Source organism: Pezoporus occidentalis, unplaced genomic scaffold, assembly GCF_034315485.1.
Source record: "Pezoporus occidentalis ecotype Australia unplaced genomic scaffold, CSIRO_AGI_Poc_V1 ctg61, whole genome shotgun sequence".
Classification (NCBI taxonomy): Eukaryota; Metazoa; Chordata; class Aves; order Psittaciformes; family Psittacidae; genus Pezoporus; species Pezoporus occidentalis.
The window spans coordinates 1,943,514-2,015,602 of record NW_026915955.1 but is presented as its reverse complement, the minus strand read 5'-3'; the positions used below and the strand labels follow the sequence as shown (position 1 = coordinate 2,015,602).

The window sequence follows — 72,089 nt, the reverse complement described above, 5'->3', positions numbered from 1 at the left end:
ATGTAATATATGAAGCATGCAAATAAGTGGTTTATAGGATAAGGCCTAAGCCTTCTTAGGCTTTACCCTTCTTAGTACTTGTAAATAAACTCCCATCTGCACTTTAGAGTCTATACTTGTGACTGTTCGCTAGTGGTATGGTATTGATATGCTGTACTGTACTGTACAATACTATTCCATACCATACCATACTCACTATACACTAAACACACTATATACTATATTATAATCTAACTTTACTTTTGTAATCTATAGAAATCTGTCTTTACTTCTGGGAAGAGTAATACTTCATTACAGTATAATGGAAAACGGAATAGAGATCTCATACAGACTCATATATGGCTTCAGAAACATACTGTAATAAGATACCATTTTTGCTTTCCCTGGGGAAATCAACTCATTAATTAAGTTAAATGAACACACTGCTCTGAAGACAACTGTGCAGCTCATGTCTCCCCACATACAAAGTGTATGCCATACAGAGAATTTTCCTGCTGAGAACTGTGCTGTATCAATTCAGTTACATATTCTAAAAATAGCCTTTGTATGGATTTGAACAGAAGTAATAGACACCCAGCAACTGCTGTTAATGACTGACTGTGCTGAGGCACACTGAAACAGGAAATAGAGATGTGTACCTTTTCTAAAGGGACAAAATAACCCATACACTTCTTTCAGTGATGACCATACAACAAGAAATGGGACATGCTTTAGTAGTAACCAGTGGTAAAGGGGTCTCAGATATGACTTGTGTTTCCAGATTTAGGTTTGAAGTTTCCCTGCACTCCAGGATCACTCAGCTTCAGGGCTGGGATCATGTCATAGCCTGGGCTAGATGCCACCCTGAAACTCAAGAAACCGAGGTTGATGGTGTGGGTACATGCAATTCAAACCACCAGATTTGTTGCGAAGTTATAATTTACTGATGTGTTTTGAATGATGTATTTGCAGCCTTGGACTAAACCTTGTAAGAACCATTCCTGCTTAATAAGAGATTATCCAAGTACTGTATTATTCAACCCTGAATATGCAATATCATCTCACTGAGATAGGTTGAGCCACACTTCAGTTATTCAGCCCATGGCTAAGTTAATTAAATCCTATTGCTTCATCAGTATGGGTCAGACCTGAGCCAGCCAACTAGTCTCCCTTACAGTGACTTGAAAGTTTAGAGAGAAACAGGGACAGCAATTGATCTCACTTGTCTTGAGCAGAGATGGTGGGCATTCTGGAGGTGATGGTTGCTTTCCGTTGCTTATAAAGAGAGTTTTCATTGACTGGTAAATCCAGTCGGTTAAAACAGATTCACCACTACCTCCCCAACATGATCATTCAGCATGTGCATATTTTGCTCAACATCGATTTGTATTTAGCAGATCACATCGTAGGCACATGGGATTGATATCAAAAGAAGTAGAACTAACTGAAAATCATGCAGCTCACCACAGAATTGAAGTATTTTACCTTTGCAGATGCTGATAAGCCCTGCAAGCAATTAAAAACATTTAGCAAAGAAAAACTATTTGTTTAAAACATCACTGCAGGCCAGTAGAAGACTTAACAGATGTGATGATTAAAAGACTTCCAAAGCATGGAATATTTAAATTACAGTTTACAGCGGCCTAGTGATATACTGCTCCTTATTTTGTGGTCACTAAAAAGAATCATTTCAGCAACTGAGAACAAGGAGAGAAGTTCAAGCAGCTATAAAACGTGCTGAAGAGCAAGAAATGTGACAAGAGAAAAAGAAAAAGAAAAGGTTTTGTTTCATTATTTCTGAAGCACCTATCACTTTGGCTATCTGCCCCGAAATATACATGATATATTAACAATCGTTAACATAACATTGCATCTCTTGGCATGTTGCCATCATGTAAAATATTATGACAGGTAATGGCAAAGAACTGCAAATAGATAAGATCCTGGGATACTCCATTAGAAAATAATTTCCAGCAGTTCTTGTGTGAAATGGTGCCAAAATCTACAGAGAGCTATATTAAATAATGTAAACCTGCAAACCATTTTTTCATACAACATGAGAGCTTCTTAACTGTGCCATTCAGTTAGCGTGAATCAAACCAGACATTTGATGAAGGCCTGTTACCATCTGGGTAAAAAAATAATTCACCAACTGTTCATGCTAAAATACTGTGGCTAATCACTCTGAGAGAGATTATAGAGCCTTCCAACACATAATATGCACAATTTATTCACTCCAGTTCTCCCTTTGCCTTCAGTGGGACTGTTTAGATGAATAAAAGTTAATACAAGTGGGTACCTGCTCTGCCAATCCATGTACTACAGCTCTTGCTGATGCGTTCAGAGGAGCATTTTTTTCATAGAATCATAGACTGGTTTGGGTTGGAAGGGACTTTAGAGATCACCCAGTTCCAACCCCCTCCCATGGGCCAGGGACACCTTCCCTTCCACTAGACCAGGTTGCTCAAGGCCCCAACTAACCTGGCCTTGAATAACTGCCAGGGATGGGGCAGCCACAGCTTCTCTGGGCAACTCTGCCAGTGCCTCACCACTCCCACAATGAAGAAGTGATGTGATTTACTGTTTTCCTTCACTCCCATTATGCAACTTCCATTGCAACCAACAGGCCAGATACACGATGTCTGTTTGTTTCCCTGTCAACTTAGTCAGATCAACTTGGTGAGAAAGACTGGTAACCGAACTTGTGAGTTCCTGTGCCTTAAGGAGCCACTGCCCAACAGCTGAGATGCTTTTTGTCCCTGTCAGTGGCTGCAAAGTACAGCTTTTATGGCAAACTTACCTAAGACATGTTTTACTCCACAGCTGATGTGTTCTTTCACAGACCACTGAGGCAAACCAGCAGTTCATTTAACCAAAACAAGAAGACCTCAGAACTTCCCTCCTTTCTGTTCTCCCCTGGGGCTGGCACAGAATTAAGTGTCCAGCACTGAGGTGGAGGTGGGAAACCGTGAGAGGGAGCTGAACCTCACTGTTTTGACAAAAGTGAAAATTTAATTTGGCTCAGCATTGTCACATGTGTGTCAGAACCACTCATGGTGACTTAGCTGGGCTATGGAAAATCAATATCTTTGAGTCATGTGATTGCAATTGGAGGATATAAGTCCTGATTTAAGACTGCAGCTGTGTTGTTAGTGGTAGGCAACAGGATTGTTATTGATTTGTCCCTTGTATAAACCCACATATCACAGCCCATGGCTAAGAACTGCAGCAACAAGGCTCCAGCATGCACTTGCAATATTTGTGAACTGTGCAATGTTTTTAAAAGCTTCCTTTGTTTTGACTATAGGCTTCACATGAAGGATCTGAGAGAAGCAGAGTCAACTTCCAGGTAAGCATAAGCTGAACCCAGATAATCTTCTCTGAATTATGTTCATGCGTCTGGGTTTTTCTTTGTCCTATTATGTGGAAGGTCTCCAGTCACTCTGGAAATCCTGCTACAACAGGAAACAACTGGAAAGTGTCTGAATGCAGTTCATGCATTTTAACTTGATAAATTTCATAAACATAATTTGCTAAAATTAGTTTTGAAAGATAACTGAGTGTGAAGTAAATAAAAACAGTGAGCTTAATTCTCACCTCTCTTTCTGTCAGTTTGATTTAGCCACAGCAAGGTTGATTCTGCTGAAATTAGTCTGAGCTTCTGCTGTTCAATTAAAAAAAAAAAGGAGTCCCACAACTGCTTTACAATTACAAGAAGGCTTTTACAGTTAAAATAATTTTTGGCAATATATCCTTACCTTTTTTTCCTGGGGAGAATTTTATATGGCAATTCCAAATGAGCCAAGTTGCAAATATCTATGAATTGTGAGGAATTGCAAACCATTTACTTGCATCTATCCTCTGGCATTTATGGGTGCACAGGAACCAAGCAGTGGCTAGTTTTCCCACATGTAGCCAAATATGTTGTCTCTATTCAGTGCTTCCATTTAAGCTAAGCTCTTTCATCTTTTGTAGCCAATACATCTTTGTAATGTCATGTCACCCTGTAAGTCCTCTTCAAGTAAAAAAATAAAAATGCTGCTTTGGTTCCAGAATTGCCTTTTTGAGAGACCATTTTAAAAATAAAGATCAATACCTTTCCCTAGATGAGAATCAAGAACTCAATTTTCAGTGTTCTTGTACTCCTGGCATGGTGCTCATTGCTGATGGATGACACTTGGGTATACAGTTTTAGCCAAGCACATAAAGGCACATGCAAAACCCAAACCCATTACATGTCGAGATAAAATACACATTGCTTATAGTTTAAAATCCAGCAGTTGCCTATGTAACAACATATTAAAAATAGGATCTATTATACCTCTCTTTTTATCCATCTCTGAGTGTCAAATTGTAACTGCAGTTTGGTTTCATAAAGACAATGGCTGAAAACCTGTCACCCCAGTTGCCTGTGAACCCCTCTATTTATCAGCCCTTTCTCACACTCCTGTCTGTGCCCCTGTCAAATTCAGACAAGAGTATTTTCTCTGTAACCAGGAAATTTCACATCTTCTCTTTCCCCTCCATAGACAGTATCTTAACTTCCTATACAAGGCACTGAAGTCCACCTTTGACAGCTTTCTTCTTGAGCCATTTGATCCAGATTCTGCACTGATCATGGCATAGCAAGCCCCAACAGTCCGACCCAAATTTTTTAAACTGTAGACATCTCTAAGTTGTCTAGACTAAGATGTCTAAGACTAAGACTTCTTAGTCTTTACTAAGAAGTAAAGACTTGCACATCTCAGCTTTTCCTGAATCTATCATCCACTTTTTATTTCCAGGAAAGCTTTTAGCCTACCTGTTGAAGAATAATTATGTTCTGGAGGCTTTAAATCCAGACAGGAATTTATTCTCATTTGAAAGGCTGCAAACTTTGTTTCAGTCCTTTTTAAACTGGCCAGTTTTCAAAAAGTGTAACATTTAAAATAATAATTAAAGGAGTGGAGGGAATCTGCTGTTATTTATGCCAACAGAAGTTTCAGTAAGGCCAGAGAGTCATATGTGTTTTCATACATACAGCTGAAAGCATAATTTGGCCATCGTGGTTATTACTATTAAATAAGCAAGTCCTGCTAAAGAGCTAAATAACCTGACAGTAATCAGTTCCCATGATGCTAACCATTTTCCTTTTTAGATTTAAGTAGAGTGCTTTTTATTACCCTTCCTAAATTTAGACTGTCTTTACAGGTTTAGATTCTCCTCTTATGTTCACTATAAATCAGGAGTCTTTTGCAAAAGCCCTAAATAAGGTAGGGTGCAAATGTCAACTATTTGTTGGGTAAGGTCAAAAATACACTGAGTACAACATCAGGATATTCAAAGGATGTTAAGAAGCTTCTGAGTTCAGATGTGATATTTCCAGGAAGCTAAATTCTGTATAAATGTGCCATTTTTTTAAATTATTATTATTGAAATCCTCACTATGAAAAGGCAGTTGGAAACTCACCATTACTAAAATAAAGAGTCAATAGAGAAGTTAGCTGGTTACATCAAATACAAAACCTACACCCCTTCCTGCCTTTGAATATAGTTTCAGCTTACGAATATGTTACAGAGCTAGGGTTATAGATCTTTCATGCTATAAGTTCTTCATTAGAAAAGCATTTTAATTCCACTTGTTTAAAATATTCTGTACTGATTTTTACCAAAATAGGCTAATTAATGATATCTCCTTAATGACTTGAATGACAAGCGAATTTACACTCTGAATATAACAAAGGAGAATTTTCAGACACAAACTCAAACACTGATAGCAGGTGCATCTTGAAATTAGCAGAGGTATACAGTGGTATTTTCTCACTCTACACATGCTACTTCTTCTTCAGCCTTTTTACCTCTACAGCATTGAGAGCACAACAGGATAGGTTTTCTACCTTCCAGGTAAGTGATATAAGAATCTTTTCCCATTTCAATTAATCTAAAACCACATGACAAATGTACCAGTTTGCCATGCTGCCAATTTAGAAGGAGGCATAGTATTGTATCTCAGCAGTAAGAAATCCTGTTTCCTAAACTGTTGTTCCAATCTTCCCCTGGGAGGACATACGCCGTGCAACCAGAGCATGCCTGCATGACTGCATGGGCATCCTGGAACTAGATTTAAGATACCTGTTGACTGCTCTCCCAAAGGAATCAATGTGAACATCCCCAGCCCTATGTAGGTTGCTAGCAGGGAGCTTGGCTGATGAAACATGCATTGTACTTCTTAGCTGGGTTTGACAATCTGCATTTAGTTCTGCCACAGGGACATCATTAGCTTGATCGATAATTATCCTAGTTAACTCTGACAGAAGCAGCAAGCAAGTCGTGACAGCCAGGCTTCCAAGTCTAGTCTTGGCTGACCCACAGGTGACATGTGCAGCAAACTTGTGCAGCAACCACACAAATGTGATGTTCTTCATTACCACTTGTATTCAGACTCACCAGATTAAGTTTCAACTAAGTGCATTTCTCTGCCCTGTCATCACATCTCCTGGTGACAATAGACTTTCCACATTTCCTGATATGAAGAAGAGTGTCAGGTCATGCACCACAGGTCATGTCTTGATTATCAGTTCCTGCTGTGGGAGGACAACACTGGTGCTTGAATATAGCCACAGACTATCTCTTCCCTCAGATCTGTCTTCTATCTCTCTTCTTGATAACTTAGAATTATTGTATTAAGAGGATGTTGAATGATTAGTCCCTTTTCAATCACTCCATGCTACCTGTGATTTATAACATAGTGAGCTAGAGAAGAGTAAAAGTAATTATTAAAAGGGTGAGCATCTACGATTTAGTGAAAGGCCAATTTTATTCCATCTCGGAGTCTTACTCAAGCTATTCACATTGGGTTTTGACCCTCAGCATGAAAGGGCAAAAGTGACGTTGGCAAGGGCTGAGGGGAGAACTGGAGGAGCATTATGCTCTTCCTACAGACTTCATTGCAGTGATAATTTTGCTGAGAGGCACTAGCTGCCATGGATCAAAGACAACTGATGCTTGTCAAGTGCTGTGAGGAATAAAATTGTTCACATGTACAGCAGCTTAGTTGCTCCTTCCAAAATCGTGGTGTGTGTAGTAAAACACTAGTAAGAGTCTGCTTCAATTCCTTCTTTAGCTGTCCCAGATATGAGTGGCCCATAAGCAGGTGGGGTTTTTGCTGTCTCTGATACCTCTAAACCACTACTTGCTGCCAGAAACATTTGAAAGTTTTGCAGTCACCTTTTCTAGCTCTCTGCCATGCTCTCCTCACAGCTGGGCATTGCAAGGAGTGACATTTGGTGCAAACATTCAGACTGCCCAGCAGCAATATAGCTGACACATTTGGTGCCCTGTCATGAACAGCTGACTGCCTGATGCCTCACAGGCAGAAGCTGAATTGCTCCATAGCTGACAGAGGCTGAGGCAGCTCTGAGTTTATTTCTTGTCTCCTGACCTCCTTTGGTGGAGCAGGGTAATGCCCATAGAGGGAGTGAGGCTAGGAAGGTGGGTAGACCCAGAAGTGGGTAGAAAACAAGGAGATAACTGGGGAAAGGCTTTGCAAAGAGTTGGGGCCAGAGCACAGAAGAGGAAAATATCTGCAAAGGTGCATATAAACTCATTAAATGGTTTATGTAAGCCATTGGTTATGGAGCTGCACAGTGGCAGCTGCATTTGATGTTGATTCATGAACAATGCATGACTTTCTGGGAAGAGGCTCTTTCTGTTTTCCATTGCCTGAGTCCTGACCTGCTCAGTCAGCAAAGGTGAAGTTCTGAAGTTCGGGGTGGTGTGCTAGGCGGCTGTGCACCACAGCTCTAGGCTATTGTGTGCCCTTATCTCCTGGAGCAGCAGGATGTGTGATGGCCCTACTCCCCTCTGCAAAAGCACACTGAGGCCTGCAATTGCATTATTCATGGAAAAATACAACCTTCCATCGACTGAACCAGTATAACATAGCCTGTGGCTGTGCTATGCTGCCTGATCCTTTTAAAGGATGAGGTGGCAAGGCCATGTTCAGTCCCTGGGATAACAGGTTAACTAAGGCTTCAATCTGACACTTCTGCAACAGCATGGAGAGAGAGAAATACACAATGCAGCTCTGGAGGAAGAAAGTGGGTTGCAACTTTGCTGTGGGGAAACAAAAGATAAACAGAGAAACCTCAAACTGCTGCAGCACAAAGGCAATTTCGGTGCTCTCTTTGGGATACTTTGGTTGCTAGATGCATGAGAGGCATTGGGCCAGTTTAACAACTGCTGCTGCCAGCCCTGGCTCTGATTATGTATATGTTGCATAGCACATCACAACAAATGTGGTATTAGCCAGCTGTGAAACCACTCACAATCGAGGTGTGACAACCACTTGCTAAGCACAGCCTCTAAGCCACACAGAAGAGGCAGGGTAATTGAGGTCACAGCATTGCAGGAAAAGTAGTGCCTGGCTGATTCTGTGCCTAATAAGTTAATTTGTTGTTATGACCACAGACTAGATCCTCACACTGTTGAGTGAGGAGGCAGCAGAATCAGGCAAGGGTATCTGTCAGCATATTGCCAAGTGTTAAGAGCAGCCACAGGGCTGGTTACAAGTCAGGGCTAATGTATCTTGCCACAAAACATCATCTCTGGTCTTCATTTACTGAACTAGACACAGGAAAGTAGGGGCAGAAAATCTAAATTTAACTCCTGATTTTAATATGCTCTCTTATTAGTGAATATCCCACTTTTTAATAGTGGCCTGACCACTTAAAAAATAACTGCTTGATGTACTTATTTTTGTATGATGTAACTTTTTTAAGCTATCGTTTATGGTGTGAACTATGTAGTACAGAATTAAAGAGATTTTTTTTTTTTTTTCCCAGAAAAAGGATCTGCTCCCAAAACAAAAATCTGTGTGAGAAGTTTCTCCAAAGTACTCTGGTACAAACAGTTATTCCAGAATGATTGGCTGCCCAAATTAATCACAGTTAAATCCCAAGCGAACTTCTTGAACTGAAATCCTGAATTTCCTGTGGACGTCTTTGTAAAAATGTCGCGCTGGTGACCTCTAGTGGAATAAAACCGGGCATCTCAGTCTTTTAAGATGGCTCCCCGGCCCCGAAAAGACATTAAAAGCAGTGGACTTTTTTTGCCCAAACTGTATTAATCTGAACCCCATAAAACAGGAGGCTATTTTACTTGTCTATGCTCAAGAAACCCAGATCATCAATTCAATTGAGTTCATAATTCTGATGGATTTATGTAATGGCGAATATTATGACGTTATTGTTAACGTAGAGGAGGTACGTGACATCAGCGTAGTACATGGAGTCCAAGCAAAGGCGAAGAGCCCATAATGGATGATTGCCTCCATGACTCCTTGAATTCCACCCAATCCCACTCTGATTCTGCTGATGTTCTTCTCTGTCACCAGAGGGTGGAGAAAGTGAGGGCAGTTGGTCTCTCAAAGGTAAGACCCTCAACGGACACCCAGTAAGTGGCACTAGATAGTCATATGTTTCCGTGGTGCTTGTTGTTTTACTAACTTCAAAGGCTTTGATTGAATTAAAGGGGGAAAACGTAAAGAAGCTGTCCTGAGGTGAATGTCAGTAGCTGCTGCAAGCACCCATGCTGTAGCTGGCTACAGGCAGGGCTTCTGATGACTAAACACACTCCAACCTGGTTAATATACTTAACAGAACAGTTAGATGTTGCCTTTTCCCTTCCATTGTGAGTGTATGAGGTAATCTGAGTAGTCGCCCATGGCTATAAAAATGTGCTACTTGACTAGAACTGTACAACCTCACCTTGCTTTTTTGAGGTACTTCAAGTTCTGACTAATTCCTTCTGTCTTTCCTTCTAGTTGAGCATCCCATTCTGGGCTCTCTGATTGCCTGCCTAGGTCCTTTTCATGTTTCTGGACAGAATGGCAGCCTGGTACAACACCCAACTTGCCAAGTCCCTGCCCTCTCTTTGCCCTTTTAACCTCACTCCAGCCACAGCCATTGTAATCAGCAGGTCCACTGCATTTAAGATCTGATTGCAGCAAAACTCAGTGGAAACAGTATTCTTTTCAGAAACAATGCTAGGAGGAAAATGTGCTTTTGCCAGCACCCAAAAACATATTTACTTTCAAAAACATTACTGCTGTAATTACTTGCCCATTCTGCCTCTTACCAATAGCTTAAAACTTAGCAACCTTTGTGCCAGGAATGTATGCTTTCCTCTTCCTGCAGAAAAAAAAAAAACCTGCATAGGTTTTGTTAAATCAGGGGTTGGGGACATGTACAGGCATGCTAGAGCTTAAAAGCTGAAGTTTCTAAAGATACTATGTTCAGTAACATGTCCTTCCAGTTCCTGGTGCCCAAGAGGTTGCAGTTTGACCTGCTTTCTCTTTAGGAGTAGAAAGTTGCCCCCATCCAGCCACTCCAGGCAACTCTGAACTGAACAGGGGCTAAAAAGGTGCCCCATGGTGGAGGTGGATGAAAGCTGAGCTCCAAACCCAGCCTGTGGCACAGAGTTGGTACTTGATGAGGGGGAAATCATTTACACCAGACTTTCTATGGCAGTTTGTTCATTTGTAGATGACTTGTTTGGAAAATAATAACAGTAGGAACTCAACTTTTATTCATTTCAAACATTTAACAAATACTTTTCAAATTGGAAGAAAATCTGCTGTCACTTCCACACTGGTCTGTCTGTCCTGGGTGTGCTTCTCTTTCGCTCTTTCTGCTCCATCACTCGCAACATTAGCAGGTGTGTGTATTAAATTTGTGTGGGAGACCACAAACAGCACCCAGGTTGGAGGGAAGCTGCAGACACATGAGAGGACAGAAAACTGACAAGTTAGTGTAGTGAGTTGAAAAAATGTAGGAAATAATTCTGTTAGTAAGGTCACAAAGGTCTACATTTAAGTAAGAGTAATTTATTACAGATTTATGAAATGGGACCTGGTAGGCTGGCTAATAGTTCTGCAGAAAAGGAACTGTTGTTCTAGTGTACCCCAAGTTATTCATGAGCAATAACATTGATGCTGTTATGAAGAAGTGTAAGGATCACATCTGGGACATATGAACAGGAGAAGTAACACATAAAAGACCTAAGGAATTTTTTCTGCCTTACTCGGCACCTTGCAGCCTCTGCTAGTATTTCATGTGCCATTAAGGGCAGCATTCCCTGAAGAGAGGTGCACGCCAGTGAGGACTCCGGGGGCCAGTAGCCCCTGAAAGATTTTCTTATGATGTCCAACATCTTCAAAAATCTGAGGAATATGCAGTTCTTCTTGTCCCCTGTGGACAAAGCAAGGAAAGATGGACTGCTGGCTGTATAGAGGGTTTAGTCTAAACAGCAGTCTAACAACAAGCATAATTAAGAACTGGAAGAGTGCTGCCTCAGAAGACAGTGAAATCTCTGGGTTTAGGCATTTTTGCGAAGAGATCAGACAAGAGCAATTTAGCAATAGGGATACCCATGGAAGCATGAGACAGCTCACGTTTTCTTAGGGCAGGAAGATGGACTAGATGGTCTAGAGAGGATGCTGTCAGACTTATTTTTTTCTCTTTGCATGACCTGAGATCCTGAAGCTTGATTTTCAGCTGTGTTCAAGACTTGCAGGTGTGAACAAAGTCAATGGTAGCTGGTTTTATGTGTATTAAGACATCTTTAATACTAAATAATATAGGCAGATTCTAGGTTTCTCAAATTGGTCATCCAAATCTAAGGGGTGTTTTTGGACTTAAAATGGTACCTCAGTTCCTCAAGACCAAACACAGAGATAATGTTCATCTTGTTGGCTTGTTGTAAAGGTAGATTAATTCAGGCTTATGATTTTTTTATATATAACAGTACTGTCTAGGTTGAAGCCCAGCCAACAACTAAGTATCGCACAGCTGCTTGCTCACTCCCCCCAAGTGGGATGGGGAGGATAATTGAAGAAAATGAAAAAAGAAAAACATGGATTGAGATAAGAACAGTTTAATGATTGAAATAAAAGAAAAATATAATAAGAATAGAAAGAGTAATAATAATAAAAGGAGAGAGAGAGAGAAAGGAATAAACACTACCACCCTGAGATAAAAAACAAGTGATGCACAGTACACTTGTTCACTGCTCTCTGACTGTTGCTCAACCCAACCCCAAGCAGTGATGGACTCCTCTTAGGCAGCTCCTCCCCGTTTATATACTGAGCATGACATTCTATAGCATAGAATATGCCTTTGGCTAGTTCCGGTCAGCTGTTCTGGCTGTGCTCCCTCCTGGCTTCTTGTGCCCCTCCTCGCTGGCAGGTCATGGGAAACTCAAAAGTCCTTGACACTACTTAGCAACAGCTAAAACATCAGTGTGCTATCAGCATTATTCTCAGACTGAAGCCAAAACACAGCACTGTACCAGTTACTAGGAAGAAAATTAACTCTATCCCAGACAAAACCAGGAAAAGTACAGTTTAGCATTTTATTGGGAAACTGTTAACCATATGTCTGTAACAGATTATCTCCATTTCCAAGGTTAGGAGCATAGGCTGGAACAAACCAAACAAAAGCAAGACATTGAGTAGCACTTTAGGTTATAAGGGCAGCAGCACTGGCTGTGGTTTTGCAGTCTGAGCTCTGATGTAACACAGATCTCCAAATGGTTATTAAATAAACATTATCTGCACTGTGTACTGAACAAGGTGAGTGAGGGTGTACAAAAGAAACTATGCAATAAATCTGTTAAACAATGTATTGTGCATATGCATCAAAGAGCTGAGTTACAGAAGTATGAATACTCTCTGTTTCTGGGGTTTCCCAACTGTCACGTATCTGCCTTTGCAATAGTGTTTCTATGTGACCTTGTGCATGAGATAAACCTATGCAGTACTCAAACATGGAGAACACATATATGTAAAGAGCCATCGAGACAAATCTGTGTTGTCATCAGGAAACTCAGCTTGAACTGGAGAAGCTGTTTGCTTCCTTTCCATGCTCAGTTACGGGGGCTGAAGAGGGGAGGCACAACACAAGCTGTTGCTGAGAGAGTCATGAGCTGCTCCCACCTTTATCTTTCCCAAAACAGCGCAGCCCAGGCAGGAGCCACATTCTGGTCTCTGTCCCAGCAGGCTGCCCAGAGGTCTCTCCTCTGAAGTCACAGCAACCTAGAGCAATCAAACTTCAACTTGATCCACCAGGAAACAAAGCTGGAGGGACGGAATGAGACAGGAAGCATCCAAAAGCAGCCATGCCAAATCTGAGAGTAAATTGCCACTGTTCTGCTGTGACTGCAGCCTGTGCAGCTCCAGCAAGCTGCTAAGCCTTGCTCAGGGTGCAAGCTCATGCATCGCACCCAGGCAGCTGCAGTTACCATTGAAAACAATGCAATTCAGTGTAACTCCTCTACTTTTTCTCCAGGTAGCTCCCTCCAAATCCCACTTGCTCCATGGAACCCGTTATGTGGGAGGAAGCAGGATCTAACAAAGAAGAGGATGAGATTTTGATGAGGAAAGGGTCTCTGCTCTTGTCCTGAGCTCCCCGCACCTTCAGACATAGGCAGAGATCAGCACAGGGAAACGCTATTACAGCTGTGTCCCCAAGCCATCATTTCTCTACCTTGCCACTGGCATGGGTGTCACTGGGCAGGAAGGGTTTCAGGTGAATGAAGCAGTTTCAGGTTATACTCCGGCACTCTCACTGGGAAATTGCAAACCTGACTTTCAGCAGTGTGTTGCAAAGGTACGGCACATCTGAGTGTTGTCCCTGAGCTAAGTACCCATCACTGCCCCATCCATGTAAATGGTGCAGGTGCTGGACTGTTCCAAGTATCCTGCAGTCATAATCCTTACGGATTAAATCTAGTCATACAATTACTTCTCCTCCTCAATTTTAACATTGTGTATGTTCAAGCTGAAGATGAAATGTTAAACACTTCATATACCTTTCAGAAAATAAAAAAGACTGGTTTAGAAAGCATGGCTTTAAAAAATAAAAAAAAAATGCTGTTTTATTTACATTCATATTCTTATTCCTGAGTTTCTATGAATGAAGATCAACTAACTCAGCCTTTCAAGTTTTTAGAACCGAGAGGTTGATTTATGTAGACATGACTGCAGGAATTAGGTGCTCTAACATAATGCCTCTGATTTCAGTGGCATGTGTCCAAGAGTTCAAGAGCTGGCCCAAGTGTATTCACTTTCAGAATTGGCCGGGGAGCCAAACCCAACAACTTTAAATATGGATATATATGTCTAAACATGTTGTTAGTCACAAAACACTCTAAACCACAGGGAGAGCTGTTTCAAAGTCAGATTTCTTGCAGCAAACTGAGGCTTTCTGCAACAGGGAACAGAAGGACTGAGTTTCTTTCTTTGTTTTTTAACTGCTCTGCCCCCTTAGGTGGGCTGAGGGAGGGAGAAAACATGGTCAGAGAGCCAGGAGTGAGAAAGCATACATGTATATGTGAAAGCATGTTCACTGAGTACAATTGAAATTTCAGAGGTTTCCATTAGGAGAGGGCAGACAACCACTGCAAAAAGCCAGTGTGAAGGTTCAGGAGAGACACAGACAGGAAAGAAGAGACTTTTCTTTGTGTGGTGGAGTGTATATTGGTCACTACCTGGGAAAGGGTAAGATTTCGAGAAGAAGGTGGAGCGTGAAGAAATATTCAGAGTTCCCATTTGGAAGGGGAGAAGTTGAAGGCAGTGACAAAACTCACCAGCTTCCCTGAAAGTCAGTGAGATTGGTATGAACACTCTGTGGTGAGGCTGAAGAAGGAAAATGAGTCTTTCACTTTCCCAAAGAAGCCGGGAAGAGACTAGCAAATTCCCTTGTTCTCATAAAAGTCGCTGCAATGAAGCAGCCACCCTCATGCTGCTCTGGAGTTTCTGATTACTTTCTGTGGTATGAAAATAAACCTCAGCCACATCAGTAACTCCTGCCTATTGACTCCACATGTGCAAAAAACTTTCTAGTGACTATGCCCACAAAATCCTTACCAAGAGCTAAATTTCGTAACAGCTAACTACAACACTGCTTTGTCCACGCTTCTTTGACAAGACTTGCTGAAGGTAAAAGCTGTAATGGAAAGCTAGAGCACTGTGTGCTCCTGTTTGCTGTGAGCCTAATCTCAGATATCCCTTCTTTGGGGGCATTCCTTCTCAGGAGCAATGCGGTGGCTCTTCAGGGGACCATGAATCTCCTACACAGCACATGCTGTACTACTGACAGTCTTTTGGCTTTTGCCAATGACTATTTAATCAGTGTGAATTTAAACAATTAATGCTTCAGCAATTAGTCTGAAACAGAGAGGTTTAAACCAAACCAGTAGCGTGGAGTCTGAATCTGAATGAGAAGGGGGAGAGGAGGGTGTTTGCTGAATGAAGTTGCTCATAGGCTGGCAATGCACGCCATGAAGAAGCCAAATGAGTGCACCAGGACTTCTGTAATCTTCATAGGGGTCCAAGTCCTGACACTAAGGGCTCGTTTCACAGAAGTAAGTCAGCCAAGGAGGCATGCTGGGATGGCAGGGATCTTGGTGATGGGCTGCAGCTGCCTTCTCACAAGGCTGTGTCTGCCTATGCCAGTGGCGGGGAGGGAGGCGGCGCCAGCCCCCAGGCTGCAGTCCTCAGCAGCTCAGGGAAGACCTTCATAAAAACCATGCTGGCAAACTAAACAGGGAAGGGTTTGCTTCTCCCCTGGAAATCACTAAATCAGGTCTGCCAGAGGTGATAGGTACCTTGGGCAAAGTGCCTCCTTGCTTTGCGGGCTGGTGCACTGGGTAAAGGAAACCTTGCTGGCACCTCCCTATTGAAGCACTGCCACCGTAGCATTTCTCCTACGTGAATTTCAAAAGTGGGAATTTTGGTGTATGCAGAGGCAGGGAAGGATTCTGGCACAGAAACCCTCCCAGACAACCTCTCCTGTGTTGTCCTGGGTGATATCAGACCAGTGACTCAACCTCCTGAGCTTTCAGTGTCTCAGTGCTGTGAAGGGAAATGATGGTCTGAGACTGGATTTCCCCTGGACAGCTCTGAACATATACAGTGGATGGAAGACCATCTCTGATACCCTTTAACAAGCCCAGATAACAATTTTTCTGGACAACAGATAACTTGAAGTTTTCAACGTATGTCAAGACTGTACACTGCTTATTTCTTTGTGCCCACTCAGTGAACATGAAATGACCTGTGCATTACAGGCTGGTTTCATTTCCTGCTTCCGATTTGGAAACTTTGATGAAAGCTTTAGCCAGACATTTGGCATTAACAAGTACCTGTAAAACTGCTTTCAGATTGCCAGCTGTGGTCAAAAATCAGCAAGAAGTCGAAGCACAGCATTAATGACATTTAGTTGTTTATTTTTGCAATAAGATTTTCAGGAGAAAACAAAACACTTTCTCGATGGAAATAATTAAAACAATGAAAATGACTGCATTTCCTGTGTCACTGACATATTCCATGCAGGAGAAAATGTTTCCCAGCAACAATTAAAAAAAAAAAATAAATCATCAGCACACATTTTTCTTAGCAATGTATATCCCTTTCCTTAATTGGAACAGGCAAGGGACTTTCAGCTTATACATTTTCAACAATTCATCACATGGGAAACAGCAAAACCTTTTTCCACTGCGAAGTGATCCAAAGGGCTTCCATTTTTGGCACATGGTTTGGAAATTACTAAAAAGTCCCTGATTTCGGGCAGGAAGTGGCATTTATAACTGGCTGCCCCAGGACCAGCCCTTGCCCTGGGACTGCGCACTGGCAGGCACTTAACCATGTAGGTGACAACACACTTATGGTGGAAAGAAAGCAGAAAATTAGGGCCATGTGCCCACTGTTCATCCTTTTCCATCTTTCTGAGATGCTTCTTTTGACTTCATGTTTAAGCTCAGCCACTGCCAGTGAAGTAGCTGATAAAAGTGACTCTGATCACACAAAGTAGTATACTGGATACTAATAAATACATTTGAAATGTAGCTGTGATACACCTCTTACTGGTTCATACTGGATTTTCTCCACTGTTTCCAGAAAATTATGTCAAAAGCAGGTGAGAAAGAAATCATCCCATAAAAATTTCAGTTTGAGCAAAGAAACTGTTTTGCCATTTTCCACAAGGTAGTGAACTGGATAAAATTTGCACAGTGATTCGCAGAAAACTCCAGGAACAAACTCGCCAGCAGAGTTTCAAGTTGACAAGCAGGTATTCTTTATTGCAGTGCCGGGAGACACGGGGGATAGCTCCTAACGTGTGTGTCCGAATTGCTATACAGGTCATCCTTATATGGTCACTGAGCATATTACATCATTTTCCAAAAGGTTTCCGGCATGCATACAAAATGTGGTGGTCTTTAAGGGTCGTTTACTTTTCCCAACAAGCTTAATTAACATTACAGACATAGCAATCATCCTGGCCTCCTACTTATCAATTAGTTTAAATGCTCTCATCCTGGGCACCTGCTAGTCCGGGATACTCCCCACTTACACCAGTTTAATGGGTTTATTAACACCCCAAGCGTAACAATCATCCTGTCCTTTTACTTATCAGTTAGTTTATCTGTGCCCACCCTGGACATCTGCTAGTTCCAGATGCTCCCCATCCCCAGGTCCTGTCCTTCTATTCTACTTTTCTCACGCCTTTTGTACTGAGGTCCTGAAACTATGTCAGCTACCTTCAAGCGCCGCAGTTATTTTCCATTACAAAGCCATCAAACTTAACATTACTTGGAACTGATTACATTTTGTATTTTTTGCGCCTCCTTGTCTCAACAGGCATTTTACTAAAGTTTATGGCTTTCGTTTATGACTGCTTCCCCATTCTATTTCAAACGCATAACTTTCTTTCAAATGTATGGGGCTGCTGTTTCTATCATTTGTTATAAAAATGTACGTGTGAAATATCTGAAGGAAACAGTGAAGAACAGTGTATAATGGCAAACCACAGACATGTTATTCAGTACCTGTTACAAGTGGCCCTTTAGGTTGTCCAGAAGCCGGAAGACCTCTCCTTTTATTTGATGAAAAGGCTACACTGCCATGAAAGTAGAAACCTGAAGTAGAACTGAGTTTTTGTTGGTTTTTTTTCTCAGCTAAATTCTTTTTGTATTGTATTTTCCAACCCCCAGTTCTTACCTTCAGTTTGATTGTGTTTGGCAAAACGTAACTCTTAAAGTTGCCACTCTGGCAACATAATACTTTTAAAAAGAACTTTTAAAGAAGATGCTAGCAGAAGAGCAGCAAGAATAAATAGTTGTGCAGTGAGTCAGGAGGTGTTTTCCAGACCCTGGAGGGAATTGTGAAATGTAATGAGCTCTGGATTGTATCTATTATTTTTTCTATCAAAAGAGGTCAAGAACCTTTTAGAAAAAATTTCTTTAAAGATGGATAAAAATACATTGCTATAAATCAGTGCCTTTCAAACAGTAAGAACAAAACAGAAAAAAGAATGACTTAATAAGAAATCACAGAGTTCAGAAAGGAGAAACTTGTGTTCTCAGCTCTGTCATGAATTTTCTATATGTCATCAGATTGTACCATTTATTTACTTACTTAGTATTACCCATTTGTTCATTTGCAAAGTAACACAAAAGAATAGCTGAAATATTATTTTTATGAAATTCATCTTACATTTATATAAAACATCTTTGCAAAGCTGAATTCTAAATTACATTTCACTTGCTCCACAACAGTAATAACAATTATCTTCTCTATATTCACAGATCCTGAAAGGTTCACTTTCTTGACATAGCTCTCTTTTCTATCTAGTTTTCATTGTTCTGTGACTGCAATTTTGGCACATTTTCCCCCTTATGTGTGGTGTCAATGCATCAACACTAATGGCAAAGGCTACTTGTGCTTTTTCAGATTGGTACTTTTTTTCTGGAACAAGTGGTACATTTTTCTTGGGATTTTTACTCCCTTTTATTTTTTTATTTTTTTTTTCCTCTCCATATCTCTTTCCGTCTCTCATCCTGCCAGCCTCCCCTATATTGTCCCATGCTGGCTACCTTATGAACCAGTTCTGCAAATGCTGAACTATTAGTTCTCAAAGCAAAGCTCAGGGCTCACAGATGCAAGCAGCATAGCTTCAGTTGATATGGCAAGAAAATCCTCTTTGCAGTTTTGCTGAAAATCTTTATTTCCATATTTTAGAATAAATAAACTGGGAGAGTTCCACTATCTTCTTTCTGAAAGTCATAAAATGTACAGGGAAACATTTTTTCCTTTTTTACTCCAACGTTGATAATAATGAAAACTAAGAAAACTTACTCAGAAAGCCCTTCAGCTCTTAATTCATTCCTATTTGTTGGCTTAATGCCAACTTCCATGTCTCTCCACAGTTCCAAATATAAGTTATTAGATGGCTGGAAACACAAACAGATAACAATCATGACCCGAGATTTCAGAAGAAATGCCCACCTCAGCCTCACAGATTTTCCAGGCAGCTTATTCAGCGATCCAATGTGAGTATCTTATCTTCTTTTTCTAGCCTAATCATGCCTTTAAAGTGTTTGGTCCATTTTGAAAGCAAAAAACTGAGAAAATATCAGAAAAGATGATTTCTTGCCAACTGCACATTGACAAAACTAACAGAGGAATCTCATGACTGTGTTATCCTCATACTCCTGGCTTGTCTCCTGACTTTCCCCTGCTTTAGGCTTTCCACTCTTCTTTCTGCTGAATTGTGTGACCGGCTGCTCAGCCTCAGGCAACTCAGTTGTGGAGTCTGGGATCGTACTATTTGCAGTGTCATTGAGTTGTTTGCCTATGCTGGCGTTAGAAATTTCTTGCTTTCTGGAACATTTCACCCCACTCCCCATGTTCAGCCATGACTCCACTCCCAGGCAGCAGTGAGAGTGTCAGAGTGGATGTGATCCTTTCCCACCTTGCACATCCTCTGGCAGCCCCTCTGCCCCTGCTCTGACTGACACTTCTTGCTCTTGGGCGCATGGCATGAGCCAAGCGGTTGTTTTAACAGCATACACAGGCAAGGCAGTAACAGGAAAAGAACAGAGCATTCAAAAGTAGCAAAGCACACTCCATTTTCTTTTGTCATTTATCTAGTCCATGTCTGTTGTACTGCAGTTTTGCTTGTTTGCTTGCCTGTTTACTTCTGCTGGGAAACTGAGGGGGTATAGGGTTGTGGGACCATGACCCTGTGGCCACCAGCAAGGGTTTCACAGTCACTGCGTTTCATGAGATTCCTTTACGATTGCCTTGGCTGCAGAATCAGCACAGGCTGTTTGCTTTCCCTCGCTCTGTTTGCTTCCATTGGCTGTAACCAGTTTTTTTTCCAGTTCAGTTCCTTCCTTTCCTGGGATGCCAGTTAATGCCAGTTAACACCAATAACATCAGTGCCTCAGCTTTTCAGCTGAAAACAGGTTCTCACACCTGCTGAGCTTTTCACTATCAGTTGGCTACTGATAACACTGCAAAACATCCCTCATACCAATGCCATGCTAAGCAGCAGACCTCAGGATAAAATATTTCACGTTTCCACTTACTGGGAACATTTTTCCCTGAGACCTTATCACCATGATATAGTGGTTTTGGCACAGGGTGTAACTTAAGGAGCAGGTTGAAGCCCAGGGAGATCCCCAGTACCTCTGCAGCACTCACAGCTCAGTATGACAAGGGTGCATTGCCCTCTGGGCAGCCTAAACACAAATCCCCAGAGTAACAATGCCCCTTCATTTTTTTTATCTTGCCATTATGGTTTGTGCTGTGTACTGGCTGCTTTACCATCCATGAAAGCTGGTTACCTCCTGAGGTTACTAGAGGAGGCAAAGTTAAGACATTGCTGTGTTGCAGCTGGCATAGATACCATGAAATAAAGGCAGAACTAGGGAGGAAAATTAGGTTGTTTGGCCTTTATTTTCAGGAGAAGATTAGCCTGCTGGATTTCTAAGTAAGCAAGTAGGTAAACATTTAAAAATCAGTCCAGGCTCTGGCTTCTGAGGATAATGTAGGTAGCACTGAATTCCAGTTTTAAACACAGTTAAAAGAAATCTCCTTTGGTCTAAAATATCTTTTTATTTTTATTCAAAAAGAATAAAACTCATTGTTGTATTCACTTAAAATTCATCATTTCAAATCTGTTCATCAGAAGATTTGGGAACTCAATGAAAAGCAGCCTTTTTTTTATTACTTACTCCTGGAGGTAGTATGCTTCTTGTTGAGGGAAGATGCATATCCTAGTAAGCTATATCCCAAAGTATATAGGTGCCAGCAGCTATACATAATCAGTATATTTAGTTGGAAGACTACTTTTAGTTTAGGGGTTTGAACAGAAAGGCCTGCAGTTGCATTACATCTCTTACTTCCATCAAAATTAGTAATAGCTCACAGCTGAAGGACACTCTAAGTGTGATGGTAGTGGAGGTGCCTGCCCACACTGTCTTTGTAGAGATTGGCAGAATTAGTTTTGTGTAGAACAGGGGGAATGAAGGGACAAAGAAAGGGTGCAGAAGATCTTCACAAATGCTAGAAAGGCTGATGGATACTTCCAGTCTCACCAATGTACTGCAAGCTTGTCTCAATAATTTCACACAGCAGTCCCTATTTCAGCAAAGCACTCCTTTGTCAGTGGGATGGCAAAAGCTAATAGTAAAATTAAGTAGTCAATTCTTGTATATCTGATTACCTAAGGATGGGACAGATTTTCTACGTGGAACTTTCTATAACTCCACATGTGCAAACTTAACAGTTGGGAATCTGAATAACCCTAGTGCAAAGAGGGCATAGAATGGGGGAGTCTGGCATCAGTTCATGCTGTTCAGGATGCCTCACTTCCCACTGGGCTTTCCCCCTTACAAACATCCCCCCTTTTCTGCCAGACCTCACCAGGAGCCTGGAGACCCTCTCATAAATTCTCCGCAAAGCTGAACATGCTGTTGAATGGCAGACTGAGCTGAGCTCTTCTTGGCTTCTCAACAGGCAGTGGAGTCACTGACTCTGGGCCAGCCCTCCACAGGCAGGAGGAGTGAACCTCAGGGCCACACGGGCTTTTCAGTTCTCTGACTTCTTTAGGGCCATTACATAGAAAGACATTTGGGAGGCGGGAACAAGTGTGTAGCTGTGGAGTTAGCCCAGTTTCCAAACAGCAGGCGCTTGAGCAGTGCTGTGGGTTATATGAGGTGTGTGCTGTTAGAGGAGGTTGTTTACACACCACGTTATAGCAAAGGAATCTCATCATAGCCGATTTTAAACTTTGAAAAGATTTCAGCTCCTTCCCAGGAGCCGCTCTGGCCTAACAGCCTCTCTTTTTTTTTTTCAAAACATCTGAATAATGTCTTTAAAAGTTGACATTAATTTTTGCACATAGCCCATGTGCAAAAAATTGTTAACAGCCCTGATAGCATCCTGAGAGGTGGATATTTTGCATGGAAAATATGTTACACATGAGAGCAGAGCTAGGCTGACTTATTTAACTCCACACTGAAGGTACTGCCAATGCCAAACTTCCTGCTGGAACCAGTGCCCCTGTGGCATCCTTAGCTCTCCACCTTCTGAAGCCGACAGTGAGGCAGCTATCAGGGCAGTCGCAGCGTCTTTGTCAAATCTCCTTGTTAAGCAAACACTGATAAAGGGTGTATCATGCTTATTCTACTTAAGAAAAAAATGTTTAGGAATTCTCCTTCCTGGAAATTTTGCAAAAGCTACCAACATTCCACCTCTGCCTTCCCTCCAATGCTATCTGCAGGCATTAGTGTATTAAAACAAAAACAGCCAAGACAAAACAGCACTCGGTGAAAGAGAAGAAAAGCACAAACAAGGAGCCTGCAGCACTGCCAAATTATACAACAGTGATTCCCACCAGGGATAGCTGGGACAACTTTCCTCACTGAGGCCAGCAGGTCTGCTGAGAACACTTTGGGGTTCCCACACCAGGACCAGGACTAGGATGAGGCAGGCAGCCCATGTAGGCAGCTTTCCTGCATCCATGTAGCTTTCGCTGTGGTGCAGCCTCTGGCCACTGCTTCCCCCAAAGCTAGCAGAGGTGGAGTGACTCCTAGCAGCTCTCAGAATCAAGCCTTTGACTCAATATAACTGAGACAGTTTTTCCAGAAATAATTTTCATAGGAAGAGGGTGGCTTGCTCTTCATTTGCTTGTAAAACAGCATGAGCATTTACACTGTGAAAGACATCGCAGACTGCAGAGGGCTGCCATGGCTTTTTTTTCCTCTCTGCTATTTCTCACCACAACTTGCTCAGTTTACAAGAACTAAGCAATGCTGTACGTGTGCGCTCAGTGCCCTAACTTTAGCTGACACAGCAAAAACTTCAAAACCTCCCCTTAAGTGTGCCTTCTCTGTTAAAAAACCTGTGCATATGAACACCAGAGAGAGGAGGAAAAGAGAGAGAGAGAGAGACTTTAAGCTAATGGCTAAGGAATGTGCATCGAGTTGCGTGTGGATGTCTAATGTCTCCAACTATTTGTTAACAGGCAAAAGCAGTACTTCCGACAAACGGCCCTCCCCTCGCCTGCAATAGGCTCCCAAGAATAGCAACAGCCTGTGTCACTGCAAAGGGCAAAGCCTTCTGAAATAGTAACAAAGTTGTTCTCAAACCACTTTGTGGTTTGCATTTGGTTTCAGACAGCTTCAGAAACTTGTTGCCATGAGGAAAATAACCTGTGCCTTGCCCTCCGTCCAGGGAAGGACTGCCGCCCTGTGAAATGCTCCTGCTCCAAGGTGCAGAGGGGCTAGCAATGGTACCTGGGCAGAGCAAGGAGGACCTCAGCCAGCAGAGCCAGATGATGAAAGCAGGGGAGGATGAGGAGAGCAGCCGGGGCAGCCACCGCAGCAGCCGCCACCACCTCCATGAGCTCCCGGCTGCAACAGGTAAAGTGGCCGGAGCTGAACGCCAGCTGTTAGCTTGTCAGCAGAGCAGCAGCGTGCCCGTGGAGCTAATGCTTGGGGCTGTGAAAGCAGCACAGCAAAGCCAAGGGGCGTCCCAGGGCATGAGACTCTCTATGTCTAACAGTGAGAGAGGGGAAAACATGAGTAAAGAAGAGAAATGCCAGCTTGAAATTTGCATGAAGCTTTATGCTATACTTTTCCCAAAAGGCCTCGGTCCTACTCTCTGTGCATGTGTTGTTTGTTGTGTAGAGGCCTTCCCTTTACATAGATCAGTCACCTGAAAAATTGGAAAACCCTCTGGTGCCCAAGATAGCAGCTGTGCTCTGGCTCTTTCATGCTCGGAAGCAATCCAGCCCTTTTCACGGAAGTGGAGGGAAGCCAGTCAAGCACTGCACCTGCTCACATAGAGGGAAAGTGCAGGGTGGGGACATGGGGACTCCCTCCTCTTTTCTCCCCTAGCGTTTCAGGAAGAAATAGGGTTTCTGTGCTGACACCCTGAAAAATCAACTGCAGAATTTCTTCTTTTGAGTACTGAAGCTGAATTTCGTAGCTCTTCACCTTTGCTGTCCTGCCCAGACAGTTTGTCTAAGTTACAGCACGGTTTTGCACCTTGAGTCCCTTTCACTGATGATAAGGTCAAAGGGAAAATGACCCACAAACATGATATTTCTCACCCACAAGACAGCTGTACCCAAAGAGGAAAGTACAGTTGTAAGCCAGAAATTACTATGTCCCAAGCAGGTTTTGTTCACTTAAAAATGAATGAACTGACAAACCCACAAATACTGCAGGCAGAAATGCTTTGCTGGAGTATAATAGTGATCAGTCTAGCAGTATCTACTGATACCTGGATGCAGAGGTCAATCAAGAACAGAAGGCCGGTTGGTGTACAGACATATTTAACATTACCTGAGGGCATGGGGGAGCAAAGCAGGTGCATCTAGGATAACATTATCAAAGGGAAGCACAGCAATTACAATAAACAGACAGCAAAGTTACTGCAGCACAAGGGCTATGGCTAGAAGGGTACATGCAAGTTACACACTTGGCCTTACCCTCAGAAATTAAAGCAGCAACCTGAGGAATTTATAATTGCCTAGCTAGGAATTAAAAGAACTTGTTGGTTCTTACTGGAAAATAATAAAACAAAACCCATTCAATGTAATCACGTGCCAGGCTGCCTGTTGACATAATGAAAATACATGGAAGAGCACTAAGAAATGGAGAGGTGGTGAGGGTGGGTCTGCTCAAGATCTGCATTCCCTGTCTTTCCATCAGTGCCAGGGGACCGTTTTTCATGAAATTCAAATATTACACAATACTTTAATTGAGCTTATACTGTACAAAGTATACAATGCTTCCCACCATCGCAGGACTTTAGATGTGTGAAAATATACAATTCCTTCTGCCTTCTTTTTTAGTCAATTTACAAAATATTTGTTTGGTTTTGCCTTTCACATTTGGGTGAGAGGAGTCACACTGGCCAAATGGTCATGGATCCCACAAGGCCCTGACACTATTTTTGGGTAAATTTAATGTATTCTGAGATTTTCCAGCTCTGCTTGCAACATAACTTTGTCCCAAAGCTACCATTTGTTTCTTCCTATAGGGTCTTGTTGGGTAACTGATTAAGATCCCATGCCAGACTTCTAGATGGGCAGTTAGATCACATTTATCCCAGCTAAAAGGAGAAACACAGCTATTAAATAGCTATTGGCTCTAAAGAAACCTCAGGCATTAGAATAGATCAACAGGGAACTGGATGAGACAGAGGAAGGGACTGTGACAGTGACAGTGCAGCAAAGATCATGATGGCATGAAAATAGGATAATCACCTTTTACAAGAAGCAAAACCATAATTCAATCATGCAGCAATTCCCAACACATGCCATTAAGTATTTATCCTACAAAACCATCTGATCTACGCGCTATATGCTTTAGCAAAATGCTTCTCTAGAGACAGCTTGGGGAATTGTAAACACTATTTCCCTTTAATGGCAAACGTTTTGTATGTCAGGCAGCATTCACATAGAGAAGAAATATGTTGTTAAAGATAGCTTAAAATTTTCAGATAGAGATGCTGTAGTTTTATCATGGATAAATATAGATACCTTTTTCTGTTGAAGAAGGGATATTCCATGCTGTGGATTCATATCTATGCAATGCACTCAACTAACTCTAATTTTCTAACCTGTGCTTGTTAACCAAGGATTGACAGAGCTTGATTTCACCTTCCAAATGTCTAAATAGATCAAAGTATCCCCAAAGATTTAAAGAGCATATATTTGACCTTGCAGGAAAATAATTTCCTTCCCTCCCAAATTGAGACATTTCTCACCTCAGATTAAATCAAAGTCAACAGAAAAAAGCATCATGTTGGAAGCGACTGTCAAATCCCCTCCTATCAAAAATAGATGTATTTGCACAGGTCACGCAAAAAAAAAGTAATCTCTCCACATCCCATTCCATCCCACTAGTTTTCTGTACACACACTGCTTGTTCTCTTGGGAGAAAGGAAAGAAAATGTACATAAATGAAACCTCAGTGTCTGGATTAATGTGGAGTATGGTGTGTGGTACTGTCAAGGTGAGCTGCAAAGGGCTCCTGAGCACCTATCCCATAGCTCTACTGCACATGAAGTTGGGGAAGAGAGGTGCTTCCCAGCTCAGCTTGCTTGTAGGTCTTCCCTGGCACAGATCATTTATCTGTAGTGCCCAGAAAATTTAGGCACAGGCCAAATATTTTGTGTTTGGAAGGACTCTATTTTCCCAAACATGTGCTTGAAAATAAGGTCACATCCTTATTACTTGACCCTATGCAGTCTCACCATCAGGACTCTGTGCTATACCACAACTGTGCTTTGTCTCCTTTTCAGGAACCTAGCATGCACACTTCCAGCAAATGTTCTTAAATATGAGTTTGTTTGCCAAGTAATGCTGCTTTTGACCTGAGTAACAGTTGTGAGAAACCAGTTTGTTTACATGCAGAAACTCTAGAATAGACTTTCCAATCATTTGTCACATACCAGCCACACACTCGTTACCCATGGTGTCTGTTGCAAACAGAAAGAGAAATTTCTCTGGAGGATATCATTAAAATATTTTATTCCCCTGGGATGCACAGTGCCATGGAATTTTCAGGCTTCCCATGAAAATAAGAGGAATATAAATTTTAAGAACTTTTTTTAGGGGGAAAGAAAAAAAAAAAGAATGCCTAAGAACTGCCAGCAACATAATTAAAAGTGACACTTAAAAGGATTGTGAGTGCAACTACTGCAACATGCTTTATCTGGAAATGTTAAAGCAAAACATACACTGAAGTCAGAGGGAATTTTGACCAGAGGAGGACTGTAAAGGAAAACCAAGCAGAGATTTCAGGGCTTGACTCAGCAGGTAGCTCTGAGCAGTCAAGTCTTGGGTACACCAGTTACAACAAAACCTCATAGCTATATAAGGGTATTTCTCAGCAGAACAGGGCCTGTGAGGAACAAGAGACACCAAGTTAACTGCTGAGTTTGCTGCTGCTAACTCAGAAAGACAACATGTCTCCCTTTGCATCACATTAGAATCTGCTTTTCATTTAGGGGCCTGCGCTAGTTACAGCCCTCCTCTATTTCTATATGACTGTGTGTATCTGTCACTGGACACATGAACAACGATGCCACTTGGTTATTCAGACATTATTCAAGCTGCTGTACTTGGAGAGACAAGAAATATATGGGCTTGAGTGCTTCCCTATCAACTTCCTAAATGTCCAAGCTTCACAACCAGTCTGTACAGCCTCCCAGATTAGAAATAAATATTCGCCTTGGTTTCTCTGAGGACCACAGGCTGAGGAAAGCAGAGTCTGGATTGTAAAGAACAGTGCTGGTGCTGGACTCTGTCAAGATATTTGACTTTGCACTCTCTTTTTGAATCAAAAACTGGAACCATACAAAACTGGCAGTTGCACATTTAAAGAATTAAAAGCTGTGCAGGACAGACCTCAAAGTATCAATAGGAGACGCTGCCCAAGCTGCTGTATTTCTGCTGGTAAGCCTTACACTCAGTTTTTGTCCCTCTGCTGCTTAACATCTTTTCTCAGTTGCTTGAAAGAAAATAATAATGTATTATTTGTGGGTGATTAATCAATGGGATATGCTACTGCCTGAATGCAGTTTGGGTGGTTTGGCCTGCTGACTGCAAGTAAAAGTACTGTCTGGGATTCCCCTGTGCTAACTTTTGGCTTCTGCATCTGGGCAAGCCACACAGACTCCTTTTATAGGCAATGGAGAGAAATAGGCATCTGACCTACTTCAAATATCTAGACATGCCTATTTTTCACAACTGGTTACAGAAAAGATGTAGAGATGCTTCAGATCTCTCACAGTTAGGTAAGTTGAAACCATTCTATGTATTTCAATACAGACATAAAGTGATTTGCATTCCTAGGGTCAAAAAAGTCAGGTCGTATTTAAAAGAAAGGCAGTGCCTTGAGAAGAACCCTGTCAGAAAAGGAGTTGGTTGTCCTGTAGGGTAACCAGCAGAACATGAGCTCCTGTACATGCTGTGACAGTCTTTAGATGAGTAGAGGAGGAAAATTGTCAAGTTTCTATCTGGCATTGTGCAAACGCTGCAGGAGCACTGGGTCCAGTTCATAATTTACTGAAGAAGTTGATAATCTGGATAGAATTCAGAGAAAACAGCTTTGAATACTTAAGGGACTGGTAAACTTGTAAAGCCTCACAGGCTAAGTAGCTTATCAAAGAGAGGTCTTTGGAATGACCAGATAACAGGCCATAATTTTGTACTTGGTGAACACAGCTAAATGTAGGCAAACAGAGAATGTTATATGATGGCTGGAAGATGAAGTTGCAGAAATTGAGCCTAGAAATAATTTACAGATAATTTACAGTGAAAGAAATTAGCCACTGGGAGAAATAATGACTTAAAATCATTTGCTTTCAACCACTAGCAATTTTTAAATCAAAGCTGAATATTTTAAATGGCCCAGTTCAACTAAAATATCATTTAAATGAGTCTGAAGGGTTATGCTGTGCTGTTCATAAGTGTCAAATTGGATGAACACAATGGTCTCTTTTGGCTTTATAACGTATAAATTAAGGCAAAATCCTAGGTTAAATCTACATGGCTCAATGATGTAAAATACAGAGATATCCAAGACAACATAAATACCAGCACTGAGCGGTAGTTTGGGCAGAGCACTGTGATACTGTGATCAAATTAGCAGTGTAACTTCTGGTACCCAAGCTCATTAATTCAGCACAACTCTGGCATTACCAGCCCTGATTTGTAGCTGGGATTCATTGAAGGCTGTATTTTCCAGATCTAGTAACAGGCAGCAAGAAGGCAAGTTAAAAGTATAAAGGGGAGGGACAAATTAAGTTTTACAATTATAACATGTATATTGCATGCATGCATTGGAGGATGGAGCACAGGAAGCACAAAACAGCTTAACTGGAGTCAGTAGGATTTCCACTGCAGTACTGTTCAGTGCAGTTCTGTGTATGAAGGAAGTACAGCAGGATCTTGCCCTAACCTGACCCATTCACTAACTTCTGCTTAAAGTAAGTGCAATGACCTTGGATACTGCAGATATGAAAGAAGAAGCTTTAGACATAATACAGACATGGATAACAACAGTATATATATAAAAAAAAAGTTCCATCACTGAAGCATTTTGTAAATTTGTTTCTGACATTTTCTTCAAGATGTCCTACTCCATCACAAGGAATCTACCATCTACCCCCACTTTATGAAAGACTTCTCACAATATCCCATTTCCCCCATGCTGTTATGGCCCATCATGACAAAACCATGTGTTTTTTTACCATATACTATCTCTGGTTTTTCAGTCACCCAAGCCCAGAGGCAGAGTAGGCTGAGTGGAGTGCACTCAATAGCTCCTGCTGTTGCCACTTGGCTTCTGCCTCACTAAAAGGGAAGGAAGGGAGAGCCAAGTAGAGAGCTAATAGGTGGTGATACTTATCTTAATAGACTTAATGGTCTAACTAATATCCCCTGACCCTGGAGGCACAGTTTATATTCACACTGTATACTCTGCTACCTCCAAAATGATTCAGCCTTCTGTGGAGTGGCTGCAGGGTGTGACAGCAGGCTCACATCTTGAGCTGCCTTCAGGAATTGTTAGGAGAGTAAGAGTTGGCTTGAGGCACAAACATGCCAGGGACCATGACAGCAATTTAGCAGGATATGCGGCCATGTGCCAGGGTCTGGGCCTGGGCTCTGCCACTCTTTATTTTGGTAATGCATACGTACTGCTAGGGCTGCCCTTCTCCTCTCTTTTCATGATTTGCTTTAGAAATGTAATATCCTCTGTGTGCTCAAAATGTGCTCAAAAGTTATTGGCGAGGAACTCCAGGCAGTCAGTGTGATCAAAGAGCCTTAATGCCTTAGAAAAATAAGCTAAAAATAAACAAAGTATATGTATCATTTTCAATTAGACCATACACCAGTTTCCAGCTTGCTGCAGGAGAATTAACTGAAAGACTGACTCAGTTATGCTGCAAAAGCTACCTCTCCTCAGATACATCCTATCTCTTCAACTAACCAGAAAATCAGAAGTCAATTTTCCTGCTTGTGTGGCAGCCAACATCATGATGAGAGGAAAGTCATGCTGGGAAAAAGAATAAGACCAACAATAACAAACTGATACATTCTTCAAGGTTTTGGGTGTAAAAGGCCTCACAGTTACTAGAATACAATCAGTCAAATCTATCTTGTAAAAATAAACAATGAATCATAGTTGTATAAAATTTAAAGTGGACATTCAAAAGCATATAATCTCCACTTGGTTTATGCTTTCACCATCTGTTTTTTATTCCTGACATTGTGGCCATCATAAGCTACAATTTATATATGCAAAATATTAGATCCTGATATTCTGAAGTATCTGAGATTAGTGATGAACAAAACCCAGAAAGTTCCTGAATTTGTACCTCAAAGCCTGGTTTCCCTACAATATCCCAGCTATCTGAATCAGCCTGGTGCTTGCTGGATAAGTTTTCATTTTGCAAAATAAAAACACTGGTACCAGCAGCCTTCATGGTATCCTCAGGTGAATCAAAAGAATTGGTAAGTGGTAGGAACAGTGTAACTTGTTAGTTATTCAAGTCAGGGTTGAAGCAATTTCACTTGGAAATTATTGTTTTCCTTGCACATGGTACACTAGTTAGGTAAACAAGACTTTCTCAGTTCAGTACAGCAAAAACACTGAGAACATCTCAAAGGCAAAAACTGTTTTCTTAAGAAAAGATTGTATTGTCAGTGTTGCTTTTTGTAATGTCACTCTGAGAGAGAAGTTTTAATATTTAGGGCCAGATCAAAATCTTATTGACTTCTGATCAGGAAGATAAGAAACCTAAAAGCTTTAATATTAAAGAGGTGTTTATAAGAAATAATTATAATTCCCCCCCCCCCCCCCCAATATCATTTTATGTCACCTAACAACTTCACCTAAAAATTATTAAAAGATTTTTTGGACTGGTATATCAGTCCAAATATAAAGTTATTATTAGTTGTCAGAACATTGCAGAAGTCGCACTTCTAATTTATTGTGTTTTTTTTTTCTCCAATTTCAGGCTGTGGAACATTTACCTTTTTATCTTCTGCCGTTGCTGCTGTGAGTGGACTTCTGATGGGCTATGAGATGGGCGTTATCTCTGGAGCTCTTCTTCAAATGAGCAGCATATTAGAGCTGTCTTGCAAAGAACAGGAAATCGTTGTGAGTTCCCTGCTTTTTGGGGCCTTATTCGCATCCCTTATTGGTGGATTCCTGATAGACCGATTTGGAAGGAGACTTGCTATTATTATTGCATCTTCTTTACTTGTGTTGGGGAGTTTGATTATACTGCCCTATGAATCATATGGGCTACTTATTGTGGGACGGATTGCCATAGGTATTTCCATATCATTATCATCAATTGCAACATGTGTGTATATTGCTGAGATCGCGCCAAAGCACAGAAGAGGCCTCCTAGTATCATTAAATGAACTCATGATAGTGATGGGCATTCTCTTTGCCTATATTTCAAATTATGCTTTTGCTAGTGTATCTCATGGCTGGAAGTATATGTTTGGCCTTGTGATTCCATTAGGTGTTTTGCAGGCTGTTGGCATGTATTTCCTTCCTCCAAGTCCTCGGTTTCTTGTAATGAAAAACAATGATGAAGCTGCGAGAAAAGTACTGGAGAGGTTACGGGAAACATCAGATGCTACTAAAGAACTTACTGCAGTCAAGTCTTCCCTGAAAGATGAAGATCAGTATAGTTTCTTGGACCTGTTTCATTCAAAAAACAACATGAGAGCTCGAATGTTGGTAGGACTCACCCTAGTCTTTTTTGTGCAAACAACTGGGCAACCCAACATTCTATTTTATGCATCAACTGTTTTGAAGTCAGTGGGGTTCCAGAGCAATGAAGCTGCCAGCTTGGCTTCTACTGGAGTTGGAGTAGTTAAAGTGGTCAGCACAGTCCCAGCCATAGCTTTTGTGGATCAAGTTGGAAGTAAAACTTTTCTATGTATTGGCTCTTCTGTTATGGCAGTATCTTTGGTCACAATGGGCTTAGTGAACCGTAACATAAATATGAATTTCACCAGCATCTGCAGAAGCCAGTCTCCAGAGGATTTATTTCACCAGAGACCAGGAAACCCCAGTGGTGTCACCAATGGTAGCCTCAAGGACCTCTCTGCTAGTGCAGGTTTGCCAGAAAGATTGTTATTTGATGCGCAGAGAAGCCCAGATGTTGCCAAGACAGGAGAACTGAACAGTACTGCCCTTGCAGGAGGCAAAAGCACAACAGGTTTTCACATGGAAAGTGAGGAAGTTCCTGTTGTCCTGAAATGGCTCTCGCTGGTCAGTCTGCTTGTTTATGTTGCTGCATTTTCCATAGGTCTTGGACCAAGTAAGTGTTCATTTTTCTAACTCTTTGTAATGATTTACTTGCATGTGGATTAAGTGCTGGGTTGACATGCCTGCCTTGGCATCAGGCAATTCCCAAGTTAGGCAAAGCAACATTTCCTGCTAATATGCACTGGCATTGTCAGAGACAGTCCTGGGGGGCCTGGGGTGTACTTTTTAGGAAGAGGTCCTGCCCAGTAAGGCCAATGGCCTAATCTCTCTTCAATTCAATGAAGTTAAAAACTGCTCTGAGCTTTGTACCACAAAATTTTGGGACCCGTCCATATCTTTCCTTTTCCTAGTCTATTGTGTCCTTACATTAGGAAGGTTAAGATGCAGGCATTTGCTGCTGCTAACTCGTAAACCCAACATAAATCTCAGCCTAGTGTGATACCATCATATCCATGAAATGACAGCATGCCTGAGTCCTGCTGAGGATCTGGCCCCTTGACTATATAATATATATTCTATAAATATAGAAAAGACATTCAAGGTATCATAGTTCATGAGCAAACTGTAGTATCATCACTACTACTGGTGCTGAACAGCACAAGTGGAAAAACACAAAGGCACATCACTAAACAATCGAGGTACTGCTGTGGCTACCATCACATTTGCACAGTTTACACTCTCTACAGACAACATGTCTGCCATTCCCAGATACTAGCAATTACATCTCTACATTTTGTTTTATTCTGTTGTGTTCCAATAGCACTAACATGTTACTGTTCTTTGAAAGGGTTGATTTTTTAAGCCACACTGCAAAACCCCCATGCTCGGAGTCCATTATTCATTAACAGCCTTTATGTACTTTTTTGCCCTGGCTCAAACTTGCCCCGCAAACATAGTGTACTCCCGCTGTACTATTATGATAAAAAGCTTGACACAAGAATACAATCCAACAATTGCACTAACAGCAACTCCCCTGCAGTATTTATTTATTTTAAACATTACACACTGCGTGAGCAGCTTGAGATAAGCATTCATTGCCAGGGCAGCAAGCTTGACTGTGTTGTTGCAGAATTATTCCTTTCCTTACAGATCATCCTGGGGGTGGATTCTGCTTTCAGTGACACAGGTTCAAAACCAGGGGTGCAGCCCTGAAAAGAAAACGTTACTTGAGCTTTTACTCCTTGTTTCAAACACAAGATTTAATGACCCTCAAGGCAGGGGCACACATTCAGGCTTGGTGTCTTGTTGAAAGGTGCTTTCCTGTTGACCTGGCTGTGAATGGGTCCCCAGTCATTTCAGTTGCCTTAATGGGAAGTTAAGGATAACGACTGCTTCCTTGAAGGCTACAGAGACTGATGTATATTTGCCAGGATAATCCGAGAAATCTTTGAGGATGTTGTCTTTTTTCTGATCTCTTTTTTGACCATGAGCACAAATGCTCTCAAACAGCAAATATGAAAGAACAGGCCCGGACTCAGCTCCACCATGTTAAAATCATGTATGATATGTATCACATTGAGGCAATTTATGCAGACAAATATATTTGCATAGAAATGAAGGCCTGGTCAAGGAGAGATATAGGTATTTCAAGGAAAGTACTGTCAAAACATTTTCATGCCTTTAAAAGTTAAAAACTGACAATGTCTAGAAAATGCAGGAGTCTGAAAATCAAGAGATTGTTTGAATCTGTAAAGGATCTATTGTGGTTAAATAATCAGGGCTGGAATCCAAAGTTATGATTTGCGTCTCATATGCAGCCTTCAACATCTGCTTCTTGGAGCCCAAATCCTTGAATGTATGTTAAAAGCCTAGCTCAGTGTGCCTTTCTTAGTGTAAAGAAAAGCAGTCAGAGCACTTCTGCTTATATAAACAATTTTAACATGTTTAGGTTGTTAATCTCTAAATCTGGTCTGTGGCCTGGACCAGACTGTTAGACATTGTCTACTCTGCAGAGAGGGAGGCATTAAGGCTGTACTCACTGGCTGCTGTTGCCAAGCAATGCCTGGACACCAGGGGACAGAAGCACTGTAACCCCCATACAACTGTATTTTCAGTGGGAAATCTCATAATCGGTGTGATGTCTGCCCATCCTGCTGGCTGAGACAAGGCACGGCTGGGAATGTGTCTGCTTGTAACCTACAGATTAAATCAGCCTCTTTTGGACAAAGAGCAAAGAGAATCTTGATCTTTTCTCTCCACCCCATAAGGCTATTCCTGGAAAAAAAAAAACAACAAATCACTCAGTTTATTTTGAGCCTGTGCTAAATCCTGTTCTGTGGGGATAAAGGACAGTCCATTTATTGCTGTTAGGAAAATGGTACATTCCTGATACACATGGTACACTCTCCATGCAACTTCAGATCATGCAACCTGAGTTCTATCATCTTCTTTTTTTTAACTACTTGATGGCTTTCCCCAGCCCCCCTTCCTTCTGGGGGACTCTGGCTAAAGAACTACTTACAGTCTAGATTTGCAAAGCAGATATTTATGAATGTTGTATTTTTCCATGATTTCTCTTTTGTCTCCAAATTACATAAAGTAGATGGATTTTTTTTTTTAATGAACTAAACATATGCTAAATATATTTATTGCCATTTATCAAAGCATCCAGGCAGCATTCAACTGAGTGCTCATCACTCCTCATTTTGAGTGATGAGTACTCAAAAAATAGACAGAGATAAAAGCCATTTTTGCATTATAAAAGAATTCACAGACTAGCAAGCATCTACTTAGTTATGTTTTTGATTCTGGGGTGCTCTGCATTTATATCATCTGCCCTTAGGCAAGATAAAATGAGTATTTCTGCTGCTCTGTTTCAGACTAATTATGTTTGATAAACTGTGATTCAACTGTTTGTTCACACTCAATTTCACACAATTATGAGGACGTTTTGTAGGTGCAACAGATCAGTGTTACATCACGTTGCAGAACAGCACATGCTGTCTCTCCAGAGACGTTTGTAGAGGTATTTCAAAGCAGTTATTAACTAAGGAGACTCACTTGACACCTGTCTTGCCTTGAGTTACCTTTGTTTGTATATCCAAATGAGGATCAACCAGTCTCACCAGGAAAATATGCCTGCAAGCCAAAGAAAAACCACTCTCTGGCTGCCATGTGAAGAGTGAAGAGTGTGAGAGGGGCTCTAAAAGTTCAGTGTGACCCTGGAAATTAATTTAGCACAAAGGACACTCAGAGCAAGTCTAGTCAGGGCCACGGCCATGCATGACCAGTTACTAAATGGCACAGGGTTAACTGAAATAGTTGCAGAGCATCTCATTTGCCAGATGCTCTTTGCAAACCACTTGACAGGCAAAAAATAGTTGTCTATTCTTATAATGAGGGTTCACCTCCTTCATTTATCGCTGTTGTGTGATACAATGTATTGAGATGAAGGAACCAGGAAAGACAAACTCCTTATCAGGCTTATTTTTCAAAACGAGGCTGTAAATGTGGAACTTTTGGAGATGGATAAAGCATGTGCAAGAGAGTTCTCATGGTTAACACCTGTAGGGCAGCTGTAGCCTTTCTGAAACAGAGTGGGTCCAGCCCAGAGCCCTGCTGCTTTCCCCACAGACCTGACAAACAAAATTCAGGTGTTTTTGTCAGGTGGCACCTGTTACCAAAGGTCTCCTTCTCTGCCTTGATCATCTCCTTTGATGCCATTTGGGATCTAGGACTAAATAGGGACAACTTCTTTCCATGTGTTTCTGTATATCCCCTGAGTGACAAGGCCTCACCGGCGATCTCACCAGTAAGTAGCCAGAAGAGAGACAGTAGCGCCACACACATTAGTAAAGGGATACATTGTGGTCTGGAGGCAATCCTCTTCACTGAATAAAAATCAAAGGGGCTCCAACAGTCCTTGGCTGAGAAGTAGGAAATGCAAACTCAGTCTGGACAAAACAGAGCATCTGTTGCATCTGTTTTCCCTGTCTGAATTGGTTGCAGTAAATAAAAAGCAAGTGAGCAAAACAGGAGTTGGGCAATACCTCTTCACGCATATTGCAGGAGTGCAGTTCAAGGGGATCCATGAACATCATGGGGATATTTTGCTGTGGACTGGAGAACACATTGAGAGGGGGATGGCAAATGTGTGCATTTGGACTGCATGTATGGCATTGGTGCCTTGCACAAAAGATCTCTTCCTCCTCTGTCAGTCCTCTGGAGATGTTTCTGTACAACTGCAAAAGCATTTAGGCAGTTGGTCAATAAACTTTGGGATAATCTGTTGGTGCAAATCACATCAGCTCTGCTGACATTGTGACAGTTCATGGGAAGGGGATGGCTTCTCTTCTGAATTGCCTGTTGCTAAAGACTTTCCATTCAGCTTTAACCCAGATGCTTGGGTCCCAGGTTTGATGCTAGTGCTTGAAAGGGTGGCAGGCCACCAAGCTGCCCTTGGGTTTTTAGTTTCACGCTGATGAAATTCCTCTCACATGAGGGACCTGAGATTGCGGCTTCATGTACCCCAGCATAGAGTCCCCTGAGAAGGGGCAGTGACTATGATCCCCAGCAAGCCCTGCTGTGATGCACCATATCACTGCTGTGGAAACGCTCTGTGGGCCTCAGTGGCCCTGTAAGGAACAAAACTTGTGCGCGGAAGTCAATGAAGGCAAGCCCCTAGTGGGGGAAAATCTTAGGAGCAATTTTTTCTGATGAAAGACTAGTTTGGGATGAGAATATCCATTTCTAATTTAAATGTGGGCAGATTTGCCATATTGAGTATATCAGCTTGAATTGATGCTTTACTACTGAGCTAATTTATTCATAAAATGGAACAGATGTTTCAACATATTTGGAAATTTAGCTGATGTAGGAGCCAGATTCGTCAGATAATTGACAAAGGGAAATATTCTCCCCACCTAAGGGGGGCTTTCAGACCCATGTTCTCTGACCTCTGCTTTGGAGCAGCCCTCTTTTCCTCACTAGCTATTGAGGAAGTTTAGGGAGACCAGGAACTTAAGCTAGACTGTGTGATACCATTTCACATATAACATGCATTAACTTTTTATCAGCCCTGAAGTAGTCACACAGTTGGTCTAGGTGAACACTGTATGTCCCTTCCACCTGAACTATTCCTACTCCCATTCTTGTTCTATTCTGTTCTGTTCTGCTCTGTTCTGCTGTGTTCTGTTCTGCTCCATTCTGCCCTGCTCTACTCTGTTCTGCCCTGCTCTATTCTGTTCTACTCTGGTCTGTTCTTTTCTATTCTGTTTCCACACCCCGCCTTTGTTTTCTTTACATCTGATTTGAGCTGTTGAAGCATTAAATGCAGTTTTAAAACCATGCTGGGGACAGTGGGGAAGATGGAAGAAGGATCGGGCAAGAAGGATCAAGGAAGATAGATAGAAAAAAGTTCAAGGGTTCACCAGAAAAGTGAAATCCATGGAGGTGAGGAAGGAAATAAGTCCCTCTTTCAATCTGTCATTGTTCTTCTTATGCCATTTTATGGGGTCTGTGGCAGTGTTTCTTTGTGTATTTTGTTGGGTTAAGCAAGCAAAAGCCCAGAGCTGGAACGTTGCCCTAAAGCCCAGAGAATTTCACTAGAAATAGATTTAGTTCCCTTAATTTTGCTGCTGTGATTCTTAGATAAACTGTCTACCTGAGTTAAAGCATGAATCATTAGCACAGTTAAATGCAGAACCTTTTATGTTTCTTTCACTTCAGTCACTAAAGGCAGAAGACAGTGAACAGCCCAGGGACTCGATCACAGTGGTCATATCTCTTGCCAGAGACATATGACCCAGGCTGCATAGGACTGCTTTTTCTCTGTCCCAAAATGCTCTTGCTCTTGGCCACCAAATGTTCTGCTAGAAACTGGAAAATCCAGTGGGAAAGAGAACTGTCAGTGTGAAAATTCTGACACCATCCCCCCATGTAGTTGTTTGTTCCTGTGTTTTGAAACATCATAAGCTGTATGGCCTTGCACTAGCATGGAAAAGACAGGTAAAAGATAGGGATGTCTAGAATTCATATCAGTATCTTTGATGTTGGAGCAGCATTGCAGGCTTTTACAGAACATGATAATTGTATTAATTTATAGTGTGCATGAATTTGCTGTTAACAGGCATTCATGCTCAACATTGCCTTGCATGACACTTGTTTATAATGTTTTATTTTTGAGCTTCTACATTTTTTAGAGCAGCTGCAGCCTGGCCTTAAATTTCACAGGAATGAGCAGCATCAATTTTATGTCGTTTTGTGGTTTACACTGGGAGAAGGAGATAGTGGCGGGGATTAAATCAAGTGCTCAAAAAAAAGCAAGTGCTTAAATCTTTTGTTGGATCTGAACCAGAATAATAAACATTGGAAATGTTCATATTTCACTAAAGGTCAGTACAGAAAGTCCTATTTTAGTTAATTAAAAAATTATCTTGAATTCTTTATTTTATTACAAGATTCCTAGCACTGTTCTTTTGTACTGAATCATCTTTTTATGCATGCATCTATGTGGTTTGAATATGACACTCCTAGTATTTATCTAGTTCATTATTCCTCTGCTCTTCAAATGGTGCCTCATGTGGCCTTTATTTTGCACTGTGCCTGTACTACCAACCTGCAGTAGGAATACAAGGCATGCCAAAATGAAAAATAAAGCAAGGACTCTGAATTGCCTAGTGCTCCCTATTTCCTTGCCCCAAACAAGGTTTATCTGAAGACCCTTGTTAACATATCAGCCAACCCAGGAATTGGTTTGCCTTTTCACTTGCTGATTAGTAGTAGTGAAGTACAAGGTAATTTAAGACATTTTTGGATAGTTGGATGCTGAATTACAGGATTTTGAATTGCAGAAAATATTCTCTAAAATACCAGCCAAATAGTTTAATCTTATCCACCTTTATAGAACATCCAAGTTTGTAAGGCTTCTTCAAGTGTGAAAAAGATCATAATAAGGAAAAAAAGGCTTTTACGGTAATGAGGTATGACCATGTCAGTGGGAGCTTCTCTTTAATTATTTTAGGACTTCATTATGCAAAAAGCAGAATAGCATTGCTCAAGCCTGAGACTGAACTTAAATTACATACAGAGGTGCACACCTGAAATGTGGGGCGTCGTTTTCAGTGACATCTGTGCTCCTGTTTGTAACTTTAATTTTCAGTATGTGAATGAGGACAAGTCTTGTATCAGGCCAAGGGTTTTGCCTTCTGAAAGATGGAGCCTTTGGTACTGTGAAAAGAGGAAGTGACAATATCATGCCCAAGCCAATATTCCTGTGCCTCCACTATGATGGTGTTTCAATTTGCTGTTGCTGAGCATACAATTTGTCCCTCCAAGTACCACCTGAAAAAGGTAGGGGACTACCTGTACTTTGGCATACTATGCTCCACTTAAAGAGCGATTTGTGTCAATATTCCGATCTTGGTGCTCTGGATTATATAAATATGTCTCTACTAATAATTGTATGTTTATAAACTTATTGACACAAAGACACTGCTTAAGAGCAATGGCTCCTGTGTTTGAAATTAGGCATAGTTTTTAAGTTTCACCTGGGTTAGTTAGCACCTGCTGTCCAAAATGAAGCATTTTTCCTCCAGACCCACACTAGAGAACTAATATTACTGTGACTGTAACTAGCAATTGGGCCTAACAATCCTGTTTTCTTCCACAGGGACATTATCTTTTTTAAATGGATGCACTGTCAAGTGAATCTAGCATACCGTCCTGTACTAACTTCCATACAATAATAAAGGCTGCCTATCATTAGCCAGATTTGCCCTTCTTCCTTTGTAGGTTGTGTTGCATTTAAGCATTCAGTAAATAATAGCAGTCTTTGATAGCCATATCAAAGCAAATGAAAAATTTTACATTTGTTTCCTTGACCATGTTCTGGGAATGAAGATGCTTGTGACACTGAAATCTGTGAAAAAATATGTCAAGCTTCATAAAATATAGTTTCCTTTGGGAGAGAGGACTGGGAGTTTTTAGAGGCAAGTTGATCTTAGGCCAGCTTTGTGCAGAAACTTGAACTGTGAATAGGACTTCAAAAGCATAAACAGTATTTTTTTTTCACTCGTAAAGATCATCAAAATAAAATATGTATTGTAAACTATGAAAAAATAATTATGCCAGAGAGATTAAAATGTACAATCAGGTAAATTACTGGCACTGCTGAGGACTATGTAGACTAGCAGCCAAAGTGCAGAGAGCATGGCCCAATGTTATGTCAGCACATGAAATCAGGAGGTGGTTTCTCCTCATGGCATCTGAGTTTCTATGTCACACTGAGCTCGAGGAGGAAAGCCAGAAAGCTTTTCTCAGAGGTAATGGGAACACAGGGGGGTCCCAGCTTCTGTTGCCTTTGGAAATCAACCCTAAGTACAGAAACTCTTATGAAAGGAGCACTAAAAGATACTTTGGTGGGCAGACCTAGAGCCTTCTCATCTTCCTTCTGGCTGCCTTCCTCCAGCAGCAACCAAAGGAAAGCAGGACCAGCAGTGACAAGTGAGGGACTTAAAAAATGGGTCACTGCAGGCCTCTCACTAAATAAATCACTGCTGTAATAGTTTATCCTTTCCACTTGGAGTTTGTAAAACATATACACAAGTCCCCATCCCTGGGAGTGCTCAAGGTCAGGTTGGATGGGGCTTTGAGCAACCTGGTCTAGAGAGGGGCTGGAATTAGATGATTTTTAAGGTCTGTTCCAACCCAAACTGTTCTCTTATTCTATGAAATCTCTATTTTGCATGAACAAAGGCTTAAATTGCCCCCAATTACTGTGTGCCAACTGCTCTTTTCTGGTGTGTCCCTTTACAAGGACCAACATTAGCCTTGGATACTGGAAAAACAGGTTCATTTACAGCACCCATCTGGATGATTTCTCCTTTCCATACATTTTATAAGTGAAATACGCGATAATCTGAAGTAATTCAGACACAACTTCCCAGACTGGCTTCTGCAGTCATTCCTCTGCAAATGCCTCAAAGGATTATCCTGGATTCAATATTCTGAACAAACAAACACCTACAAACAGGAAAACACATTTCAGGTTTTAATTAAAATGTGGTTTGTTTTTTTTTTGTTTTTTTTTTTGTTTTTTTTGATGGCAGTATGTGGTTTATTATAATAAGCACATTCTTCCTCAAAAGCTTTATTTTTTTTTTTCCCCCTCTCTCTTTTTCTCTTTCTGATTGCTCTGCACGTTGTTCTGTCCTCATGGGACAGTTTGAGTGTCTACATAACAAAGGATGAGAGAAAGAGAGAAAATGGCAGTGAAATTCAGTTAAAAACAGAATTGTCATCTCATACATCAATTCAAATCAACTTCTGTTAGGAGACCTGACAAAAGACTATTGCACATCTCCATACAGTAAAGCTATAATGTATCCTACTGATATATTTGCTACTGAGTAGTTTTATTGGCAGATAGGCCATTAAACACATTAACAAAGACAATTATGCCATTCCTTGATCCTTATACATGTACCGTTTCCTGCCCAGTATCCTTTAGATAGGAATCACTGTCTCTAAGAAAGTTCTATTTGTTTGTGACTGTTCTTTCAAGCTGAAAATGGATGGTAACTGAAAATCACTGAAAATAGATTAAAAAATATATTGAATAGCTTGCATGAATTAGGAAAACCCATACCAGGCATTACAGGGTTTTTTTCAAGTTCATGGAGATGAAAATTCCAACAGTAAAAACCCCCAAAAATGTTAAAATGCAGGCTCACAGTAGTGAGAAGGTTATGGGAGGAATGATGGCTGGGGAAATCAGAGGGGAAGTACATCTCACTGCCCTCCTTGCCAAGTGGCCCAGAAAACAAGGGAAGGAGGTAACACATTGTTCTCACAGTCTCTTTCTCTGAAGCTCTTCTGCTGCTCTAATGTAAACTGGAGGAAGTGAGAGTGAGGGGTGGTTCCCTTGATCCTGTGCAAGGTTCCTTAAAAAAGCAAATGTTCAGCCGTCTATTAGATAGTGATGCAAATAGTACAAGCACTGTATAGAGTACATATTTTTATGTACTCTCACCGTCAGAGACTCGAGGATTAAATCCCACTTGTCGTAAAGTATGTTACTTTAAGGAGTCAGCCTAAAAGATTAGCCATTAGAAAGAGAAATGTAGTGTGCCAGAAGAAAACTAAAACAGTTTCAGATTTGCCACACCAGCTCCTTTTGGATCATCAGTGATATCATCTTGCAACCAATAGTCACAAAGCTGCTCAGAGAGAAGCACCTTGGAAGCCACAGAATGTGGTACCTATTACCTTCTCCCACAGAGATGCAGCCAAAGGTGTGAGATTAGCTGAGGCTTCTGCTGACTCCCTTATCTCTCAGCAATAGAACAAATCCATTCCTTTAAATGTGCACACACAGAGCTTGTCTTGGCCCTTTGCAGGTTGGCACTCTGCTGGCAGCTTATATGCACTCCAGAGCAATATAGCCACTCATTCGTTTTGTATGTGCCACTTCAGTCTCACATTATGGGGCAGAGCCAGCCAGACAAATGTCTCTCATTGAGCAGTCACTGATTTTTAATGCTGGTCATGATAGTCTGTTTTGGCCTCTTGCACAAAAGTAAGGCCAGAGTTTCAATTCACTTTTTGTGTGCCATATCTCTTTTACCTGCTTTGGAAAAGCACAGGCTCCCTCTCACCATCTCTTCTTTCCAGTCTAAGCATCCCTTGCATTTGCCAGCCCCCCAGATTTCCTTTCCAAAGACAAAAGCCTCTGCAGGGATTGCATTGTGTGAATGCTGGGAGCAGTGCTGGGACAGTGCTGGTACATTACAGCAGCAGGTACCCCCTGCCCCAAATCCCAGCTGTGCTCCCATTCTGTATGCCATCATGGGTACACACCTCATCACCATGCACATCATGAAGGCTTGTGCCATCCCCCTTTGAAATCAAGGAGAACCAGGGCTGAAGCTGTGAGAAGTGGTGGGCCATCTGGCTATTTGTGTCAATACCCAGCACAGGCAAAAAACAGTCAAATAAAAAAGCTGTGGGGTTTCATAAGCTTGGAAAAAACCCTGGTCTTGGTGAAGGCAGTCATTAGACATGTTGTTTGACTTCCTTCCCCTAATGGAAGCTAATCAGTGGCTTGCTTGCATCCTTCCCCAGTGCTGATCATTTGTTGCACATTCCTAGAAGGTCTGCCTGCATTACTGGTGGGATAATCCCTTCCTTATCTTCCCTTGGACCTCGTGTTCCTAACAACCCAATCCCCCCTTTCAAAGTCTCACATACTTTTGCCCACTTCCCTCCTAAGCTGTAAGTCCACTTAATCTTTTTCCAGAGTTTATAACTCAGAAACTTGAATTCTTTGAAGTATTGCAATGGCTGCTTTATAAATCTCACCATAAAGAACTTGATCTCACACAATACAAAGGAAAGGATCTCACACAATATGAAAGGAAAAAATGCTAAGCAGCAAATGAATACTAAGGAAATCTAAAATTTCATTAACAAGAGCTGCTGAGCAGCTTCCAGTTTGCTTCTGCCTCCTGACAAGAATAAGGTCAAAACAAAGACATTCTTCATTCATGTACCTCACTTGACTGCTGAGTACCCTCGAGCTCACAGTATTGCTCAGATATTATCAGATATTATCAGATATTTCAGTTTTTCTGATGTAAGTCGATTATTTTCTAAAGTCATGTTTTATTTACTGTGCAGCTGTAAAGTAAGGAAGTAAGAAAAGCATCATGAGAAGGGTTGAGACATCTCTTTGCTTATGGCCCAAATACAAAGCTCATTAAGTTTGACATGTTGACTCAAACAAAAGGGACACTCAATCAATCTCTTACCCTGCCTCCAACAATAGCCAGCAGCAGATGCTGCAGGAAAATACATCAGAAAAGGCTCATGCAGCATGCACAACGTGTCCTTCTGCTTATGTGTAATTTAGGGAACTTCAAGAAAAATGTTGGGGATTTATTTTTGCTATTGTGAGCAATAATTCCTGATGGATCTTTTTCCACACATATGGAGAAATGGTGCTTTAACACCCAGCATTTAATCATTTTATCTCACTAATATTTTTCACATCTGAAGCACCCTGTCAAAATGAGTTCCACAGTTGAAATACACTTTGTCTGAAAAAGCATGTCCTGCCTAAAGCCTCCTAACTGCTGTCCCTGGTAACTTCATTTGGATTCTCTTGGTTTCTGTCTTTAAAAATGCAACAAAAACCTCTCTTCATCTCCACTGCAACTCTGCTACCCTCTGCTGTATGTTATCTAAGATGAAGGGTACTTGTCTAATTGCTCTTTTCAGAGCCCCTTACGTCATCTACCTCATCTGAGTTGACCAGATCTGCATGCAATGTGACAAATACAGAGGCATAGTGTTCTCAGTACCACATTCAGTGTCCACTTCCTAATAACTGCCAAGCCTCTGTCTGCACCCATTACCTCTGCCTCACAGGAGTTGATGCTGTGTCTGGACTGCCCATGGAGGCTCTAGCACTTCTGCCCTGAGCAATGCTGGCATGCTGGTGTGGGTACTGCTGGCTGGCTTTCTCCTGGCTTCAGATGAATAGATAATGGCTTTTATGGGTCTTTTTTTTTTTTTTTTCAAAATTAGTCAATATTTTCAGATCCTTTTGCAATTCTTTATGCTCTTTCTTTATTTTTATTAGCCTTAATAATTTTGTACTATCAGTACTTCTTCATGTGCATTCAAACCTCACTTGAAAGACCTGGAAATATACTGAGCAGATCCAGTAATCTTCCACTGTGAAGACTGGCCTTGTGCTTCATTTCTTGTTATAAACAGCTACTGATCAATATGAATACCTTCTCTTTTGTCCTTGGCACTTTACCAAAACTCTTTGAAACTGAAAAGAACAGTGGCTCATTCGTTTGAATCCCCATGTTCCTTAACTCTTTCAAAGAGACATCATTTTCCTCAGCAAAAAAAACTAGAGAACTCTTCCTCAAGACACTGTACATATCCTCCTTTCCTTCTTCCAGCTGAGATCACTCAGCTTTATCCCAGCTCCAGCCTGCAGCTTGGTGCAGAATTCTGCCGGAGTGACCACTTCCTGTATTCCCAAGGAATATTTTCTTCAGTGCTGGCAAGTGTCACATCCTCCATCCCTGGCTTCTTGTCCTTGTAGCCAGCAAACTCAAAATGCCCGAGGATGATATTGCAAGTAACTTTTCAGCAATTCTACTGTGTTTTCTTTGTCTGGATGCAGTGTACAACTTTATGAAGACACATTTCTAACAGTTTTCTTCATTCAGTTTCTTATCTCTGCTGAGCTATTTTATTTTATTTGGTTGTATATGTATTTTAAGCCTCTAATAAGTTAATTCAAACATTCTTCATAACATCCTGATGTATTTACCGTGATGGTCCTTTTAATATCTTTATAGAAAGCAGGCTTATTCTAATATTCTTCTTTTGAAACAAAATGTGGTAGGCTCTTGGCTCTTCCACTGCTACAAGGATATTGAATTTGAAATATTATAACCAATATAACAGAGCATCTTTGTGACAGTTAACATCTTGAACTACTTGAACCCATGCTCAGCACTGAAGCAAGATTTGCCTTTTTTTCTCTTATTAAGTATCAGGCAAATTCCTGGAAGAAACCATCATCTATGCTACCTAAAATGTAGTCCCAGCACTGTGTTCCATTATGCAATTTATTTAGCCCTAATGGAAGCAGCTGAAATCTTCCGTTATTATTCTGTTTTCTGCCACTACAGCCCTTGTGACTTTGTTTAGAAGTGAATGTCACCATTCGGTCAAGAGGTTGTTTGTATACCTGAATCCTCTGCCCTTCCCACTTGAGCAAGGAATGTCTGGTCATCGAGTTTCTGTGGCACTTAATGAAACAGTTCAAATCCAGTGCAATATTTTCTTCTGCATTTGCAGTAGGCAGTCTATAACTTATACCATAATAAAAGACCATTCAGCTGCACAATTTTTCTTAATTGCTGTCAACATACAAGGCACTACAGGTCAGCAAGGGTGAGTTATTACCTGCAGCCACTGCATGAACAAATCCTGCAGCTGTTGAATCTAGCAGAGGCTGATGCTGAGCTCTTAGCCTCATCCCGTATCCACATCTCACCAGGAGAGCACCAGCTCTTTTCACATCTATCCACTAATGCTAGCTAAGGGTGACAAGAACAGACAATGAAAACTACTGTGTGTGCAATGTGGTTGCTATCACAGCAATCACATTAAATTACACATCAGATGGAGATGTGTGTGAGAAGTAGGAGGATTTGGACTGTCTTTTAAAGATAAGATGATTTCCACTGTAACATACCACTGCTTAGACTGGTGAAGGCAGAGCACATAGTTGACTCTGCAGGGACTTTGGGAGCGTACAGGTTAAATTTCTGCAGTGCTGCATGCACACAGTGCACAAGGTAGCAGCAATCATGAATGGGAGCCCAAACCTAGTTACTGGCTCCCCAAGAGAAGGCCACAACCCCTCTGTACCTACAGCAGCTGCTGTTTTTTGGCAAAAGTACAAATAGCAGAAACAATCCCAGAGAGGTGCTAAAAGCAAAGAATCGATCATTATTGCTGCTTCAAGCTTAGGGAAAGGGATAAACAGACTGTAATAAGTGCCAGAATTTTACAACTGCTCTTTCCCTGCAGGGAATAAGCCTGTCCACTCCTTGCCAGCTAAGCAGAGGTCAGGGCTGTGCCAGAGGAAGTAGCTACCATTAGCAGAATGAAGAATAGATCAGATGTGTCAGTGGGATCTGTCTGAACTAAATAACTGGTTGAAGTAAGAGCAGCTAACCACTATTGCAGCTGATGCAGCTCCTCAAGCATTTTGGTTTCTTAAGAGAAAAACAATATGTTTCAAACCCCCAGACAAGGCACTGCAGTAGTTAGTCTGAAAGAGCCAGTCTGTCCTTGGAAAAATGCATGTTACTGGAGCTGCCACAGCACCACACATTTCAGCTGTGGCATGAGCTGTACCCCAGTGCCCTAGATGCTGATGAAGCCCATCTAGGTCAGGGCTCACCCAGCCTGGTGGGGCTGCCATGCCAGTTCATGGGACTTGGTCCTCCTCACTCGTTACCTGTCTGAGCAGCCACTGTGAGTTGCTTGAATGCAAGAAGATTCTAGAAGTAAATGCAGACTAAAGTTCCCACAGAAAAAGTTTGCTCCTGGAGGGTGGTTTATGCTGTGCAGAAAGTGGGATTGAATTATTTCAAACTTTATTGAAATCCTGCCTAACGTTACTGTGAATATCCCGTTTGCCAGTCTCAGTGTATAGCAATTTTTCCAGCCGAGCTTGGCTGCTGGCTGCCAGGCCATCCCACGGAGACAAACTCCACAGGCTGTGCACACACTGCTCAGAAGGGCTCTTTTGCATCTTGCTTGCTTGCTGCTTTACATTTCGGCTAGCACTCCCTGTCATGACATGCTGTGACTAATGATACTGGTTTCAACAGTCCTGATGCTGAGAAGGGGCAAAATACAATCCTGAGATCCCCATGCCTTGCCAGGTCTAACTGTGCTCAGGCACAGGGCTAGCCGGCCTGCAGGAAAAACAATGGGCTAGAGAAGCGAGTTCTGTTCTTTGCTCCCCCATCATGTGTAGACACTGCACAAAACATACCCAGAGCATTACTTCAGAGCAGTGTTTGTCTTGTCAGCAGCAGAATTAAACTTTACTGTGATCCAATTCAGTAAAAAAAAAGAAAAACTGCTCTCTATGGCTGCTGTTGGACATGGCAGCTGTGGTATGACTGTATGCCACTTGACTATGCATAACAGCGTTAGGCTATTACACAGTGTGATACCCTGGAATAAAATAACCACTCTGCCAGGTCATGCCCACTGCAGGAGTGAAGTACTTTGTATTTTTCTTTTTTAAAAAAAGTAAAGTCTGGGCCAGCTCCAGAAAAGGTTATTGAATTAAAATCTGTGGTGCAAAGAAACCTAGAGATTGCCCCAACCTGTTCTGATGACTCAAGGCTCAGGGCCCTTTTATTTCCCTTTTCATTTGGCACTTTCTAGTCTTTTTACACAGCACATTTTTGTTTTCTGCCTTTACCAGTACTGCCACACAGGAATGCTACAAGAATCCAGAGGGATAGGACAGTGTGACGCAGACAGGGAACCTATTTTTAAAATATATCTTTAAGACTGCCCAATGCAAATGTCTTGAAGAAAATCCCATCTGTCATTTTACAGAAACAGTATAACAGAGGAGCAATTTATGATGTCCAAAGGTCTGAAGACACAACTCATCTACAAGTACCTCTCTGCTCTTTTGCTGGTCATCTTCTAACACACAGTCTCTTCAAGAAGCTTCCTCTTGCGAATGCATCTTGCTTATGAACAAAAAGATGATGGAGGTTTCTTCCTAGTTTTGTTTTATTTTGTTTTATTTGCTTTTCTAATAACCAGGAATAGTACAGAAATGTGCTGTCATTTTTTTTCTTTTGCTATCTAGGTGGTTACACAGACAGCTCTTCATGTCTGTATTTGTTTTTGTGGGCTAGCAACACCAGCATTTAGATCACCTGTGCTATGGTGTGGTGTGATATGAAGGAGCCAAAAATCAGACCCTCTCTCTTAATTTATATCACAGGAATGTCATTTATATGGAGCAGAGAGCTGGAATGGCAAACCTGCTCCAGTGTGGCCGGTTGATTTATAAGGTGGCATAAACACACAGTGCCATTCTGAAGCTGAGGATTACTTCGGTTTGCTGCCCCATTTCCATTAGCATTATGTCACTTGAGAATTATTTAGTGACAGCTCCTTTTCCCACACAGCTGTGCAGTCAGAGCTCACTTCCCTGGTTCTGTGTGTGCTGGTGCTGCCCCAGTGCCACCTGCTGCTCGCCCTGGAAAATCGCCTCACCTGAATCATAGAACCATAGAATGGTTTCGGTTGGAAGAGACCTTAAAGCTCATCCAGTTCCAACACCCCCTGCCATGGGCAGGGACACCTTCCACTAGACCAGGTTGCTCAAAGCTTCATCCAGCCTGGACTTGAACACTGCCAGGGATGGGGCAGCCACAACTTCTCTAGGCAACCTGTTCCAGTGCCTCGCCACCCCCATAGAGAATGGGTTGCCTAACTGTACAGCAAGGAAAGCCACCCCTTTGAAGACAACACTTTTTGTTAGTTTGTTTGTTTGTTTGTTTGATGTTTTGCTCCTTCTGTTTCAGTGGCCTGGCTGGTCCTGAGTGAAATTTTCCCTGGTGGCATCAGAGGACGGGCCATGGCTTTGACATCTAGCATGAACTGGGGTATAAATCTCCTCATCTCCTTGACATTTTTGACTGTAACTGGTAAGATTTCCCTGTGTCCTTCCAAGTTGATATTCTCCTAGTGGGCAAAATGAATGTTTCCTATATGAACATCATTGCTAAAATAGCAGTTGTGGTGCCTCAGGAAGCAGATTCAGATTCCATTTAGTTTGTTAGTGTAATGTCACTGTTTCTAGCACACCCTTCGGAGCCTCATGGTGCTAGCCATCAGAGCACCTTGCATATCTACTCCACAGGCTGTAAACCCCAGCTCTTAAAAACACCCTTGCCTTAGCAGTAGGTTGAAAATGTATGATTTAGTCATACATCTTCTGAAGTCAATGGAAGTTCTGATCGAGATCAGATCACAGCTTTTCTGATCAAATATGTTTAAAGACAATCCTGTTGAAATCATTCCTTTTTACACTAATGGCCTGGCTTTGAGAAAATTTCCTTTTGAAAAAGGTGTCTTTGTAAGGGAAAATTATTTCATGTTTTAATGCAAGAAAACAGACTACCATATAGCAACTTATAAAGTGATGATAAACAAGGGGAAGGGTTAAAATGTTGATGTTGAAATGAATTGATTCAAAATATTTTTTTCTGATTTTATTTCATAAGAAGTTTTGTAAATTTTAGGTTTCAGTCTTATTTTGAAGAAAATACATGCTGAAAATCAACATTTATAAGGGAACAGAAATTCCAGGTTTCCTTTAACTCTACATTACTCGCAGGCAATCAACACACAAGAAGTCGAGGTGGTTTTCATCCTGTTACATGCATTTTGAGATGGATTTGAAAATAAGCATGATCTGTGACTAAAATGTTTAAAAAAAACCTGAGTACTATCTTGGCTGACACTGTGAAAAATATGCCAGGTCAAAATCATTATGCCCATACTAGCACTAGTCAGATCAAGGGTCATCTCCAGAAGCAAATAATGCAGTTGCCCCTCCTCCCCTCACTGCATTTTGGTTTGCAGCACAGAACTGCACTGCTGAACTACACAAGCTTTTGGACAAAAACAAGCCAGAAAATGCACAGCAGATGCGCTCCAGCTGCCAACACTTGCTCAGTCCTTGGACTGGATTAGAGTTGATCCTAAGGAAATATCCCCCAAAGTAGATAGTGCACACTTCGGGTGCTCAGCATCAACTGTTTCACCTGAAAGTCCCCTCCTGTCACAGAGCTTGACTTGTTAATGCCTGCCTAGCTGTTATTCTGGTCTCAGTTGCAATTAATGTAAAGCTGCAGTAACTCTATTGGCTTAACTGTCTCTAATCTGGATTTATGAAAGTGTAACTACATCAATTACGTGTTCCAGAATGACTGCAAGCAAAATAAATTAATAGGTTCCTGTTAATCCATATTAACAGCTGGTGCTGCTGTTTTCTTTCATAAGAAGTAGTAGAAAAAGCAAAACCACTCTTCTTTTCCAAATTATGGCCAGGCACAAATAAGTGAGCTAAGGATAAGAGCCTAGCTTCTAAGTTCTCTCCTGTGCATTAGGAGCTGTATCTTACAAAATGCAACAACAGAAATAAATTGTTCTATATGAAAATTTAAAACAAAAGACATGTTTTCTTTCTTCACAGAGCTCATTGGCTTGTCCTGGGTGTGCTTCATTTACACAATCATGAGCCTAGCATCCATGGCTTTTGTGGCAGTCTTTATACCAGAGACGAAAGGATGCTCTTTGGAACAAATATCCATGGAACTAGCTGAACAGTAAGTACTAATACTGTGATCGCATCTGCCAGGTGCCAGAGGGACAAAGCCTTCCAATGCCACATGCTAATAAAAAAAGGAAACTGCGTGGTTTGTTTTTTTTTTTTTTTTCTGGAGAAAACAGGTTTTCTCAAGGCTTGAGCTTGCATGAGTTGATATTAGCAGCCAAGCAGACATTTAGTTGCTGCTGAGGGACTGGCTTTAAAAGGATGGTGGTTTCTATCTAGCATCCCTGTGAGGAACACCTGCAGCCAGGCCTGGCTCCCCAGAACTTTTGCTTACTGGCATTTGTAGAGAGAAGGGCAACTGTGATCTGACATTTAGGGCTGTGTATCTCAGCCTGCAGGCAGAAAAAGGGCAGGAGAGGGACACTACTTCAAATACTTCAAGGCTCCATGTGAGTTTTGATAGCTCTTCTAGCTGGCATTTTTTGTGCATTTACTGAGCCCTGTGGCTCTGTAGACTCCATGAGCTCGTACCTATAAAAGCTTCTTCCAGTATGAGTTATGTGTCCCCACATCACCACGTAAAAAGAGAATAGCAATGAGAAGAAGAGAGTGCTGGTGACATGAATGCCATGTTCCCACTCATTTAATATGACCTATTCTGACCCTATCAGTCTTCTCTCATCCCTTAGAAGTAGATTGGTCCTTGGAATTATATGCGTTCAACAAAAAGAGTACATCAATTTGAAGAACAGAATTAAATGGTTTGCTGATTGATACACATGCTATTTCCCTACAACCTCCAAATGTAGATGTCATTGTCTGTAAACTGACTGGCAATTTTTGCTATCAATTTACTGCTTCCACCATTCTTTTCAGTTGGTTTTGGCCATAAAAAATAATAGAAAAAGTAAGCAGCCCTGCTTTTTAAAATGTGGCACTCTCCTGATCTGTTCAAAGAGCTGCTTTACAGCAGCCATTTGCTTTTTTGGACTCACAACTGACTTACCAGCGTAATGATTAAAAGAATAAAGAAATGATAAGGGAAACAGTTAGTTCAGTGGGCAGAATTTTTGCAAGGCTGATGCCTTGGGGTGAGAGTCAGGCCTCTTTGGTGTGTGACATGCTGTACCGCTCAGGCAGAAGCATCCTGCATGTTCATCCCCACACCCAGGCTCGACAGGGCAATGCAGGGAGAGCATGTCAGCTGTATTTGATGGCAAACCTTGGTGTGTTTTTCTCCTTCTCCAGGAAATATGTGAAGACCCCATGGTGCTGGATGAGCCAGCGCAGAGAGAAACTGGTGCCGGTGGAACTTGCCACAAGAGAGAAAGAGCAGCTCTACTAGACCCAGGGCAATCAAAGCAGCCTTTACCAAAAGACTGATAAAAACACCCCTCAGTGGTGCCCACACTGATGGGACACATGGTATCTTTATTATACACATGATATTATCTCTTTCATTTCTCAGTAGAGCTTCTTTCAGTGGCAGTTTACAGCCAACATTAAAGATTGCTGTAGTTTGTAACTTACCAGAAATCTAGGCTCTGTCTCCTTTACACCACCATCCCTCACCTTCCCTCAGGTTACTCACCTCTTACCTATAGGAGAGGAATGTAAATTGTAGTAATGTGCACAATTCTAGCTACACTTATTCAACAGGAGCTCAGCCTGGAAGAGGTGCAAAGAATTACTGGGGTACTAAGATAAAGGAAGGAATCTCACAGGAGGAGCCCATCAAAGACAGGTCTGTTTAGCCTAGCAAACACGGGACTGAGAAAGGTTAACAACTGTGTCAGTGTTAGGGAAGACAACACTGTAGAACAAAAACAAAAAACAGAAAACTATGGCATGTAAAGGATGGTGCAGGACTACTGGGTATGAACTGTTTATGAATTACTTTAAGCTTTGGAGTAAGAAAACTTGAAAAGGGATCTTGTTCATCAGAACTTATTTATATCACAGAGCATGCTCAGCTTATCAAAGGAACTTTCCTTACAGTTTCCTGGGAGCAACAGGATTCAGTGACCCAGGTAATACTGCTCAGAAAACAAATTGTTTAATGGGGGGACATTTGCACAGTAAATTACTCTAGATCAGGGATGGCCTTACAGAAGAGGCAATAGGATTTCTTTGGCTTCTCTGTCCCAGGAAAGTTGGAAGCTGGAGGTACCAGAGTTGATGCCAAAATGGTTCTATTTCTCAACACAGGGCACACTAGACTTTGACTTTTGGATTCTGAAAGTAAGACTTGTGCAGTACAAGACAGCACAAAGGGAGTTTGGAAACCATAATCACTGCAAATCGTAAATCATGTAAAATTCTTGGTTATTTCTTACCAAGTGTATCCTGAAGTACTCAACAAAACTCTATAAAGGGTTATCTATATGGGTCCCATAAAAAAATGCAGGTCTTTTTTTTTCTTAGGTTAACAGATTTTGTTAGAATGATCAGAAGATAAAAATTTATTATCAGATAAATAAATGGTTTTTTGAATTAAAAAACCATGCATTAAAAGCATGCCGCTTGTCTAAGCAGCCACACAGTGGCATTTCTTCCAGCATTTAACTGAGGAATCAAGACTGACACTGTCAGCTGGAGTGCATATACTGCTCTGAGCTAAGCACATGATCCCACCTTATTTGCTGTCTCATAGCATTAAACCCATCTGGCTGTGTCCTGCACTGAAAGAACAGTGACTTACTGATCCACGTAAAGTTTTACTTCTGAGCAGGGTAGATCAGTTCTGATCAGATTCTCACATGGTCACACTTTTGGATACCGACATTGTAAATTTATAGGCACATGTCTATTCATACAGTGAGCATGAAACCTGAAAAGAAACTATTGAAGCCAAGGACATGATTTGCCAGAGGACTGGAAATTTAGCTACCTCAGAGTGGGAACCTACAGGCCAAATATGTACCACAACTTTCCTGCATTGTAAACTTTAAACAAACTAATATCAAGACCCTGTTGGACTTTCAGTACAAAGGTCAGGTAAGTAGTTACCACAACACAGGATTTTTAACTGTGCAGATCCCATGTCATTTAAACCAAGTGAAACTCTGAATGGGTAGCCCACTAGCTAGCTGACCAGCTTATGGCTGCCTTTTTTGTCCTGATCCTAGAGCCAGCAGACCTCACAAGATCACAGGTGCCATGAGACCAAGATGCTTTCAGGGGTGCTTATGGTAGAATGCATAAGGCTCAGAAAGATGACAGTTTTGGCACATACAACCTACCAAAAATAAAGTAAAATCACATCATAAGAGTCCGATCTTCTCATAAGGGTCCATGTGAGCAATTCTGACATAATCTATAAGGAACATGAGACTGAGCACAGCCAGGACATGTGGACAGACTGGTGCTGTGTACCCAAGATGTAGGCGACTCAGACCAAAGGCCCCATCAGAAGCAGTAAGCTTGAAAGTCCTTTGCTCTCGTTCCCTGTGGGGAATCAGCAGGTTCTATCCCAAGCTAAAATTCCACCCTGTGTCTCAGGTGCTTCCATCTTCTCCACAAACATGGAAAACTTTGGGTCCTATTACTTTGAATTTTCCAATAAAAGTTGAAGACCTGTTTAGAATGTTGTTTGAGGACTACAGTTCCGATAGTGACCACAAGAGGAGGTCCCTGTGGTGTTGCTAGAAGAGGTCCCCCTGCCCCTGCATGGGGGAGGGTCTCCTGACCTCAGCAGTTAAGAGTTTACTCTGCACTGAAGCAGTAGGAATTGGCAAAGGTAAGAGTGTTCCTGTAACTTCTGCAAATAGTCACAAAAAGGATGTAAAATGCATTAGAGCTCAGCCGCATAAAAGTTTCACAGCAGTGTGAAACAGGGAGAACTGGAGAGCTGGGGTTGAAGCAGCGGGAGAGAAGCCGTGGATGAGGAGGGCACATGAAATGGCAAGGAGGGGTAAAGTCAGAGATTGACTGATGGTGGAAGGGAAAGCGGCAGCTGAAGGCTTTAAGCATAGACACATCATGAGGTTGAATTTTTTACCTTAAATTTTTGCACTTGGAGGTGTGAGGAATTAACCAGAACGGGGCCAAAACCTACAAGATTTGGTGGGAGGTTTGTTTGTTAACGCTTAGTTCAGCATCCTGATCTTTGCACTTCTGTTATCGGTGCGTATTGTCATAAACAGCATGAATTTATGTTTTATTTTTAACCATAGTATGTTCAAGCATACTAAAAGAATAGTTTTTGAAAGATATTAATGCGTTCTTGCTAGAGAAAACAACATTCTATTACTGATATTAAAAGAATAATAAAATATGGGATACATGGTTGGTATCATATGTTGCCTAATGAGTATGTGTCAAGCCTGGAAGCTTGGCAAGCTCTTGAAGAAAAGCAAAAGATGTAGAAGAACTTCTCAAGTACCAGCAAAGGCTGCAGGCTGTACCTGCTAGTACTGTAAAGCTTTTTTCTTAGACCAGCAGTGGTATTTTCTTTTTATAAAACCTACAAATTCCACTATCAGTTCTGAACGCACATAAAATGATCATGTACATAATTTTTATACTAACAAGTACCTAAGATTAAATGGAGTAACATAATGCATTTTTAGTAAGACTATTGCAGGAAATGAACCCATTTCCTGATCTGTGACTTTACCAGGTAGTGGATTACCTGTGTTTCCAGAAGCATCCCCATTTGCTCTGGCTGGTACTGTTTTCTGATAACTGCCTCTAGGTAGCAGACCTGCACATGTGATCTAAGCCCATACCAGCTTATAATTTCTATTACACCACATTTAGTGAAAGGTTCTTCTATAACATCTTTCTCACCATTACAGCATCCCAAACCAACCTTTGCTGTAATACATTTTGTGAGTGTTATTACAGAAGTAAATTTACCTCAGAAAATATCATCGAAATTGTCTCCCTACCTTACAGGTTTGGGGATAATTGTGAGCTCTTCTAAGTTTCCCACATGCACACTGATGAAGTGCAGACGCAAATAAGTAAACACACCATTTTCTGAAGAAGGCATTCTATGATTCTGTAATAGTTCCAACACCGGTTTAACTGCAGTGACCCTAACAACTTCAGATATCTCTAACAGATGATGATGCTGTAGCCAAGGTCTTTTAAAATCATTATAGTCTTAATTGTAGTCCTATATAGCCCTATAAATGCAGCCCTAATTGCACTTGTCTTATAACAAAGCCTGCACATCTGAGGACATGGCAGCCACAACCTCATCACCTATGAAAATACAAGGGAAAAAAGGGACATGTCTTGAAAATCACATCCCCAGATTTCTGAAGCACTCCACAAAAAAATTTGTCTCAGATCTAAAATTACTCAGTATCTTCATTAGCAGACTGGATTACAGAACAGAATATGCTTATTAAATTTGCAGGCAATGTTAAACTAGGAGAGACTGGGTTGGAAGTCAGAGCTTTGCAAATCTGTGAGAAGGATCTGAATAAAGCTGACAGCCTAAGTGCAAATTTCTCGGGTAATGCTAATTGCAAGTCAGAGAATGATAAAATGGTGCTAGAAAGCGCAGGGAAAGATCTAGTGGTTATGACAACTCACAAGCTAGCAATGAGTCAGAGTTACCATTCCAGTCCAAAAAGGAGCCCTCAACTGGTTGTATAAATAGAACCAACCCTGCTCTCTAAGGAATACGAAACAAAGTTTTTATGGTGCTGCTAGCACTATAGCTGAGCATCATGCAGAGTTTTGCATAGAATCCATCTGAAGATTCCAGGGAGAGATGAGCAGTGCTCTAGAAAACCTGGCCATTGAGGAAGAGCTGATTGAATGACACGTAAATTTAATCCAAAGCACAGCTCCACGCATGGGAGGTGAGAACCTAGCGTGCTGGGGCATGCTGCCCTGTCTGGGGTCCACACCATGGCTGCAGGAGTCAGTAGCAACAGCCTAGGTGGAGGCACCACAACAGAGTGAAGGAAACTTATGAAGATGGGGAAGGGGTGGGTGTGTATTCACATGCATGTAGAAACATGCAGCAGCAAGGGTTATTCCAGACTGAGGCAGGGACCTACTGCTTTAGAGCAGGAATGGGAAATAAAACAATATCCCCAACTGTAAGCATATGCTGCCTACTTGTCACAAATGGTTTGAGGCTCCCTTGGAGCTAGGATAGGTAAGCACGCATCTCAAGGAATCTTTTATTTGCTATTATTCTCTTTCCCAGTACTACCCTGCAAGTTTTGTAGTGTGCATTCTGGCCCCCTTATGGATTGCTACAAAGGCCTCAAACTGCTAGCATGGATCTAAGCAGCATTTCAAAAGAAACAGTTCCCATTTTAATACATAGCAGCTTGTTATTATCTTTCATTTTTGTTCTAACAGTCAGATTTCATACTACATGATGGTGCTAACAAAAAAAACACTTTCTCCACAGATAAATTTAGGACACACATATGCTTCCTAAAAGCTCCAGAATGTCATTGGTGGCACTCAAGTGCTTTGTAATTTGACCCAAAAGAAAAAAAGAGGCAAGCCTAATCTAAACCAGCTATTGTTGTTATAATGGCCAATTCCTCATTTGTCCATTTAGGGCTACATTTTTTTCCTGGAAAACCCATTACAATTTTGTTCATTGTTCAAATACCTTCTGCTTTTTCCTTTTTAAACTGTAATAATAATACACTAGTGTTCCCTAATGGTGGTTTGTCTGTTGCTCGGACTTTTCACAAAATCCACATTAGCATCGGGAGTGCTGAAGTCCACATTATCCTCTACACAGACTGGAAAGCTTGCATACAGCAAGCATCCTTTTCCCCACTCTTTACCATGAATTCCGTGACCGTCAAACTCAACTTAGTAATTTTATGGTTATAAGTCCTTTCTTTCCTACTTACACTGAGCTTAAAAGGGCTTTTATGAATATATCACTTAAGGCTTATGGCAAATTGTCGCTTCTTTTTGTTCCGAGGGGTTTGGCTGAGCATTTCCCATACGCTTTTTTCCTTTCCATAATTTCTGCATGAAGTCACTACGGACACCCCAACTTCTATACTATCCCCTTAAACAGATGAAATATGTTATCCTAAGCCTTTGCTTCTTCATGTTATGTTCTTCCATCTTTCTTTTGCAGCTGTGACTTCTGGTACAGTAACAGCTCATGGTTTACTGTTTTTAGCACCCACTGTGTTACCTGCAGCACACAATAGTAGCATTACATTTCTCTTCAATGAGATAGGGAAAAAAGACATACATACATTTATACATATTTATTGTATCTTTTTAAAAGTAGCATTTGCAGTTACTTTTAAGCATTCACCTCTTCTGCTTCAAATGTGCACTTACTGAGAAAAACATCTACTGGCTTCCAAGTCCAAGATTAATACCAAGAATAACACATGCCAGAATCAAGCTTCATTGCTTGTTGGCAGCTTCTGTCATGAAAATACTATACAGTAAGAAGAGCGTAGAAAAGGTCTGTGTTAATCACTCAGCAATAGGCTGGGGCTGGATTAGCTCGACCACACCATCTTCTCATGCTGAAGCACACCACCACTTTCCTGAAAACCGAAGCTCACACAGAAACTCTTCCTTCTGCATCCAGTAGGTAGACAGGGCAGTTGGTTTTTCTACAGTAGCTTCTTTATTTGACAAGATTTCCTCATCTATAGGAAAACACTTGCTGTAGACCTTTATATTCAGAAATGTCTTCTCTTCATGTAATAGCAAGAAAAGTACTTGACATCTGGCATGTAGTTAAGAGAACTGGGAACAAACCAAATTTCATCCTCGGATAAACATACGTTAACTACTAGAGATTTCAGTCTAACCCACGCACAAAGTTTTACACATACTACTACAAATAGAAACAGAAGGTATCAGCAAAAGACTATTCTTACATTGTTTCAAATTAACTTGCAACTATACAATTTTAACTGTAATAGAAAAAGGGAAAGGAATATAACAGAACAGCTATGAAGAGAAATATTTTCCAAACCTTTATTTGTGCACATTCATCAGGTGAAAAAGATAACTTTTACAGCTTCTTTGGTGCCCAATATTCAGCATACAAAAATGTAAAAGACTATTCACAAATAAAACACAAGCTCAAACTAAAAAAAAAAAAAAAAAAGTTTTTAAGGTAGTGCACATCGTGACAGCTTTGCTTATGAATACACAGAAATTACTGCAAAAATAAATAGAATGTCTTTTTAAAAGCAGCAATTTCATATCTTGTAAACTTCCGTTTTTACAATACAGCACTGTTAAGAGTAAAATCCAAAACAACTGGAGTTTATACTGTGGCCACGAGCAAGTAAAAGAGTCTGTATTCTTCTGCTATGGTTGGTCCAGTTTTCCTTTTTGCTTTTAGTCCAATGTGCAGCAGTCTTTAAAGGTGCTTGGTTAGGGAACCTAACCATCAAGTGGTGAGTTATAAAACTTATTTCCTGCTTTCAAACACGAATGGGTAAATCTGCTCCACAGCACTGGCAACAGCCTTTACATTTGGCCCTGAGACATATTAAAAAAGAGAAGGCAGTAGGAAGAGAAAGATCAGGGAACCAGAAGTTAAAATAACAAAAGCATCTTGAAAATAACAGTATTTTTGGCAATCACAACTTTATACTGTAGACAGAAATAATTTCTCCCAACTTAAGAAGGTGTTCCTCTGATCACTTTCATTCACAAGAAAATTGAAATCTGGTCAATGGCTAGACTACAAGTAAGTAATACTGCCATTTAATTTCATAACAACTTGGGTGCTTTTCAATTTACAGTCAGCCTACAGAAGAAGGCAGAAGCCGATTAGCAGAGGTAAAAAATAATTTTCTTCTGCTAATCTGCTAGGAATCTGTATTATTCAAAGCCTAACCATTTTTATCTCTTCTTTTAAAAACCTACCAACATAAGCTACTGCTAAATAATACTGGATTTAACCCAAGGATGTTTCAAGCAAGGTTACTTTATATTTGAAAATTGTGGACTATTGCTTTCTAGCCTGGATTTTGCTAAGAGCTCCACCACTGATCTCAGACAAAACCTGCAAGCCAGGGAATGCTTACTGTCTCAGGATGAAGCATATGAAAGTTAGCTAACATCATCTATGAGCATTTGGGCAAAGAAAAGGAAGAATGAAGTAGCAATGCTTTCTAAAGGCACTAGACCATTTTACTCAATGAATAACTAAGACTGCAAATAAGCAAGCAGTAACATGCCAGAAGAAATTCATCCTGGACAGAAGTTTGGTGATGCAGATAAATGAAAACAGCAATTTCTCACGTACTTTCTTACTGTGAACTCAGGGATCTTTTACCTCACTTCAGACTATACTATGTATCCTACAGGTTTTCATGAATCTCCAGCTTGGAAACATGTATTTATGAAAAGGATGTTAATGCTATATGCAGTGTAGTTTAAAGCACTATGAAAACAAGGAAGAAAATTCAAATATTGAAACAAATATCTGCATTCTCAAATCATATGTCACTTTTGGTTTTATAAAGACCAGACTACATACATTCAAGGCAATTTTTCAGCCTACCAACAATAACGCTTTCTCCACAACTCCTCTGGCACTTCCACTCAAAACCAAACCAGATGCTAGCACTGGAGAACAAAATCCCTTCAATGTATTTTTTGACTCTCTTAAATGTCTTCCTTTTCTAAACCTACTGGGCCTAAAGTTAAATATTCCCAACAAGGTAAATAATTATTTTTGACATCAAAATACCTGTAACTGTGATACTGCCTGTGGAAAAAATCTGTAAAGTAGCTCTGAGAGTTTTTATTCTGTAACACACGGCAGGATGAAGTTCTGGTTCATAACTAGAAAACAAAATAAAAAGTAAAAAAGAGAGATCTAGAGCTGAAAAATAAAAGCTTAAGTAGTACACCAAGACTATTGTTCTAAAAAATCCTACTGTACCTCGCATGAGGTCTGTTATTCTTCGTAAATTCTGGCAATCTGATTTCAAAGGGCATGTTGCACACTGCTAAAACATTCACAACTTTAAAATCTGTGAAAATTACCTTTTCAAAAGGGAAGAAAAAAAAACACATTAGAAATTCAGTTTTCAGTGAGACAGATGAATGGGTAGCAAAAAAAAGTTACAGGATTAGTAATTAGAATATATTTATGAGAATTCAAAATTAAAACCTTGTGATCGATGCATTTCTAATAGGGATATAAACCATACTTAATGGACTCAAATCACTTACTTTATGTTTCAGCTAAGAATAAGTAAAAAGGTGAAAATTGTTTTGTTTCAAATCTCCAGTGCCGGTTTGGCAGGCTGTTTTTCTGCTGTTACTTTCTGAAATCCTGCTCAAACTATTGGCCTTCAGTTATTCTTTACCACAGCCATTTTAGATGACAACAAAACAGCCAGCAGACAATTCCTAAAGAAACAAACGCACTGCTGAGAAGTCACTGTTGGCAGTATCACTGAAAAAACTTTTGTTCATGTCCCGAGATTGCCTAAACTTAAAATGACTATTCCTTAGTCAAAACTTTTTAGCAGGGTGCTACCAATATAAAAGGTCAATTATTAATTTAATCTTCAAAATATATTCCACTTAAACTGCTTACTTTTTATTAAAACTTGGTGCATCCATCCTTGAAGCACACACAGTTCACCTCACTGATTTAATGTTCCAGTCAAACTTTTAGAGGCTGGGTCTAACATGTATATTCGTAACAGTAGTGTGTCTAACTTCTGCTTGGGTCTGATGCAGTGTTACCTGGATAGCCTGTCACAACTGCTTTTATGCACTACAATCAAAGGGAGCCTCTCAGTGCCAAAGGACGGCCATTGTGTGTATTTGTCTGCCTGTAAACTGAAACTGCAGGTAAACATCACAACTGACTACCAGGAAATTTTAGAATACTAACCTGTGTCATTTTAAGTCACTCATACTGCTTTTCTTCAACCTTTACTATGAAATGTAAGTGGTGTTTTTGACTGGTAATCTTAATGCAAACCCAGGGGAAAAAAAAAAGGGTGGGGTGGGGTGTGTGTTCATGTCCTAAATGTTTTATTTGGCTTATTTCCTCCTGTGCAACCTCATAGTGCAGAAGTGCTTTTTTGGCCCCTCCTCTTTAATAAAAGAGGCTCAAACTTCCCCTTAACAAGATGGACATGTATCTGCTATTCCACCAGAAACAAGGTAAAATTATGTTTAAATGACAGTTAGGCTTATACCCTTTGTCATTCCTTCCAAATAAATATTTCAAGATATTGTAATGCTATCCAAGAAACATCTGTGGGTGGTTCGTTCATTAAACAAATTTTGTTGTTCATTAGCTAGTGAAGAAGCACTGCTGTGAGCTGCCAAACCAAACTCAAATCCACAAAATAAAACAGCTTCTCTTTAACCAGCATCTGGAAAATATATACCAACACAAAAGGGGCATCTGAGTGAAAACATGCTCACTGCTAAATTATAATGCTCCCTCATTTTTGTTTCTTTCTAAAAAATGAACTACCAACATTGCGTGAGTCATGCAAGTCCTTTTTCATTAGATTTACCTGAAAACCTAGTTTCTGTAGACTACGAGCTAATCGTCTGGCACCAAATTTAGCTTCTTCTTCACTACAAAGGAGAAAGAAAAGAATCTAGCATTAACAGAAATAGAGTATATATTTGTGTGCACACATACCAAAACAGCTATTCAGACTACAAAATGAACTATTATACCTTACCCTTACTCCACAATGCAGACATATCTTAAAAGTAATTCAGCTGTTAGGAGTTTAGCAAGTCTCAGATATATCTGAACTGAGAGTCTGCTTTTGCTTCTTCTCACTCCCTCAACACTGTATAATTCGATTAAATTTTGGTGGGGTTTCATAAAAGAGTAAGAGATACCCCTCAAAGAAGGTCATCCTTTCCCAAGTTTCAAGTCCTGGCTAAAAACATAGCTTGAAGTTCTCAAATGAGATCTCTAGGGTCTTCTTCATAAAGTATTTTGCCTGCTGCTCTCGCAGAAGGCTGAAATGATGTTGCTTAAAATTCCAACTCAGTCTGAGGCAGACACTCACATAGAAAACTTCCTTCCAGATATGTATCTTGGCAAGGATCAACACAAGATCCAGTGTAAGTGAATCTTAACAGTGTCAAGTACTGCCTCTTGCTGCCATCTTCATTACAACACTATTTTAAAATGCACAAGAACTTAAGCTAGAGAAAGAATCTTCATCAACTCACCTTGTGGCTCCTGTGCAAATAACTTTTCCTGAGGACCAAATTGTGGCCGTAATCCTAGGTTTTCTAAGCTTCATCAATACCTTCTAAAAAGAAAAATAAAAGTGGAAGATTTTGGAATTAGTGGTAGTTCAATTCACACTGGGAAAAAAAATTACATCAACTGTTAGAGAAATCAACAGTTACACTAATACCACTTCCTTTATTTTTGATAGCCTTGAACTGTTCCTTCACCTCTTTCAGTAATTAAAAACAACCCTGCTCCTGAGAAGAGCAAAGTAAGTGTGGAATATCTCAGCCAGTCATTCAGTATTCACAAAACAGATTAAATGAAAGTATTTTCTTCTGAATAAAAAGCTGAAACCCACAAGCATTGTGCTTTCTTTTCTTCCTTATTACAGTGACTCCCACATTGCTGACTCCTTATCCGGATATATCTTCCTGACAAAGACACCAAATTTTGGGAGACAATTCTGGAACCCTGAAGTGCAAAAGGGCTCATCACATACCTTGCACCAAGCATTCACCTCACTAGTTTCAGTCTTCTGAGCCAATATTTACCCACTCCCCTTTCAGTGTTTGATAGACTAAATGCCTATCAAGAAATAAAACTATGCTATCCATATTCTAGCTATGCTATTCTATCCACCATACACAAGAACGTTTAGTTTAAGGAACATTCATAAAAAAAGATAACCGAGCTATGTTGATCCTCTTACCCCAACATCACGCTTGTATATCACATTTGCTCCCTCTAATGCGATCTTCCTCAAGTTTAAATGACATCTTGTTCTAAAAACACACACTACATTTGTGATTAAAATGTCCAGTGCAACATCACTGTCTGCATCCATTGGGGTGATTTACAACTCAGTTTTCCCACCAGCTCACCATGAAGATCACATCCTGAGAAACAAAAATGATAAAATTAGAACATATCAATAAAAAACTGCCTATAAATGCTATTGTACACACCTGTCCCATAAATGAGACAAGAAGCAGAAGTGACTAAAATGACTATACTCTGGTTCATTTAACTGTGTGTGGGGAGGCAGAGTGTCTGCATCCCGTATGCTAGAAAACAGAAGGTTACTTTGGAGGTTTGAAGCCATGTTGCCAGACTCGACAGAAATAAAGTGTGTATACATATATATAATATATTTAAACTTGCCACTTAATTATATTACAACTTTTACCAACTATATTAGGATGCAGTAAAGATTACTGAGATTTTTTCCATAGCTCCAGTGGATAATCTTTCCCCAGCTCATTTGAGGATGTCAATAGACACCTCAGGAAAATGTATTTCTCTTGACTGCTGAAGGTGGTAATTCTCAACAGCTTGACGTTTGTGTTGGAATGGATAAGCCTGCTTAATAACTCTGAACTAACATAGCTTACACAAACTGCAGCCTGTAGACAGCCTGCTACTACAGCTTTCCTATCTTCATCCAGCACTCTTGGCCTACCTCTCCCAACATAACAGCATAATGGGAACTGTACAAGACATCCTGGTAGCAGCAACAGCATGGGCTGAGTCTCAGTAGCTTCTCAGCCCCTCCTGCACTGCCCACAGGAACCATGTAGAATGGAAGTACTCCATGTGCCGAGTAAAACTGAGTGTTTCCAGGGAAAAGCATGAGTAACTGTGAAGGCACAGAATGGCCACCCAGTGCACACACAGGAAGCATCCAGTCTGCCGGTGCATGCTGAAAGTGGCATTCATAACAAGCACTTCAACTGAGGGAGAAGGATCATAAACAGAGAGTTTGGCTACAGGCAGCCCAGCTCCAGACTGCCCAACACCTCTTCTGCAAGTATACCAAAGCCCAGATAGCACAGACCTCTCAAATCCCAGGTGAAGTATTTGGGGGAAGGAGAGAGGAAAAGACCATTCGTATATAGTGAAAAGGACTTGTATCAAAATCCTGTAGCTCATTAAGGATTTTTTCTTTGTAGAAGAATGTAAAAATCTTAGTTTTACTCCAGGAGAAGTAGCTGAAGGTAGAGCATAGTCTAACAGACAGAGACAATATTATCTTGATCCATTAATCTAAAATTTTGGTTGTGGTTTAAGCTCAGCCGGTAACTCAACCACACAGTCACTTGCTCACTCTCTTCTTTGTTCCCCTCTCTCTCCAGGCAGGATGGGGAGGAGAATCAAAAGAATGTAAACCCCACAGGCTGCGATAAGAACAGTCAAATAACTAAAGCATAATACGAAATTACTACTACTATTACTAATAATAATAATAATCAGGGAAATAACAAGAGGAGAGAATATAAAACTAAAAAGAGAAGGGAATAAAAAAAACCAACCCCACACACAAGTGATACACAGCACAATTGCTTACCATGCGCCGACAGATACTCAGCCCGACCTGAGCAGCAATGTGGGCCTTCCAGGTGACTCCCCCAGTTTATATACTGGGTGTGACATGCTGTGGTAGGGAGCAGCCCTTTGGCTAGTCTGGGTCAGGTGTCCTGTCTCTGCTTCCTCCCAGTTTCTTGTGCCCCTCCTCACTGGCAGAGCATGAGAGACTGAGAAGTCCTTGATCAGGGTAAGCGCTACTTAGCAACAACTAAAACATCGGTGTGTTATCAGCATTGTTCTCAGACTAAAGCTGAAAAACAGCACTGCACCAGCTACTAAGAAGGAGAAAAATGACTGTTACAGCTGAACCCAGGACAACATAAGGAACCTACATCTCTCTGTGTTGCCCAGGCTACGCTGCAGTGGCTATTCACAGGCACAATCCCGCTAATGACCAGCACAGGAGCTTTGACCTGCTCCATCTCTGACCTGGGCTGGTTCAGCCCAACCCAAAATGAACACAACAGAAAACAAAGAGGAAAAACAAAGAAAAAGAGTCAGATATACAAAATGCTTTACATGGCTATTGCCATGGATGAAGCAGGAGACTATGCATCAAGAACAATACACGTAACTGGGCATGTAAGTGAGCAGCTATGTGGTACTTAGTTGCTGTCTGGGTTTAAACCACAACAATATCAGACTGTAATAATGCACTTATATCACTTCAAATGTTTTGGCCTTATGTTCTATATTAGAAATATTCAAGATACAAAATTAGCATTATTAACAGTACTTTCATCTGACTATCACTTCCCAAACACCATGCCGTAGTCTCTAATCGAGAACTCATTCAAGGTACATCTTTGACTACAACTCACTGACAATAAAGTAATAAACTACAGGGTAGATGTGCATAATATACTGGGTCAACTGCTGCATTGGTGGCTGCTTCTACTGGGCAGCTTGTTCCCAGCTGAAAGAATCATTCTGTACTTGTCAGCTTTTCCAACAGAAGAAAAGGCAAGATGGGTGATACCAGGAAAGAAATGCAGAAACAGCAAGAGAAAAACAGAAAAAAACAGGCTATGTGTGGGGGTGGGGGGGGGTGGGGGGTGGGGAAGCAGCCAAGAGAACAAACAGTAACTAATCAGTATTCCCAGATCCCTTTTTAAGAAAATGAAAAAAATTATATGAATCCTCAAAGTTAGAAATTACTTATTCCATCTGGTTTTGATGGACTACTACAGATTGGGTTAGTAATTTATGGCACCAGATCCAAAGATAGCACATGTGCAGATTTCAAATGACACACAGGCAGGGCAAGCACAGAGCAAGGAGCCAGAATCCATGGCATCTTCAGAGAGGCATTTGGATTCACACTGGCTTTAATCCTGGTTCTTGCAAAGTTCACTTACTGGAACCCAGGAATGACTGCCATGTAAGAAAACAAGATAACTCCAGTCAGCAGAGTCTCCCAATTACCAGCAAGTTTCTACTGGCACCCTCTACCTCTACATTCTGAAAGAATACCATCATCATGCATAACATCCTTGAAAGGCTGATAACCTCTAAGCAAGCCATAATACTGTATGATAATGCCCCCATAAAAATCTGATGGCTTGTCTTAAACAGAGGGAGAAAAGTCACATGTTCGATTAGAACAAAGGAAAAAATGGTTGAAAGAGAGGTAAATTACAATTTAAAAGGAAAAGACCTATCATTAAAGGGGGATCTATAGGAGAAAAGAACATTAAGATGCTGTGGAACTGTCAGTAAGGATGTTTTCAGCATTATGGTGTAGCTTGGTTAGACATCCAATCTACTTGCATAGATTTTAAAGGGGAGAAAAATTACACATTAATGCACTCCCATTTTCATTAGCCACGTTCTGAAAGTTCAAGACAACAGGTATTTATAGAGGAGATTTTTAATTTGAAATTCAATTTGAGCTGTAGCTAATATTCTAGACATGTTTTGTGACATTCAGTTAAAAGGAATACAATTTGCTACAGAAGCAGTACCTGAACAAAGTGTAAAAATACTGAAAACTGCCTTTATTCTCCTTTAACAGTACTTGATCTACAGAAGTATTCCTTTGTTAAGCTTTTCCCTCAAATATTGAGCTATTCAAATATTAATTACCAGGTTTTCCTCATTTGTATTAAGGAAACTCTTATTTGCTCTTGCCCCTGTTCTTTAAGAATCTGAAACTGTGTCAACAATTTTGAATACATCCATTCCCATTTAGTATACAATGTTAACCTCTTTCGTGTCTGAGAAATATCAGGTAAACCAAAATGATACTTCTGTCCAAGCAGTGAATGAGCATAACCCACTACAACCTCTGCCTTAAGCATTCATTTTAATGTCTCACATTGTACGGACAACAAAGAAAAGATTCTAGAGAAGAGGCAGGCTGCTGCCTTTCTTCAGGAAGTCTCACAGAAATCCAGATTCATAGGAGCCATGTCAACTGAAAAAAGCTAAATGTTTTCTGAAAATAGTAATACATGCACTATATAACTTCCGAAGAACATGTTTATAAAAAAGTTGTAACACTGTTACCTTAAAAAAAAAGAAGTTACTCTTTTTACCTATCTGCAGCAGCATGGATAGGTGGAACACAGGAGTCCTAAACAATATTCTGACCCTCCTCTTCCCCAGATTTCTCATCTTCTCTGCTACTGATATACACTACTGTATCCCTGCTGTGTAACCCTGACCCATCATGTTATTTCCCAAAACCTGCATTTCTGTCTCTTATCTGCAAAATGGGGAAAATAATACTTTCATGCTTTTACAAATACATTTTGAGATCAAGCAACATATCAGCCTGTTACTATTCCATACTCATGCAGTTACACTTGCAGAGTAGAGTGCAGGAGAAGAAACCAAACATCTGGTTCTTTCCTGTTCTGGATTTGCAAAAACCTAAGTTGATTTTATTGAGCTTAGGTTTTTTTGATTAATTTTGCCCAAAGGTTCACTCATCTGAACCTTAGACTGGAAGCTTAAATCTCATTTCTAAAATTATGTTTTGTCATTTAATGCTCATTTAATAATAGCCTTGAAAACAACATCATTTACTTCTCTGTATGTACAGAATTTGTCTTAAATTACATACTTCACCGAGATTTCTCCAGCACAAGAAACTGGTCAACTTTGTGTTATGCTGAAGCAAGAGAAAAAAATCAATGGACCCCAACAGAGAAAAAAAAAAAAAGCTTTAATATGTCTCTGCATAAGTTTTTATTATTGGACATTTAAAAAGACTGTTCTTTCTTTTTAACATAGACTTTGGGGATACATCTCGAATATTACCCTAATGAAAAAAAAATAAAATGAGGAAGGGAAAAAAAAAAAAAATGTAGATGGGTAAATCATGAACACACACACACACACATACATACAAAAAAAAAAACAAAACACCAACAAAAGGTGTCAAGGATACTTGACAGTGTAAAGTAACATATTCTACACAGAAACTTCCCAGAATAATAAACAGGAGGAGGAATGAACACTCAAGTTCTTAAACAAAGCATTACCCATACATCCTCTGTAAGGACCATGGCCATACTATTTTAGATATTATATAAACACACATGAAGACAAACACCCTGCACCAAAATCTTGCAATCTAGAGAAACCCAGTGCTGCCTTCAAAATGTTCCAAACGAACCCAACGACATCATCATCATCAAAGAGAGAGGAAAGGCACTTGGGATGGAGTATGTAAACAAAGTATTATTTTAAGCTCTTGGCTACCTTTGATCCAAGAAACTCTTGAGCCATGAAGGTAGATTGGGGGTAACTAACAATGGTTACTTTAGTGTCAGAATGGTTTAATAAACACCTTTTCTACCAGCAGCCTGAGTATAAGCAACTTCTATTGGTTATTTTTAACTCTGCTCCAAAGCAGTTCAGCAACTGACCAGCCCACAAACAGTTCCAACAGTCCAGCTGAAAAGATACCTATCACTACTGTGCCAGTAGGCATTCATCAAACTAATGCTTAAAAACATTTTTAAGGAACTTCCATATGAAGTTTCCATATCAGAACAGCGAACACACAAAAAGCCCATCAGGAATGAGGACAGTCAATTACATCATTCCACTGAAGATGCATTTTTGTATTCAGTCCCTCAGGAAACAGGTCTGTATCAAAAGCTCAAGGTGACAGACCTCTGAAATCTGCCTGAATTCCTAGATTTGATACAGTCACGGTGGCAGATGAACCAAGAACAACACAGATACTACTATCTGTACAGAAAATACTCTGGGCCAAACAACTCTCTTATAGGCACTTAGCTAGTGGGCCATGCTTTTACTTTTCTGTTGTCTCTAATGGCAAGTTAAATTCTCTCTGAAGCAAAAGGCCATCCTGAAGCTAATGTTCTCACTTTTCAGGATTTGCAGTCATGATTATTTCCTACAGAATGAAACAAATATATTTTGGAGAGGAAGAAAATTTCCAAATAGGCATAAACCCAGCATCAAAGTAGGGATTTATCCAATTAGACCAATGCATAGAATGATGACACTAGCTATGATATAAGCATGTAGGGCTCAAATGCCCAATCCCACTGCAAAAATTCTCTTGGCTAAGCCTACTTGCATCCACGTGGATCTGGGGTCTTGCAACACAAACCCCGTTGCAGGAATAAAGCCAAACAGTTCATAGAACAAGACTAGGAAGTGTGTTCATAACATTCATAACAGGCCATTTTCCTCAAATCTGTCTCATCAAAAAGGTCCGCTCATATTCAAAGCAACATCCGCTCGACTCCAATTTTGTGTCACCTTTCCCTTATCACATTCAATAATAGTCGAATGGCAAGCATTAAGAGCGTTCCATAAGATCGGTATGACACATTGAAAATTGTCATGATCATGATGAAAGTTTGAACCGAGAGGATAAATGGCCACCCCAATTTGATAAGACATTGTAAGAAAAATAAAAATCCATTTTGCCGCTACAAAGTATTTTAACAGAACAGGTAAGCCTCTCATCCCCCTCCCAGCCCAACATTTACCGTCCGCACATCCAGACTGAGAAAACAGACGTATGCTTCCAATTCACATTGCTGGGCACCTCACTGCAAGCCCTGCATGTACCAGCGTCACGACTCAGGCTAACAATTATTTTTCTCTCCTCCAACCCCAACCGAAAACTTCTCCTGCCAGAGCAGCGGAAACAAAGCGGCGGCAGCAGGCGGCCTAGCCACGCCGCTCTCGGCAGCCTAGCAGCGCCGGGCAATTCCTCTGCGCTTCGCTACCCGGAGCAGCGCCGGCCGCGGGGCCGTTACAAAGCGCCTAGGGCCTGGCACGCTGCTTCGGGAACTCGGGCACAGGGCAGCTGGTGACCTCCGGGGAAACCTCGTCGGCTGCAGGGGAACGGGCCGTTTTCCCTGGAGGACGTTTTAACTCCTTCCCCTCCCCGACGCGGCGTCCGCCCGCCTCAGGGGGGAACCACGGTACCGCGGCGAGAGGAGCCGCCAGGGCCGGGCGGCGAAGCGTGGAGCTGGGGAGGCCCACGATGCCCCCTTCACCTCAGCCGGGAGTAAGAGAGGCCGCATCCCCTTCCCCGGGCAGGGACGGCCAGGCCCGCCGACCCGCGGCCCCTCGAGGCGGTGGCTAGGAGGGGCCCGTCGGCGTGCGACAGTCTTTACCGTGCGGGCGGGCGGTTGGCGGTCGGGCCGGGGAGGAGTGGGGTGCCGGCTGCTGCTAGGCGCCCCGCCGCTGGCGCCCGGCGGCGTTCCGGGTCCTGGGCCGACTCCTCACGACAATAAACATCCCCCAGCGCCGCGGGCATAGACGCGGCGACGGCTAGAGCGGCCGCCGGAAGTCACGGCAGCGGGAGGGGAGAAAGGGGGCCGCGCTAGTAGCGCACTTCCGCTTTCGTCTGCCGCCCCCTGAGCTACTGGGGGGCTGTGGCACCGCGTGGGGCGGTGTAGGTGGTGGGGCGGAGGGTGGCCCCGGCGTGCCTCGCTGCGGCCTGCTCGGGAAGTCAGTGCCACGGGGCCCGTTCTCGCTTGCCGTGGTGATGGTGCTGCCTCACGCCCCAAGCCCGGCGCAGCGAGGCCGCGCTCGACAGGGCGCTGCGGAGGCCGCGCAGCAGGCGGGGAGTTTCCGGTTGTGAACTTCGCT

At 41.3% G+C, this 72,089-nt stretch overlaps 2 protein-coding genes across 3 annotated transcripts; one reads left to right on the top strand and one right to left on the bottom strand.

Annotated features, from left to right (window-relative positions):
- The first annotated feature begins 23,397 nt into the window (after positions 1–23,397).
- SLC2A12 (solute carrier family 2 member 12) lies at positions 23,398–55,061 on the top strand. Its single transcript, XM_062639598.1, has 5 exons — positions 23,398–23,727; positions 31,346–32,668; positions 49,719–49,841; positions 51,395–51,527; positions 52,724–55,061. The coding sequence occupies exons 1-5, from the start codon at positions 23,562–23,564 to the stop codon at positions 52,818–52,820; spliced, it is 1,842 nt and encodes a 613-aa protein (XP_062495582.1). The 5' UTR covers positions 23,398–23,561; the 3' UTR covers positions 52,821–55,061.
- A 3,613-nt stretch (positions 55,062–58,674) lies between these two features.
- On the bottom strand, positions 58,675–71,833 carry TBPL1 (TATA-box binding protein like 1). 2 transcript variants are annotated; one of them, XM_062639596.1, is made up of 7 exons: positions 71,612–71,833; positions 64,345–64,531; positions 63,629–63,711; positions 62,950–63,013; positions 61,347–61,450; positions 61,152–61,246; positions 58,675–59,932 (listed from the first exon to the last, which is right to left on the bottom strand). In XM_062639596.1, the coding sequence occupies exons 2-7, from the start codon at positions 64,477–64,479 to the stop codon at positions 59,862–59,864; spliced, it is 552 nt and encodes a 183-aa protein (XP_062495580.1). In that variant the 5' UTR covers positions 64,480–64,531; positions 71,612–71,833; the 3' UTR covers positions 58,675–59,861. The 2 variants fall into 2 exon arrangements, with proteins under 2 accessions (XP_062495580.1, XP_062495581.1); XM_062639597.1 differs by lacking the exon at positions 71,612–71,833 and adding an exon at positions 71,058–71,378.
- Between the last annotated feature and the right edge of the window lie 256 nt (positions 71,834–72,089).

Excerpts from the sequence above, each read along its gene's own strand:
- SLC2A12 (XM_062639598.1), top strand. The coding sequence starts at position 23,562 with ATGCTCCTGCTCCAAGGTGCAGAGGGGCTAGCAATGGTACCTGGGCAG. Across the intron at positions 23,728-31,345 it reads TGAGCTCCCGGCTGCAACAG|GCTGTGGAACATTTACCTTT; the intron begins GTAAAGTGGCCG and ends CTCCAATTTCAG. Across the intron at positions 32,669-49,718 it reads TTCCATAGGTCTTGGACCAA|TGGCCTGGCTGGTCCTGAGT; the intron begins GTAAGTGTTCAT and ends CTTCTGTTTCAG.
- TBPL1 (XM_062639596.1), bottom strand. The coding sequence starts at position 64,479 with ATGGATGCAGACAGTGATGTTGCACTGGACATTTTAATCACAAATGTA. Across the intron at positions 63,014-63,628 it reads ATTTGCACAGGAGCCACAAG|TGAAGAAGAAGCTAAATTTG; the intron begins GTGAGTTGATGA and ends TCTCCTTTGTAG. Across the intron at positions 59,933-61,151 it reads AGGCAGTATCACAGTTACAG|GGCCAAATGTAAAGGCTGTT; the intron begins GTATTTTGATGT and ends AATATGTCTCAG.